General features: G+C 37.5%; 5 protein-coding genes and 1 pseudogene across 6 annotated transcripts; 5 read left to right on the top strand and 1 right to left on the bottom strand.

Moving 5' to 3' along the window:
- The first annotated feature begins 16,407 nt into the window (after positions 1-16,407).
- LOC149387585 (ubiquitin homeostasis protein lub1-like) lies at positions 16,408-20,852 on the top strand. The gene is made up of 12 exons (XM_089623473.1): positions 16,408-16,502; positions 16,574-16,905; positions 17,406-17,509; positions 17,647-17,715; positions 18,055-18,115; positions 18,237-18,376; positions 18,878-19,067; positions 19,318-19,379; positions 19,649-19,737; positions 20,030-20,102; positions 20,198-20,257; positions 20,656-20,852. The coding sequence occupies exons 1-12, from the start codon at positions 16,443-16,445 to the stop codon at positions 20,835-20,837; spliced, it is 1,422 nt and encodes a 473-aa protein (XP_089479599.1). The 5' UTR covers positions 16,408-16,442; the 3' UTR covers positions 20,838-20,852.
- A 719-nt stretch (positions 20,853-21,571) lies between these two features.
- On the top strand, positions 21,572-24,398 carry LOC149387584 (uncharacterized). 2 transcript variants are annotated; one of them, XM_089623472.1, is made up of 5 exons: positions 21,572-22,151; positions 22,229-22,582; positions 22,697-22,846; positions 23,009-23,790; positions 23,915-24,398. In XM_089623472.1, exons 1-5 carry the CDS (start codon positions 22,115-22,117, stop codon positions 24,326-24,328), a joined length of 1,737 nt encoding a protein of 578 aa, XP_089479598.1. In that variant the 5' UTR covers positions 21,572-22,114; the 3' UTR covers positions 24,329-24,398. The 2 variants fall into 2 exon arrangements, with proteins under 2 accessions (XP_089479598.1, XP_089479597.1); XM_089623471.1 differs by having other exon boundaries at positions 22,229-22,846.
- A 4,252-nt stretch (positions 24,399-28,650) lies between these two features.
- LOC149387583 (uncharacterized) lies at positions 28,651-31,372 on the top strand. Its single transcript, XM_089622182.1, has 9 exons — positions 28,651-28,671; positions 29,121-29,286; positions 29,472-29,549; positions 29,707-29,843; positions 29,958-30,034; positions 30,280-30,349; positions 30,501-30,566; positions 30,680-30,822; positions 31,083-31,372. The coding sequence occupies exons 1-8, from the start codon at positions 28,651-28,653 to the stop codon at positions 30,812-30,814; spliced, it is 750 nt and encodes a 249-aa protein (XP_089478308.1). The 3' UTR covers positions 30,815-30,822; positions 31,083-31,372.
- On the bottom strand, positions 31,260-32,411 carry LOC149387582 (transcription termination factor MTEF1, chloroplastic-like). The gene has a single exon (XM_089623474.1). The coding sequence runs from the start codon at positions 32,169-32,171 to the stop codon at positions 31,347-31,349; it is 825 nt and encodes a 274-aa protein (XP_089479600.1). The 5' UTR covers positions 32,172-32,411; the 3' UTR covers positions 31,260-31,346.
- Positions 32,412-40,876: 8,465 nt separating this feature from the next.
- Positions 40,877-42,919, top strand: LOC149387581 (pentatricopeptide repeat-containing protein At5g50390, chloroplastic pseudogene; annotated as a pseudogene).
- Positions 42,920-47,140: 4,221 nt separating this feature from the next.
- LOC149387580 (coatomer gamma-2 subunit, putative / gamma-2 coat protein, putative / gamma-2 COP) lies at positions 47,141-52,900 on the top strand. Its single transcript, XM_089623032.1, has 18 exons — positions 47,141-47,315; positions 47,810-47,907; positions 48,010-48,060; positions 48,173-48,286; positions 48,372-48,572; positions 48,654-48,755; positions 49,002-49,109; positions 49,189-49,422; positions 49,775-50,025; positions 50,169-50,340; positions 50,439-50,594; positions 50,698-50,748; positions 50,964-51,104; positions 51,188-51,379; positions 51,476-51,607; positions 51,692-51,865; positions 51,990-52,229; positions 52,320-52,900. Exons 1-18 carry the CDS (start codon positions 47,270-47,272, stop codon positions 52,512-52,514), a joined length of 2,658 nt encoding a protein of 885 aa, XP_089479158.1. The 5' UTR covers positions 47,141-47,269; the 3' UTR covers positions 52,515-52,900.
- Positions 52,901-52,940: the final 40 nt, after the last annotated feature.

The following is a 52,940-nucleotide window of genomic DNA, read 5'->3' as shown; positions in this document are numbered from 1 at the left end:
TAAATACCATAAATAAAGTCTTAACCTTTAACGGAATTGAAAAACATAACTTAAACCATGAAAAATAAAACATTGGGTTTGGCTTATTGAAAAACTGAAAGCAAAGCGGAAGTCTTTTATTCTCAAAAACGGCAACCATAACCCAACCCTCTCGCTATCGCCGCCGCTGATCCACCCTCATCACTTGTTCATATGTTGTTTACCTACAACACGGACGTATATACATAGAGTGAGCTAACGCTCAGCGAGAATAACTATAACTCACAAAACATAAGCAATAAAAATAAAAAATGCATGAACCGGTTATTAGTACTTTAAATTTTAACTGTGACATGAGATACCCTATTAAAAGTCTATCGTATTTTAGTTCGAGGGTCCCCTAGAGTAGCCGTACCGATTTCAGTGTACACTTTGGTAACGAACCATGGGGCTGCGACCTCCCATAGAACGCCCCGTCACATACATAAACATATGAGGAACTCTCTATGTGAGCCCGTAGTTCGGCTCGAGAAATTCCTCTAGTTGCCTCCGTAGTTCGAGGCGGTACGACTCTCTTGCTTACTTAACTTATTAATCGTGTTTATTACGTTAAAAGCATGAGCGACATAAGATAAAAACATACATGATAACATAGCTAGAAAGATAAGACGTGTTATAGTTATTCTAATACATAGCATAAGATAATAACATAACCTCACATATCGTCATATCATATCATACCAAGCACATTCCGAACAAACACACACACAAAAATTCACACAATACATAAATACTCACATAATACTTAGTATATTTTTTTTAACTAATCCGTGTTGCAGTGAGATTATTCTCACCTGGGTATCGGAATTACGATCGAAGACCGTCGAAGGAAAAAGATGCTCTTAATGACTCAGAACCTTAAGGGAAAAGGTTAACTATTACTTATCAGGTAAGAAAAGGATTTAATACATGACTTAGTTTCTGGAAACTTTCAGAAACGAGATCCGACGTGAAATTACTAAAATACACTTGGCTATTAGGGTTTCGGTGAAAAATTAAAACTCTGAGAAAACTTCTGTAAAAATTCCAGTAGGTATAAACATAATTTGGATCACTTTTTGTAAGGCCATCACGGCCAAAATAATTTTTTAACTATTTATTAAAAATAAAAGAAGTGCTAAAATCTAACTTTAAAATTTTTGTTAAAAACTGTCTGCGCACCATTTTGAAAATAATCAGAAAATATTATGTATTTGATAAAAATATTTTTCGATTAAAGGGTTAGATAAAAGACATTTAAACCTAACTTTTCCAAAAAAGAATCAATGCAACACCAAATTTGTTGAATCCACAGTAAGCGTTTAAAGTCTGAAAATCGGGAATAGGTCTCAGGTCTGTGCGCCGATTTGAAAATAATCTGAAAATATTATGTATTTCAGAAAAATATTTTTCGATTGCAGATTTAGATAGACGACACTTAAAACTAACGTTTCCAAAAAGAATCAACGCAAAAACAATTTTTTTGAAACCAGCACAAGCGTTTTAAGAAACCGTTTTCAGAGAATCCGAACTAGAGAGAAAAGAAAGCATATTTAATTGGAGCTACGAATTTTTCAAACCAAGAGAAGGATGGGGAGAGAGAGCAGAGAAGAAGCGTTAAAAGAAGAGGAGGGAATGTTTAAATATGACTTAAATAAACCCTAAAAGCCTGAATCCTAAAAGCCCAAACCCTAATCATATTCCTAATATTAATATATTAATTATTATTATTAATATATAAGTATATACGTATATCCTAACCTATACTAACCTAAAGGCTGACTTAACTAACGTGACATATAGATTATATACGTATATATATATATTATATATATATATATAAACATAGAATAACTTATATAAAAACAAATTGATAATATATATATAAGTATATATTACGTAACTTTAATACATAAGAATATATATATATATAAGTAACTTATATATATATATATAAACGTAAAATGACTTATATATATTATATCCATATTTGTAATCTAAAGAGTATATTAAATTCAAAAATACTATAAAGAACACATAAAAAAAAAAAAAAAAAAACTTCAAAAACTACCACATAAATAAATCATTCACTACTACTTTATTAAAAAAAAAACTAACGTAACTCGAACACAAAAAAATTTAGCTTTTTAATTAAGCTAAAAAAAATTGGGATTTCACAATCTCCCCTACTTATTAGAATTTTCGTCCCGAAAATTAACAAAAGTCGAGAAAAACATAAGAAGTCTTACTTGAACATACTAAAAAATCTCTGAAAAGATCGGGATATCGTGTTTTCATGTCTTCTTCCCGTTCCCAAGTAGCTTCTTCTATCTTGTGATTCCGCGAAAGCACTTTTACCAAAGGAATCACCTTGTTCCTCAAAACTTTCTCTTCGCGATCGAGAATCTGGACAGGTTTCTCTTCATACGTCAAGTCTTCGTGAACTTCGATGGGCTCTTGGATTAAGTCGTGCGTTGGGTCAGGTAGGTACTTCTTGAGCATCGAGACATGAAACACATTGTGCACCAATGCTAACTTGAGATTCAGGGCTAGACGGTAGGCTACCTTTCCGATTCTTTCTATGATCTCGAAAGGACCAATGTACCTCGGGCTCAACTTTTCCTTCTTGCTGAACCTCATCACACCCTTGAGAGGTGCTACCTTCAAGAACACCAAATCTCCTACTTGAAATTCCAGTGGCCGCCTTCTCTTATCGGCGTAACTTTTCTGTCGACTTTGGGCAGTTCCCATTCGATCACGAATTTTCTTGATAGCCTCTGTTGTGTCTCGGATAAAATCTGTTCTCTCGAGATTATTTTCTCCTGCTTCAAACCAGTGAATTGGAGATCGGCACTTTCTTCCATAGAGAGCTTCATACGGTGCAACGCCGATTGAGGCTTGGTAACTGTTGTTGTATGAGAATTCAATAAGTCTACCGCACCGGAAAACTATATTTGTAGTAGTGTTACTCCAACTCCCATCAAAATCCATGACACATGCCCTTAGCATATCCTCTAGGGTCTGAATCGTCCTCTTGGATTGGCCATCCGTTTGGGGGTGAAAAGCAGTGCTAAACTTCAGTTGCGATCCCAGCGACTTTTGCACGCACCTCCAGAAGTTAGAAGTGAAACGACCATCGCGATCAGAGATGATGGATAGAGGAACGCCATGCAGTCTCACCACATTATTCACGTATAACTTAGCCAACTTCTCCACAGAGTACGTGACCTTCATCGGGATGAACCTAGCAGACTTGGTCAAACGGTCCACCACTACCCAGATAGCATCATAACCCTCAACCGACTTAGGTAATCCAACCACAAAATCCATTGTGATTTGTTCCCACTTCCATTCAGGAACTTCGATTGGCTGTAATTCTCCAGCTGGTCGTTGATGTTCGGCTTTCACTTTCTGGCAGGTAAGACATTTACTGACAAACTTTGCAACGTCACCCTTCATTCCGTTCCACCAAAAGTGTTCTCGGAGGTCTTGATACATCTTCGTGGAACCTGGGTGGACTGAATACAGTGTCTCATGTGCTTCGGTAAGAATTTGCCTTCGTAACTCATCTTCGTTGGGTACACAAATCCTTCCATCGAAAAAGAGTACATCATTCTCCGAAATGGAAAATTTTGACTCTTGGCTTTCCAACGCATCGTCTTTCAACTTTGACATCTCCGGATCACGCATTTGCGCTTCCTTGATCCTCTCAAAAAGACCTGACTGTAAGGTCATATTGGCTAATCCTTGTGTGACAATTTCAACTCCCAAATTGTTGATTTCATCAGTGAGTTGAGGTGAAAATGCTCGCATCATCGATAGCCTAGCCTCATTCTTCCTACTTAAGGCATCTGCTACCACGTTTGCCTTTCCGGGGTGATAATGGATACCACAGTCGTAGTCCTTAACCAATTCTAGCCACCTTCTTTGCCTCATGTTCAACTCCTTTTGAGTGAAAATATACTTTAAGCTCTTATGATCGGTAAATATCTCACACCGAACACCATACAGGTAGTGTCTCCAAATCTTGAGGGCAAAAACCACTGCGGCTAACTCCAAATCATGAGTAGGATAATTTCTCTCGTGATTTTTGAGTTGTCGTGATGCATAGGCCACTACTTTTCTATTTTGCATTAACACATCACCAAGACTTGTCTTTGACGCATCGCTGTAAACAGACAAAGGTTCTCCACTTTCGGGAACTATTAGGATTGGCGCGGTGGTGAGTCTTCTCTTTAACTCGCGAAAACTCTCTTCACATTTCGCGGTCCACTCATACTTCTTATCTTTCTTCGTGAGGGCGGTGAGTGGAGCGGCTAATGTAGAAAACCCTTCAACAAATCTTCTATAGTAGCCCGCTAAACCGAGAAAACTCCTGATCTCTGTCACACTTCGAGGCGGTTTCCAATCGTTGACGGATTCTATCTTAGAAGGATCAACAGAGATCCCATCCTTAGAAACCACATGACCAAGAAAATGCACCTTATCTAGCCAAAATTCACACTTCGTGAACTTGGCATATAGTTGATGTTGTCTCAACGTCTGTAGTGCAACTCGCAGGTGCTCTTCGTGATCTTCGGCACTCTTAGAGTAAATCAGAATGTCATCAATGAAGACAATTACAAATTTATCCAAGACGTTGCTAAAGATCCTATTCATCGTGTCCATGAATGCCGCAGGTGCATTAGTAAGTCCAAACGGCATGACCGTGAATTCGTAATGACCATAGCGGGTGCGAAAAGCAGTCTTTGGAATGTCGTCCTCTTTGACTCATAGTTGATGATAGCCGGATCGCAAGTCAATCTTTGAGAATACCTTCGCTCCCTTGAGTTGGTCAAACAAGTCTTCAATCATAGGAAGCGGATACTTGTTCTTGACGGTGACCTTGTTAAGCTCTCTGTAGTCGATGCACATACGGAAAGATCCATCCTTCTTCTTCACGAATAAAACCGGTGCTCCCCATGGTGAATGACTTGGGCGGATGAATCCTTTATCCAACAACTCTTGAAGTTGTGTTTGTAGCTCCTTGAGTTCAGCTGGCGCCATTCGATAGGGTGACTTAGAGATCGGTCCCGTACCAGGTAGTAATTCAATCCCAAAAGAAATCTCACGCTCTGGAGCTAAGCCTGGTAATTCTTCGGGAAAAACATCAACAAAATCTCCCACCACGGGCACGTCGTTTGGAGTTGCTTCTACATCCTTAGTCATATCCACCACCGATGCTAGGAATCCATAATACCCTTTACTCATCAATCTTCTAGTTTGTAATGCTGACACCAACATCTTTGATTTCTTGAGTGGTCTTCCTTCAAAGGTGAACCCTCTTCCCGTTACCGGTTTGAAGATTACTCTCTTATGATGACAATCGATCATTGCATTATTCTCGCCTAAGAAGTCCATACCCAAGATGGCATCAAAGTCTTTCATTTCTAAGACAATGAAATCGATCCTTAACTCATGACCACCAATTATTATCGGTACTCTTTTTAAACAGTACTCTGATAATAGCACATCACCAGACGGTAATGCCGTCCTGAAAACCTTCCTAGTTTTCACTACACTATCGCCTAATTTCCTAGCCAGTTCTAACGAAATAAAACAATGTGTAGCACTAGAGTCAAACAATACTAAAGCGTCAAAATGAGCTATAGGAAGCTGACCTGCTACCACATTCGAAGAGCTGGCTAGAGCATCAGCGTTGGTGTAGGCGTAGATGCGGGCTTGTTGTGGTGGTGGAACTTGGGTGGTTGGAGGTACTTCTAAACGACCTTGGGAAATCTGTGGCCCTTCGATGGCAGCTTGCATGAAGTTAAGTCGTCCATTCGGGTTGTGCTGCGGATATTGTCCATTATGAGAGGAATTTGATTTTGAACAATCCTTGAGAAAGTGACCAGGCTGACCACACTTGAAACAGGTCATGGTTCCTTTCCGCCACTCTCCAGGATGCATCTTCCCACAAGTCTTGCATACTGGAAAGGTCGTTCCCTCTACCTTGACCTTGTTGTTGGCGTTGCCACCATTTCCAGGATGACTTCTCTTCTTTCCATTCCCATTCCATTGGGGTTGTGCCTTGAAGCCTTGACGGTTATGGTTAGGTTGTGGATTTCCTGATTGGTTTGGCTTCCTGTTGTCGGGTCCTCTGCTTTGACCTTTCTCCTTTTTTTGAGCCTTGTAAAACTGAGCTCGTTCCTCCTTTACTTGGATCAAGTGGTATTCAGCTTGCATGGCACGTTCAAGGCAGTCGGCGACTGTGGTAGGTGGCTGTCTTCCACTATCAATGGCTAAGGCCAATTCCGGTCGGAACATTCTCTTCATCCTCCTAACTCTTTCTGTCTCTATTGGAACCAAGCGAGGACACAATCTGGCCAATTGATTGAACTTACTAACAGCTTCAGTCACAGTCATCGCCCCTTGCTTCAGCTCCGCAAACTCCTTCTGCTGAGTGTTCATCGCTCGCATGTTGAAATACTTACTGTTGAACTCCTCAATGAAGTCTTCCCAAGACATAGCGCGTGTGTCTCTTCTAGCAGCCACTGTCTCCCACCAGTATCGTGCATCCTTCTTCAGAACAAAAGACGCGCATATGACTTTCTCAATTTCCGAGATATTCATGAAGTTGAAGATCTTCTTCATCTCCGACATCCACTCATCAGCCACTAAAGGATCAGTGGAACCTTCAAAATCCGGAGCTCTCATCCTCCTGAACCTTTCGAAAAGATCATCAGCCACAACAACTTGGTCCATCTGAGGTACACCCTGAGGAGGTACTAGTGGTGCTTGTTGATCCTCTCCCATATTTCCATTCACTTGGGGGAGGTGGTTCCTCAACTCTTATATCTCCACTTCTTGGGCTTCGATACGTTGTAGCAATGCAGTAACGAGTACCGCAAGCTCTGGCTGGGCCGCTGGCTGAGGTGCGGGGGTTGGACCGTCGGGATTCACTGCTGCTCCTTGTTGTGCGAGAAACGGAGCGGCATGATGAGCATCTTGCATTGGGACATCAGCGGCAACTCTGCCTCTTCCCCTACCTCGACCTCGTGGCTTACCTCTACCCCGTCCACGAGCCGCAGGGACTTTTTCCATCTAAAAACTCGAAGACATAGTCGTGATTAGGGTTTTTTTTTTTTTTGCTACTAAAGTATTAGGATCGATTATAGAAAGAAAAAAAAACACACAAACGTACCCCATACATAAACTTTATAAAACTCTTTAAAGAAGAGTGCATTTCCCAAAAAAAAAAATTAACTAAAACACGCAAACCAATTCGAGCATATCACTCAAACTAAAGCAAAACCAAAACCATAACAAGAGTATAAAAAGTATTTCAAACTTAAGGGAAAGACAAATAAAACCAAAAATCCTAGAATAGCAAGAAGAATTTAATCCTCGACTGGATCATCCTCAGAATGATCTTCCTCCGATTCTTCCTCTACTGGGTCCATATTGGAATCGCCCTCTAGAGGTAGGTCATCGTCGACGAGCTCCATATAATGCTTAATATATCTATTAAACTCTTCGAAAGTTATTCCAGGCGCGGGTTCATAGGTGCAATACTTCTCTTCCTGTTTTTCAAAATCAGAAAGCCCATTCCAGTACACACTATTCGCGTCTTCATCATCCAAATGAAAAGAAACGTGGGATAGCATGTCAGAGGTTCGATTATGGTACTCCTTTGCAGTCTCCCCATCTCTCATCTTCCATGACCTCAAAACATGACGATAATGCCTTCTTTCCATTTTCGCACGCCAGCCCTTATTGGTGAAATTACGTATAACCCCATCCTTCATGTACTCTCATCCAGCTCCGGGGTGATCCCTTAGCTTTCCTTGCCAATACTCCAATACCTTCCAGTGGACCTTTAGTTGTGCAAAGGATACTTGCAATATCTCTGGAACTTGCAACACCTTAAAACGGATGTCTATGTTATTGCACCACTCTCGTGTGCCGACGATATCTGTCGTCGCGCTGCTAAGAACTGGAGAATTTTTCTCAAAGAATTTGATCATGAGGTCACCATCAGCAATGCGGCTCTGGCTTTCTGCGATCACGTGTTTTGTTACTTCAACGTCCATCTAACAAAGAAGAAAGAGAAAAGCTAAACATACAACATAATAAAACAAAATTAACTTACTTGAGTAGGGGGAAGCCATGCGATCGATAGCGAAGGGGGGTCGTAGGTTCGTTGCTCTGATACCAACTGTGACGACCCGACTTTTCAGACCGTCTTACTTATCGTACTTTTTAAAACTTAAGAAAATTTGAGGTAAATTTTTTTTTTTAACATAACTTAAAATATAAAGTTTGAAAACTCATAACCTAAAAGTAAATTTTCATTTAAAACTTGATGAACGAAAACAACCAAAAAGTCGAAGTTACATAATCGGAAATTAAAACCCAAAAAAATACCATTGTGAAATAAATACCATAAATAAAGTCTTAACCTTTAACGGAATTGAAAAACATAACTTAAACCATGAAAAATAAAACCTTGGGTTTGGCTTATTGAAAAACTGAAAGCAAAGCGGAAGTCTTTTATTCTAAAAAAAGGCAACCATAACCCAACCCTCTCGCTATCGCCGCCGCTGATCCACCCTCCTCACTTGTTCATATGTTGTTTACCTACAACACGGACGTATATACATAGAGTGAGCTAACGCTCAGCGAGAATAACTATAACTCACAAAACATAAGCAATAAAAATAAAAAAATGCATGAACCGGTTATTAGTACTTTAAATTTTAACTGTGACATGAGATACCCTATTAAAAGTCTATCGTATTTTAGTTCGGGGGTCCCCTAGAGTAGCCGTACCGATTTCAGTGTACACTTTGGTAACGAACCATGGGGCTGCGACCTCCCATAGAACGCCCCGTCACATACATAAACATATGAGGAACTCTCTATGTGAGCCCGTAGTTCGGCTCGAGAAATTCCTCTAGTTACCTCCGTAGTTCGAGGCGGTACGACTCTCTTGCTTACTTAACTTATTAATTGTGTTTATTACGTTAAAAGCATGAGCGACATAAAATAAAAAACATACATGATAACATAGCTAGAAAGATAAGACGTGTTATAGTTATTCTAATACACAGCATAAGATAATAACATAACCTCACATATCGTCATATCATATCATACCAAGCACATTCCGAACAAACACACACACAAAAATTCACACAATACATAAATACTCACATAATACTTAGTATATTTTTTTTTAACTAATCCGTGTTGCAGTGAGATTATTCTCACCTGGGTATCGGAATTACGATCGAAGACCGTCGAAGGAAAAAAATGCTCTTAATGACTCGGAACCTAAAGAGAAAAGGTTGACTATTACTTATCAGGTAAGAAAAGGATTTAATACATGACTAAGTTTCTGGAAATTTTCAGAAACGAGATCCGACGTGAAATTACTAAAATACCCTTGGGTATTAGGGTTTCAGTGAAAAATTAAAACTCTGAGAAAACTTCTGTAAAAATTCCAGTAGGTATAAAACATAATTTTTATCACTTTTTGTAAGGCCATCACGGCCAAAATAATTTTTTAACTATTTATTAAAAATAAAAGAAGTGCTAAAATCTAACTTTAAAATTTTTGTCAAAACTTGTCTGCGCACCATTTTGAAAATAATCAGATAATATTCTGTATTTGATAAATATATTTTTCGATTAAAGGGTTAGATAAAAGACATTTAAACCTAACTTTTTCAAAAAGAATCAATGCAAAACCAAATTTGTTGAATCCACAGTAAGCGTTTAAAGTCTGAAAATCGGGAATAGGTCTCAGGTCTGTGCGCCGATTTGAAAATAATCGGAAAATGTTCTGTATTTCAGAAAAATATTTTTCGATTGCAGATTTAGATAGACGACACTTAAAACTAACGTTTCCAAAAAGAATCAACGCAAAAACAATTTTTTTGAAACCAGCACAAGCGTTTTAAGAAACCGTTTTCAGGGAATCCGAACTAGAGAGAAAAGAAAGCATACTTAATTGGAGCTACGAATTTTTCAAACCAAAAGAGGGATGGGGAGAGAGAGCAGAGAAGAATCGTTAAAAGAAGATGAGAGAATGTTTAAATATGGCTTAAATAAACCCTAAAAGCCCGAATCTTAAAAGCCCAAACCCTAATCCTACTCCTAATATTAATATATAAGTATATACGTATATCCTAACCTATACTAACCTAAAGGCTGACTTAATTAACGTGGCATATAGATTATATACGTATATATTATATATATATATATATATATATATATATATAAAAACATAGAATAACTTATATAAAAACAAATTGATAATATATATATAAGTATATATTACGTAACTTTAATACATAAGAATATATATACATATATATAAAAGTAACTTATATATATATATATAAATGTAAAATGACTTATATATATATATTATATCCATATTTTGTAATCTAAAGAGTATATTAAATTCAAAAATACTATAAAGAACACATAAAAAAAATTCAAAAACTACCACATAAATAAATCATTCACTACTACTTTATTAAAAAAAAACTAACGTAACTCGAACACAAAAAAATTTAGCTTTTTAATTAAGCTAAAAAAAATTGGGATTTCACAAGCTTGTGCTTGTACATTTGGAGGATCCAAAGATTTGCTCAACTTCATGCAAAATGAATATGTCATGAAGTTCTTGATGGGACTCAATGACTCTTTCTCGACGTTCGAGGCCAAGTCCTACTAATGGATCCTCTACTACCGATCAACAAGGTGTTTGCCATGGTGTGTCAAGATGAGAAGCAGAGATCAGTCAGTGCTGATACTTTTGCCAATCAAGACCAGTCCAACTCAGTTTCAATGGCGGTAAACGACCAAAAGAGAGCCAACAACAATGCCAACAACAAGAAAGATAAGCTCATATGCACTCACTGCAAGATGACAGGGCACACTGTTGACAAGTGCTACAAGTTGCATGGCTATCCACCTGGCTACAAACCAAGGTCAAAGAATTCCACAAATGTGACTGAAGCAACATTACAAGGGACAAATGACTCAATTGGCTCAACACCGAATCTCAGCAATGAACAAATTCACCAAATCATCTCCATGCTCTCCAACCAACTCACAGCACCTACACCCTCTCCTGAAGGTCAAAGTGACATCAACATGACATCCTTTCTCACAGATTCATGTTCTTACAATGACAATGCAGGTTGTTTACTAATTTTAGTCATAATTGGATTATTGACTCCCCTGTTTCTAAGTACATTTGTGCTCATAGTTCAGGATGCATTACTAACCCTAGCCATAATTGGATTATGGACTCTGGTGCATCTAGACACATTTATGCTAATAAAACCCTTTTCTACAGTTTGAAAAGATTACACAGTTCTACAATTACTTTGCCTAACCACATGGTGATACCTGTCCATTACTATGGTGACATCAATGTTAACAAGAATCTAGTGCTCAAAGATGTTTTACTTGTCCCTAATTTCAAATTTAATTTGATTTCAGTCAGTTCTTTGACACTAGATTCTTCACTGATTGTCACTTTCTCACACAGTGATTTTGTTATACAGGATATAATGACCAAGATGATGATTGGCAAGGGTGAAACTCAAGGAGGACTGTATGTGCTCAAGAATGTTGCAGAAAATACCATATCAACAACATAACTGCACAGACTTGGCCATTTATCTTTTAAACGTTTAGATTTCTTAAAGACTAGACTGTCTTACTTACCAGCAAATAAACATGATCCTTGTTACATTTGTCCTCTTGCAAAGCAGCGTAGACTTCCCTTTGTATCTCATAATCGTCTATCTGAAAAGACCTTTGACTTGATTCATTGTGATGTGTGGGGTCCTTATGCTGTGACCTCACGATCAGGTCATAGGTTCTTTTTAACCCTTGTAGATGATTGTAGTAGATTTTGCTGGATATATCTCATGAGGAACAAATCCGATGTTCACAGGATCATTCCAAACTTTTGTGCTACTACAAAACCCATCAGCTCATTCGTAAAAATCGTAAAAGAAATGAGCTTTTAGATTGGGTTCATAGTCAATTACTTGATTATGATTGATTAGCAAGAAGGGTAACATTTTTACAATATATAGATCCGTGTTTTTAAGGGCACGGAAAAGTATCGACAAAAGAAAAAGGGAAGAAAAAAAAAGGAATTACCTTGAAAATCGGAAACAATGTCGACAAAACGAACGCTTGAGCAGTCGGTTACTTGGACGGTGGTACCTGCTGCTGAACAAGGCTATAAAAAAACTAAGGATCATATCCGCCTAAAATTACGAAATATGCCACGAATCTAATGAACGAATTTTAGGAAGAATATTTGAGAATATTTAAGGAGACTCCCATGATTAGGGCCTACCCATGATCTTAAAATATAAAACAAATAATATTTTTTTTAGAAACATAAAGGGTATTATAAAATAAAATGACTGTTTAGTTGAAAATATAGATTCTATCTTGAGATGGATTCTTCTAACTAAACAACTTTAGAGAAAGAACACACATTATTAATTCATAAGAAGCCATATTAGAGTCCCCTAAAATTTAGTTAACAAGTTTATCACTAGACAATAGACATAAACTTAGAGTTAGATGCACAGACAAGACTTAAACTCGTTTAAAATAAAAAGTATTTCTCTAAATTTTGGATGTAGTCTTAGTCTTTATATTTGACTTCAATTGATTAGACAATTTCATATTCATAATGTAAACCAACAGCCTCAATTCAAGTTACGAGCGCATCACAGAAGTACGAACGATGTCATGTCAATTACGTCTAGTAATGACGTTGATCAGTTGTCCAACAATTTTAAATCGGCAGGACTTGCTCCTCAAGACTTGGAGTACTCTTCATTTGCATATTATGAAAGATCTTCCTCTTACAACGACGAGTATTGTTTACCACAACCTCTCAACACCATCACCAGAGTCCAGCCGCATCCAGATTATCCCCCGTACTCTTAGTGGCAGAGGGTCAGGAATTCTTAAAGTGGTGGTGATGTCTCTCTCGACGACGGTGCTACGTGGCAGTATGCCTCACTCGGAGTGGGCTTCTGATCGTCTCCGAGGGACGAAGGCAAAACTACCAACTGAAACTCCGGCCGCTGTGAATACCATCTCCCCACCTGCCGAAACCATCACCGAGCTTCGAACCCGCCGTCCCCGTCATCCTCGTAAGTCATCATTTTCGTTTCCCTCAAATAGTTCATAAACCCTTATTCCGAATTCTTTCTATCCATATGATGGTTCTCGTTCGGCGAAGAGCACATATGCGAGGTCCGATTCTTGCCGGAGTTTTTCTGACTCAAGGTCTCCGGGGAAGGGCCCTATGATTTACATGTACTAAAGAAACTCAATCGTCGAGCGATACAAATCCGATTTCTCGAAGAGAGTCGCGTTCACGGAGGTCCATAGGAACTTCATCGGCGACGTAAGTTCGATTCGAAAGGCTTCTGATTTTCTCGAGGGTTGGGGTTTGATCAACTACTCACCTCCGCTCTATTTTTATTTTTCTTACTTTGTCAGCATTTTGGATCTTTAACTCAATTGGTTTTGGTTCATTCACAAATTAGTGAATAATTTTTTTTTGTTGCTTTATTGAATTAATTTTGTAATGGACTGCAAATTACTTGTAAAAATAGTTCGACAATGTATGTGAAAATCAGATAATTTAAAGCATCTACAAACAATTGAAATATGAAACTAGTGAATTGACTTGGTATTAAATTTGTAAGAGTATGTAGACAGATATTACTTCAGTCTTCAAATTTTTAACCACTAGTTTATGCTTTAGACTCCAGTACGTTTTTTACATAGCTGATCTCTTTTCATCTAACCTAGTTTGCATCTAACTTCTCTATTCGCATTGAGGAAACATAGACGTGTATTAAAAAAAGTGAAATTTGTTGTAATTAGTCAAGTTTGTCATTTTTATTGGGGAAATAGCCAAAGTTTCATTTTATTAAGCAAATAGCCCATATTTTCGGCTCAGACCATAACGTCATTGGTAAATTCGCGAATAAGTTAATTTAATTAACCTACTGGAGTGAGTTAGGTTAATTAATTAACTTATTGGTTGAATATTAGTTTAGATTCTGATTTTTTGTGAGTAAAGTTAATTTACTAAATGATTGAATTCGGAATTAGGTTAATTAATTGAATGTTTTGAATATCAATTGACTTAAGTTATGATTTTTTAAATTGTTTGTGAATTTCAAATCCTTCATGAGTCAGTTAATTAATTAACCTAACTCACTCCAGTAGGTTAATTTAATTAACCGATTCGCGAATTTACAAAGTGCCTCTCCTCAATCCCTTTCATCGACGCCGATTCCTCTTCCCCCGCCGATTTTCGAGTCAATCTGAGCAGTCGATTCTCCGAGCATCTCCGCCGCCGGAGCTCGACGGAATCGACGGCGTCTATGACGGATCTTGACGGCGTCTATGGCGGATCTCGTTGGCGATGTTAGGGATCAGCAACGAGGATGGACGACGACGCGGCGGCGTGAAATGGATCGGTGGCGATTGGCAGCGTGAAGTGGATCGGTGGCGTGAAATGGACGAAGATGAGAACGAGTTTAGGTTTAGGTTTTGAGAAAATTGAGTTTTGCTCTTATATATGAGGGTAATTTAGGTAGTGAAATATTAATTGAGTTATTCACTTAATTTATTCAAACTTAGACTATTCTCCTAATATATGTGAGTTGATTAGACTAGTATGTTCACTCTCCCTAAAAAAAGCATGTTTAGAATTTGTTTTGGAATATTTTTGGAATAAAGCAAGTTAGAATTCTTTTTCAAACCTGTAGATGTGAATGTCATTAGCTACAGAAATATGAATTCTTAGATATATGTTTGTGTTATTCATACTATAATTACCAGTATCACGCTGTGCGAATCACATCAAACCACGACATATTATGTCATTTGATAAGATATATGTCAACAAATCGTGTCAATAGTTGAGATAATGTCAACAAATCGTCAAATAAATTAAAATTTGTTGACATATATATCAACAGACCGTGTCGTTTATTGACAAATATGTCAACAAAGTATGTCATTTTTTTAATCATTCACAAACTGTATTTCTCAAAATTACTTTTTTTTTAATTACAAGAGTTTAAAATATCTTATACAATACAAGTCCGGTGAAAGCTTGCTACTCGGGCTTCGTGAAACATACAAATGAATATGATAAAACATGAAAATTATGTCAATAAATCGTGTCATTTGTTGACATATATGTCACCAAATTATGTTCTTTGTTGACATATATATATATATATATATATATATATATATATATATATATATATATATCAACAAATCGCCAAACAAGTTTAAATTTGTCAATGTCTATGAGATTCATAGAAAACAAATAGAGAAAAAAGAAGAAGATGGTAAAATTGTCCACAATATATTCTCTCTCTTGAATTTATTAATAATTGTCCAAATTATGATTTTGATTGATTATGAGATTTTTTTAGAAGATTCTTTGGGATTGTGCCATGAGAGAAATTATCATAGGGGGTAAATTTAAAAGAAAATAACCAAATTTGTCATTATATTGGGCTTTATTAATAGAAAACTTGTGGACCAAGCAAACCTTTTCTTCTTTGGGAAATTTGCGTCAATGTCACAAATTCGTCGGGTTTTTGCATTTGTGTCACAAAGTTGTCAAAATTTCATTTGTGTCACGTATTTACATTCGTGTCACATGTGCAAATTTCAAATTAGTCTCTCTCATCATTTAATCTTTTTTATTAGTTACTCTATGTCTTCTGAATTTTTACAATACCTCATTAAAAATCACTTTATTTTTCTCTAAAACTTTCTAAAATTTTTGCGTGTGACTTATTTGCAATTGGATTGCCAATTTGTGACATAAGATGCAAATACCACTTCTTCTTTTGGGTTTGGGACATTTCCTTAACTAGGACTAAATTAAGGGACATTTCTATTTTCCTATTTTTTTCAAAAATTTACCAAACTAGGACTAATAAAAAAAAATTCGTTTTTTCGATGGGATGAGCGGGAAAATAGAAAGAAAGAGAAAAAATAAGAGATTTTATTGGGGAAGATTATATGTTGGTAATTAGTATGATGATATAATAGGTAGATTTTTGTGTATCTCTCATTTGACTTTTGTTTGACCGGTCCTAGTTTGTTAAATTTTTGAAAAAAATAGGAAAATTGAATTTTGCCTTAATTTAGTCCTACTTTTGGCAATTTTCCTTTGGGTTTCCTTTTTTCTTTCTTCCATTTACATATCAGTCCCTGAAAAAGCCCATATTACACTTTAGACCATACCTGAGTCCACATTCATTCGTTTCTTTCACTTCTTCTTCTCCGTCTTCGTCTCTTCTTTCTTGAATAATTTTGTTGTTCTAAAAGCCTCTTCTCTCATGGACATCGATTTTACCGAATACCAGTTGCGCTGCCAGCTTCACGGCCACGAAGACGACGTGAGTCACTCTCTCTCTCTGCATTTGTATCAATTCTCACTAAACCTAATCGAGTGACCTAAAATCTCCAGGTTAGAGGAATCTGCGTCTGTGGCGATGTCGGAATCGCGACATCGTCGCGAGATCGGACGGTGCGGCTTTGGACGCCGGACGCCTCCGACGCGCGGCGCTACTCCGCCGCCAAGATCCTGCTTGGTCACACGAGTTTCGTTGGTCCGGTGGCTTGGATTTCGCCCACAGAGGATATGCCGGCCGGCGGGATCGTCTCCGGCGGAATGGACACGCTGGTCATTGTTTGGGACCTCAGGACCGGCGACCCGGTGCAGACGCTGAAGGGGCACCAGCTTCAGGTCACTGGCGTTGCTGTGGACGGCGGCGACATTGTGTCCTCGTCTGTTGATTGGTGAGTTTTCTGTTTGATTCCCGGCGTTTATGAAATATTTTTTATTACCTTGGTTCTTTTCATGCAAATTTGACATTTGGAGGACTGAAAGGGTAGTGGATTGGGAAGAAGAAACAGTAGTGTTTTGTATCATAGTGATATATTCTGATGATACGCTGCAGTGATGCATTGTGTTAAAGATTTGATTTGGGCATGAGAATCTTGGCTTCAAGTTGTTACGAGCTTTGGTAGATGAAGGAAAACTCGTTGTAGGCTTAGATTCTTTTATTAGTAAATATAACAATAGTATCTTATGCTTGTGAGTTTTTTGTTGGAGTCATTGCAAGCATACTGCTAGTCTGTCTTCTCAAAGTTCTCACTTCTTTAAGCCTGGAGAATGGCATTGCCTCATTTTTAAAATGGGCGAATCTGTTTTTGATTTTATATGTTTTTTTTTTTTTGGGGTGTTTCATTTGATTGGAATTCACAAACCTGTAATCTCTTTATTGTATTTGAAATAGTACTCTAAAACGGTGGAGAAAAGGTCAAGTTGTTGAATCCTGGGAAGGTCACAAATCACATATCCAAGCAGTTATCAAGTTACCTTCAGGCGAGCTTGCCTCAGGTAATTATCATATAATTAGTAGTTTTAAACTTTCAACAATGTATTGCTAATTTCTTTAAGGGTATAAGTTATAAGAACATCCATTGGAGTTGTTGAAGCTATACATCCTCGTCATTCTTATGTTACTTCAATTTTAGGTTCAAGCGATACAACTATTAACATTTGGAAAGGCAAGGCATGCACACGTACCTTGGCGGGGCATTCAGGTTTGGTTGTTTAATTTTAGTTTCGAACATTTCCGTGTAGTACATATATTAGGTTTAAACAAAATTTTATTGCTTGCTCGAATCCAAATAACCAATGAAAAAATGACAAAGTTAATATTGAAAGGCGACATTTGGATTTGGGCGATGGTAGGAATTGAATTCTGTTTCCGCTTGCATTTTAGTGTAAGACACCGAGCTCATCACTGATGTTTGACTCATTTTATGGAAATGCATTGATTAGATTACACTTTTTTGGCTCCCTCAATAAGTGTAAACCATATTTTACTCTGTTGTCTGAAATAAATTGTCATCTGAAAGTATACATGTATGTGGTTGCAGACACTGTCCGAGGATTGGCAGTGATGTCTGATATTGGAATTCTTTCAGCATCACATGATGGGTTAGAATTTCTTACTTTTCTCAGCTTTCGAACTTTTTCGTTTGGTGCGAAGTGCATCCCTAATGATGTTAATACAATGTTTTCATAACAACTCAAGCTTTATATGGTGACAATGATGCAGTTCCGTTAGGTTATGGGCTTTGACGGGTGAAGTATTATTGGAGATGGTTGGTCATACGTCCATTGTCTATTCAGTTGATTCACACGAGTCTGGCCTTATAGTCAGTGGTAGTGAAGATCGTTCTGCAAAGATATGGAAAGGTAAAAGCTTTCTATCTCAACCTCATAGTCATTTTGCACTGAAGGGATAGTTTCTAAATTTCTCTCCTGCTTCCAGTTTATGTGCTTATTTCTCACAGTTATATGATTTATCAAACGTATGCTATTTATTTTACGCCAAGACTTACAATTCTTTGGTTGTCATTGGAATAGAAAGCTTATGAAGACGTATAAGTTTGGATATGATGGATTTTATTTAGTTTTGTTTGGATGAAGCAGAGGCGAAAAGCATTGTGCTAACAGAAAAAAAAAAAAAAATTGTTTGGCTTTTAATCTTTTCTAGTCTCATCAATTTAAAATAGGCAGTGTATAACTTTTAGAGTGCCCGAGATATTCATTAATCATTAGTATAACTTTTGTCCATTTGGGTGCTCCGGTATCAGTTTTACTTCACAGGGCATTAGTTTTTGTCCAAATTTTTTAATGCTTGCAACATGAATTTCATTTTAGTTTATAACCTTGAGTTTTAATCAAATTATTCAGATGGGGTATGCGTTCAAAGCATAGAGCACCCCGGCTGTGTTTGGGATGCCAAATTCTTGGAAAATGGGGATATTGTGACAGCGTGTTCAGATGGTGTTGCACGTGTTTGGACAACGAATCATGATAAGATTGCTGATCCAGTAGATCTCGAGTCATATGCATCGCTGCTTTCTCAATACAAATTGAGCCGGTACGATTCAAAGCTTATCTACCAGTTTGAGTTATTAATCTACTAGCCTAATATTGTCTGAGATTTTTGTTTTGTCATATCAATCTACTGTCATGGCTTGCCTGCATTCTCTCTCAAACAAAATCCACGCCTCATAATTTTTTTCGTTGCCTTTCATTGAATATCAACTGCCCCCTCAAATAAGACTTCTCTTGTGCCTTTACTTCCTATTTTTTAGCTGTCTGGTTTTCACTTTGTGGCTTTTTTTCAGAAAGAAAGTTGGAGGACTAAAACTGGAAGATCTACCCGGACTCGATGCTTTGCAAATTCCAGGTAATACTGATAGTTTTAATTTTTCATTTTCTGGTAACATTGAGCTTAGAATGCTGTACTGATCAAAAGGATACTCATTGTAATTTTTAAGTGATAGTCTTAAGATTATAGATGAGGTTACGACTAACAATTTATGTTCATATAACTTCCAAAAGCAATTCAGGCTACCATAACTTAATGTAGCAGCGTGTGTTCATGGAGTCGTATTAACTTCATTGTTCTTGAACTCGTTGATTAGTATTCATGTGTTCAAACATTATGATATACAGGCTCCAGTGACGGTCAGACAAAAGTTGTGAGAGAAGGGGACAACGGTGTGGCATATGCTTGGAATTTGACAGAACATAAGTGGGATAAAGTAATTATTTTTTATCTTTTGCATTGTTTATATCAAGCGTTTTGTTATGCTCTTGTTTTCATGTGGCTCTGTAATCATCCATTTCTGTATTTTGCAAGTTTTCATTTGCTGGTTGCAACTGTTAGCATATTTGCTTGTACTTGTATCCACAAAAACTATATGCTGCTTTATTTTGGTTTGACTGGAAACATTTTAGAAAATGAACATATCACTTTTCTGCTTCAAGTTCTTCAAACAAGTTTCATTCATTTACTTTGTGTTATATCCGTGTCATTGACTTTGCGTTAACTAGATTGGAGAGATTGTTGATGGACCGGACAACAGCACAAAACGTCCTGTTCTTGATGGAATTGAATATGATTACGGTAAGCATCTTTATTTCTGAAATTTATAAAATCAGACACATTATCAATTATAAATCGATTTCAAAAAAGAGCTTAATCTTCTCTTTCTCTTTCAGTTTTTGATGTTGATATTGGAGATGGTGAGCCCATACGCAAGTTGCCTTACAATAGATCAGGTAACTACATGTTCTCTTCTCTTCTTCCATATTTTAGCCCTTGCCTTATAAACTCTTCATTTTTAGTTTAGTATCCATCATCCATTTACGTTTATATATTGGAGAATCTGAATTTTTAAGCTACCAGTGGGATGTTAGGATTCTGTGGTCTAAAGTGCACTGAATAATAAATTTTGCCGAACATATGAACATTTTGTGGGCTGTAGCATGTGGTCTGTCATTTAGCTTTATCGAGATATAAGTTTATAATCACAAGTTGTTTATAGGTGCTGAGTTTGTCTACAATTCGCATTAATTATATAATAAAAAATCTTGATTTATATTTTAGTACGGTGCAGTTACATTGGCCGCACAATCATATTTTGAGACAATGAGCAATAATCAAATTCATTGAACAGACACTCCGTACGACACTGCTGACAAATGGCTACTGAAGGAGAATTTACCTCTCGCCTACCGACAACAAATTGTGGAGTTCATCCTCCAAAATTCTGGACAACAACAAGAGTTCACTTTTGATCCATCTTTCAGTGATCCCTTCACTGGCTGCGAGTATTGTGTCATCGGGTCAATTGCGTGAACAACTTGAAGATACTTCACCTTTTGTCTTTTGTTGGTTAATGTGGTTGTGTTTTTCATTTTTCAGCCGGCGCTTATGTTCCTGGAGACCACTCCAACAAGTCCGGTTGTTAGGTCTTTTTTCGCTAGCTGATTTGCTTAATCTGTCATGTATGATTTACAAGCATGCAATCTCTCTGTCTAACTCTTTTACATCTAGCAGCCAGTGCTTCTGTACCAACTTTCAAGCATATTCCCAAGGTATGTTCAATGCATTTTCTGTATTAATCCTTTTACTAATTTGAATAATTGAAATTAATATTGTTATTTACAGTTACCACCGTAAAAAAAAAATTAGCCTAGTTCTACCTAGTTCAGACCAAAATGCAAAACCTGTGTAGACTGATTTGTTTCTTTGCTATTATTATTTATTAGTTGTAACAGACAATAATTTATCTAGAAAATTATATTCATCTAACGTTGTTTTTATTTCTACATCTTTCCAGAAAGGAATGCTTGTTTTCGACGTGGCTCCATTTGATGGAATTCTCAAGAAGATTACAGAATTTAATTTTGCTCTCCACTCTGATCAGGCAGGTTCTTAATGTAACTGAATATGGGTTCAATTATATTAGGTGGTTAGTTACAGTTTACCAGCATGATTGGGTGTTTATGCATCTCTTTCTTTTTCTGAAGTATGTCTTATAGAAGGGATTTTTTTGGCCCCATGCTTTGCACAGACTTTTTTTTTTTTTTTTTTTTTTTCCTTTTTTTCAAAAAATTGGCCAGATAAGCCTGACTAACGTGGTCTATTGTGTTTTAGCCAAGGTTTGGTTAATTGTTTGTAAATAGCCATTGCGCCCACATGACAAGACATAACTGTTTTTGTGTTACTTTTTTGCCCTTATTTATTATTTTTACTCAGCAATGGCGGCAGTTTTTAAAATTTTAAAAAAGGAACTGAATCGTGCAGCAGTTATTATTCCCGAAATTAAGTTGCTGATTATTTTAAATTTGGTTAACTGAATCGTGTAGCAGTTATTCCTCCCTGAAATATTTGGGTTTGGTTTGAGAAAATCCTGCGAGAAGTTATTGAGAATTAGCTATTATTTCTGGCGGATGTGGATTTCCTGCGAGAAGTATCTGTTTAGCATTTATAGACTTTATTTGGTTTATAAAGAGCGAAAATATTGCAGTCAAGTGACCGCTCATTTATTTTAAATTTTTAGAATACAAAGTTGCCTTAAACAGACCATATAACGTCCAGTTTTTTTCTTTTATCTATATTCGACGATAAGCATGGAGGGGGGATCTTCATTTTCGTTTCTGCAGTCTGGTAAACATGTTATCATTAAGCTATTTTTTTTTTGCGTTTACTGTAGTGTTTATTCTGTATTTATTTGTCTTGTTCAGTTAATTTATTCGAGCAACAATGCCATCAATCTATGACAGAGTTGGTGGCTAGTCGTAGTGAAGAATTGACTTCTCCAGAGATAGTATTGTACGATGAACCTGATTTGAAGAATTTTCCAATGAATTTTGAAATCGATGTTAATAATGTATTTAGAAGCAAAGAAGTTCTTCAAACGGCTATTGGAATGATCGCTGTTCGCAAAAATTTTGAATTCAAGGTGTTTAGATCAAGTAAAACTCGGTATTGTATTGGATGTGCGAAAGATACGTGTTCTTGGAAGTTGAATGCGTCGGTTTGCCAGAATTCTGGATTGTGGGTTATCAGGTTATTCGTTAAAGAACATACGTGCTATGGTCAGTCAATTATTCACAAGAATAAACATGCTTCTTCTGTACTTATTAGCAAGTGTGTTAAAGATGATTTTAGGGGTCCATTGGCAAATCAGATTACGCCATCTGGTGTTGCAGAAATAATGAGGTCGAGATTTAATGTGGAGGTTACATATTATAGAGCATGGAAGGGTCGTAAAGAGTCTTTGAGGGATCTTCGCGGTGATTTTGAAGAGTCATACAGTCATTTACCTCTAGTTGGAGGAATGATCAGGGAGAAAAACCCAGGTAGATACTCTGTTAGCTCTTGTTAATTAATTTCCAATGTTTATTACTTAATCAGTAATTGTAAATGTAGCTGTCATTTACAGTACATTAACTTCGAGTAATTATCATATGCATAAGTTACGTGTTATATACTGTTATTAATGAATCAAATTGGTATTTCAGGGTCATATACTGTTACTGAGAATGAATCTGATGGTACTTTTAAGTCATTTTTCCTTGCATTTGGCGCCTCGATTCATGGGTTTCAATATTGTCGCCATGTAATATCGGTGGATGGCACTTTTTTGAAAGGAAAATCTTATGGTACTTTGCTATTGGCTACGGCTCAAGATGATGAGAATCATTTATTTCCGTTAGCTTTTAGTATAGTGGATTCTGAAAATGACATATCTTGGCTTTGGTTTATGAATCACCTTCGAGTTGTGTATGGTGTTAGAAAAGATATGGTGTTTGTATCGGATAGGCACAAGTCAATTCAGAAGGCTGTTAACATGGTGTTTCCGGAAGCCAATTTTGCTATATGCATGCAGCATCTTTGGGGTAATGTGAAGCCAAAGTATGATAAAACTTATATCCAGCCTCTTTTTTATAGATGTGCTAAAGCTTATACTGTTAGAGAGTTCGAATATTGGCTCAATATACTCTCTAACAACAAAATAAAAATAAAAAAATATCTTCTCAAAGCCAATCCTGAGTTGTGGGCTCGGAGTAAATTCCCTGGAAGGAGGTTTAATGTCATGACCACAAACATATCTGAGTGTTTGAATGCCGTTCTAAGAGAAGCTAGAGGTTGGCCGGTTGCTTGTCTTGTCTTGAGTTATAGAAGTTTAATACAGAATTGGATTAACAAGAAGAGGGAGTTAATTCCAAAGATGCAGTCAGGTCTGACTGGTGAAGGTTTTAGGATGTTATATGAGTCGCTTGAAGCTGCCAGATCAATGAATGTAAGTATGCTCACAATCTGTTTTCTGTAAATTACATGTTTATTAACAAGCCATTTACGGTCCTTTCTTTAGTATTTTCTGTAATCACATTTCATTAACAACCCATTTACACTACATATTACAGGTTAATGCCATTAACGACAATGAGTTTGAAGTTGTTGACGGGGCTATACGGCGTGTTAATGTTTATCTGAAGACCTGCACATGTTGTTATTGGCAACTTGAAGATTTTCCGTGCTCTCATGCGTGTGCTTCCTTATATCGTAAAAATTTACGACCCATCGATTTTGTTCCATGTTACTATACCCAAGAATATTTTGCAGCGACATATGAGAAAGATGTGTTTCCAATTTCTCATGAAGGTGACTGGGAGATTCCCATTGATGCTCCAATTATCAAGCCTCCTATACAAAAACGTCAAGCTGGGCGTCCGAAAGAGAAGAGGTATCGTTCGAAGCATGAAAGAGTTCATCCATTTAAGCATCGTTGCGGCAAATGTGGACAGATTGGTCATAACAAAAGGGGTTGCCATATTTAGTGTATGTAGTTGTATTTCCTTTGGATTATGTGTATATTTGAATGTTGTGCTAGTAATTACACTAGCTAGAAATTAGGGTGTGTATGGTTTTTTTTTTAATTTTAGTCAGTAACTGATGTTTAGTTCTTTTTAATCATGCAACTGTTATATTCAGACCATGAGTACTTGTGTCAGCAACATATTATTATGGCTGTAAATTGTTATCAATTAACGCTATGACTTTGTAAATTGTAAACAATATATTTTGTCCATATAACTGTTAAATTAGAATTTTTTTCAAATTCGTTGTTATGCTTGGTAAACTGCCAGTTTATAATACTTACATCCTATTTACTTTACAGTTATTAGTTGAAACGTGAGATGATGATTATATTATAAAATGCTGAAACTTAACACAAAAGTTGTCATTAACCATAAGCTTCAACTTGCTTATCAATTAACGTACTGACTTTGTTAATTCGTAAAAAATTTATTAAGTCATTATAACTGTGAAATTAGTACTACTTTTAATGTCATTGTCATGCCATGTTAAGCGCCTATTTACAATATAACATCCTATTTACTTAACAGTCTACGTTGAAACGTGATATGACGGGATTATATGGTAACTTGATGTAAACATTAACAAAAAATGTAATCTTTAACCATAAGTTGTTTCAAGTTGATTACACTACTGAAGCACACAAAATACATCCCAAAATACTGTAAGTGCATTTGCTATGAAATTTAAACAGTTAATAAACTATACTCCTAAGTCAAAAGATGGTTGACTAGGGGGATCATCATTGGTATTTTCTGTGATGGGATCAATGTTGTCTTCAACTGATTTCTCGTCTGCGTTCCTTTTCTTTTTGGTCTCGATGATGTATGGAGATGTTGTAAAGACTGATTTCCTACATGTTCTTTTTGGTCTTGTAGGTACTTGCTGTTGTAGTTGGACTTTTGGTGAAGTCTTTTTGGATTGAGGTTGAGCAATGGTTTCCTGTGAAATAGCGGAAATTTAGCAATTGCATTTCATCAAAAAAGTACAATTATTGTTTCTTATATACCTTAGACTGGTTAGGCACAAATCTTGGCTGATTGGGGAATGATTGGCTAGGCAATTCGCTCTTTACTGCAGGTCTCAGTACTGGTTGGCCGTTTTTTCTCAAGCGTTTGTAGACGCGACCAGGGACAGCATTAGGCTGAGGATCCTTCTCTTGAACAACCTGTGGACGCTGTTCAAATTCGCAGTTGTTAGGTAAGCTACTCAACACATCATTAACGGTAAATACCCAATCAGCTTGCAGCTTCTGCATGTCGTCCTGTGATAAGTTAATGTTAGTTTACATGTTATCCCTTGTTTCATTACATTTTCAACACTTACTGGACTGTAATGAGTTGCTCTATCTCCAAGTAGCGGTGAAATATCCTGCGAAGAATAAATGCGAGTTACGGGATGTTTTCCATTTTGTTAATTCAATTTATTGGACTGTACCATGGAAATTGAATCTGAGCTAGTTGTTTCCACGTTTCCTGGCTTTCTTCTTAGCATCTGCATATAAGCAACACATTTTATTAGTTTCCGGTGTTAATGAACTTTGCTGTTAATTACATTTTACCATGTTTGTTTGGGTTACTTGGGTATGTGGCCTTGCTGCCATATGTTCTACCTGAACCTGTAAATGGATGTTTATGTAACATTGTAATGTAATATATAATTATGTGATATGTATACCTCTTTTTTTCTTGGGACTTGCACATGGGTTGTCTCTTTAACTTGGGGTGTTGTATCTTCAGGTGTTGTTATATCAGGGATTGGTGATCTTTCCTATTATACACGTGGTCCAAAATAATTAACAAATATACAAGATATATATTTTAAGAACTTTAAGCCTGCAAATGCTTACATGTATGTTTTCATTAGATTGATGTTGTTCCTTGGTTTGGTCAGTTGGTGTTGAACCTTCTGATACCTGTAAATGGATTGTTAGGTGATTTTCTATTTCCAACCTATTAACATACCTTACCTTTCTGCGTTGCTCAGGATTTGATGTTGCATTGTCATTGTCCTTCTGGATGTACGCCTGGAATACCTCCAGCAGTGTGTCGTATTTGTTATGAGCCTCGTCCACTCGTTGGTTTAGGATTTCTATTGATTGGAGAGCTTGATCTAATTTAAGTTGCAGGTCATCTTGTGAATGGCTTGGCATTTCAGATTGATAGTGTGTTGAACTGCTTGCAATGCCTTTTCCTTTGTCAACTGGATTAGGTTGTGTTTCTGGACAGACAGCTTCTACGCGCTCTATATAGCCTTCTGATATTTCTTCCTCTGTAGCGTCTAGTGGCAGAATACGAACCTAGAACAATAAACAGTTATTTACAAAATCAATTTCTATTTACATTTTTATACAAGTAGTTATTTACCTAGTCATTGTTGATTATATTCTTCTGGAGTTCCTCATATTCCGGGCTGAAGTTAAAATTCCATTTTAGTATTCGTGGTATGCATAACCCGTTTGTTTTCGATGTGTATCCATAGTATTCGAAATCTGGGATGACTTCATATGCCCATGCTATTAACGGATGTAAGAACCCATCGATATTGAAACCAGTTCTTTCGGCTGCGTAGTTCTTTGATCTCTTTAAGGATCTGCACAATGCGTTGTAGCTAAGTGTTCCCCACGGATAAGTTTTGAACAAGTCAGAGTTGATGGCCATTTTTAAATGGTCATCTAGAATTTTTGCTTGTCGATCACGAGGCAGTATCATGGTCTCCAAGATTGCCAAATTGACAAGTGCCACCTTTTCCTCGTCGTTGCCACCAAATTTGCTTTGAAGTATTCCAAGCAGGTAAGGAGCTCGTTGTGTTCCTGCCACTTTGAAATATTCATCTTTTAGAGGATTGTCCGACTGAAGCTGATTGTGAATACGTGGTACATTATCACAATTTAGTCCTGTAAATTGGATGCATTAAATATGTTAATAACTGTATAACAAATTATATTTATTTTGATACAAATTAATAGGATTGAAATAGAAGCAAACCTGAAATAATTTCGAAGTCGTAGGTATTGAATACCAATTTATTTCCGCCAATGTTAAAATGTAGCTCGTCATCCTTCCCAGATTCCACCTGACTTAGCACAAGTAAATGGGCTAGTTTCTTCGGGTACACATCTCCTTTAAGATGTTGAAAATGAGAAAATGGCCCTTGATTGAATAAATCTCGTTGTTGCTCAGTGTTGAGTAACGACATCAAGTTGTTAATGACATTGAAGGACGAGTGGACTATTATACGTTGTTTCAAGTCCCAATTTTTTCGTTCAATGATCTGTTCACCAATCTACAAAGCAATTTAATTTGTTAGTGTTATATTTTAATCTTAGTAATAGCAAGTGCAGAACTATTAAAATTCCAGACTATTAACAGATACTGTTAATGGATTCAGATATTCACCTACATAAACATTTCTTATTACATATGTTGTTAGCTGGTACCCCACCATATATTTACACTTATTTTCAAAACTAGTTTTCTAAATTAACAACATATTTACAGATAATCATTAACATAACATCTCTTGTTTATTAACGTAGTTCAACTGTACATAGGCGCAGCGTTTTAGTTAAAAGACAAACAGCAATGTAAAGAACCACAATTAGAACATGGGTTTTGTTAGAACATACCTATGGCTCCTTTAATTTACGACGTGATGTCTTGATTTCTTTTTCATATTTCTCAGCCGCGTTTGGCTTCGTCTTTGCTGGAGATTTTTTCGTCATTTTCGTAAATCTGTTCATCAAACATGATTAACCATCAAAACATTTACCTGTAAATTTGAATGTAGAATTTAAACTGTCTACATCGCACAATTTTTCATTTCAGATTTTATAAACTGATTCTGGAAAAAATTTAAAATTTAAAGATATATTCTATATGTCGGGATTTCATTAATCAGATAACATGCAAGCTTATTTACTAATACAGGTGTTTTGATTTAGATTCTCACCGTTAAATTATTAACTTTTTATTTTATCATAGTTCTGGGTTCTCATTTTATTCATTAATCGGTCATCGAAGTCCGATAACAGTTAGGGTTTGGTTCGAAAAAGCAAATATGTAAAGAATAGTTTGGTTATTACCTTACTCGCCGTCGATTTGATGATTTGAACGTCTCTTATGGTAAGGAATCTTTAGTTTCGGTGAGGAAGAAGGTTTGGCTGTGTAGATTCAGAGGTCGCGTGTCTTTTGAGTTTCAATTTGGGGATTTCTTGTTCTGTATTCGGTTGTATCAGACCGAAGATATCGTGTATCTTTGGTATTAAATGTAAAGCGTAATGATGGCCTCGATAACCGCAGAAGTTATCATACGTAATATAGCGTTCATTAATTAATTCGCATGATGTATGCGCGGGAACGGTTTACAGGGTATTTTGGTACTTTTTTACGTGTTAATAAATTGGGTTGGCCATTAACCCAAAATTAACAGAAGGTTGGCCAAATCCAATATTGTATAATTATAGGAGGCTATTTAGCTATATAACCCTTTTAAATTTAGAGGTGTTCTCTGTTTTATATTTATCCCTTGTTTTCATCTGCAACGGGTTAGCTATGTAGACTATCCTTCACCTTATATTTTGCATAGGAAAAAAATGGTATCTAGGCCAGTGGATTTCTTTAAAAGTAAGATGGGGATTTAACTAGACCTCAAGATGCTCATAGAAATATTGTAATTTTTTCTTCTTTCAAATCTGTTGTACTTTATATCATTCCATAGGTTCTGATAAAAGATTGGATTTTTTTTTTGCAGGAAAACAAGCACTTGGCTCTATCAGAGCTTGAGCTTTCCAGATTGACCTCTTTAATAAAAGTTTTGAAGGACACGTCACATTATCATTCTAGCAAAATAGCAGATACTGATGTTGCAATGTTGGTGAGACTGATAAAGTCATGGCCACTTGCGATGATATTTCCAGGTTGGAGCTAGACCTCTCAGGATTTTTTTATGTAGAAACTAATTTTTAACATCTGTTAAAAAATCTGAGTTCAAATGTAGTTGAAAGCACGTGAAAAAATTAAAAGCAAATTATCCAGTATTTCGATTTCTAACTCGACCATTCAAGAAGTTACATTTATGGCTCGTGTGGTCTTCTATTTGCAGTAATCGATACTCTCAGGATTGCTGTCCTTCATCCGGAAGGAGCTACTCTTCTTCTTCAGCATGCTAAGGATACAAATGGTACTGCTATTAGAAATACCCATGCCTTAATTTTTCCATTGAAAGTTTTTTCCGTGGTAAATTTTCTCCGACGCTTTACTCCGTTCTACAAATATATAACAAAAAAAAAATGATATCTGTAATTTGTTATCGTTGACTTTCTGCGTCTTTTGTTTAGATGTGTTACTCGATATCGTAAGAAAGGTGGCCGAAAACATTTCAGTACCAGCAATCCTCCTGACAAGCATTCGTCTTGTTACAAATTTGTTCAAGAGTTCTTGCTATCTTCACTGGTTGCAAAGACATCGTGGTGAGGTAAAAAAAATGAGAGTTTGCTAAACTTTCTTACAGGAGGATTTCCAGTTATCTACATTCCCACGATTACCCAATATCCCTGTATAAGGAATTCTTCAACTTTTGATATTGCAGGTTCTTAATGCTTTCTCTGGTTGTCTTTCGTCTACAAATAAGCATGTACAGTTAGCTGGTTCAACCTGTCTATTGAAGTAAGTATAAAATACCATTGCATAAAATCACAAGGATCAAATAGGGGTTTGATTCCATAATCTTTACACGCCTTTTTTCAATGATTTTATTCATTTATTTATTTGGGTGCACTTTTCTCTAGCCATCTCTTTGATTTATTGATTTATTTATTTTCTGAGTCGGTTATTTCTGATGAAACGAAAGGGTTTTATGCATTTTGTTCTTCCTCTTTTTATGATTGGAGCCGTGTTTCGTAATGTGCCAGCTATGCGGTGCTGTTGATTGAAAAGAAGGATGAAGAAGGTCAGTCTCAGGTTCTTTCTGCTGCTATCGAGGTATGATTCACTCTTTCAAAATATTTTGTGTTGAAAACAGAACTTCATTTTTCCATAATGTTGAGCTTGAATTTATTTGTGCTACATTTGCAATTACAGTTTTTTTGGACTTGGTTTAAATATTATAACTTGATAATATATCGTTCAGCAGCTTGCCGAGCAGGAAAATCTAGAAGTTGATTCCAAATTCCGTGCTTTGGTTGCAATCGGATCACTGGTATGTTTCTCACCACATGTATAATTATCACATGTTAGTCAATCGGTGCCGAACAAGCTCGGCGTGTTTGTTTTCTCTTATCTTATTTATTTGTATATTTGTTTTTGAAACAGATGCTGAACGGTCTAGTCAAAAGACTAGCTTTGGACTTTGATGTGCAAAGCATAGCTAAAGCAGCAAAAGCTTCTAAAGATACCAAAGTCGCTGAAGTCGGAACTGATATCGAGCTCGTAATCAAAACAAACTGAATGTTGCGGTAACTTATTTTCCTTCTCATTTATTTTTTTACAATATGTTATTTCCCAATTGGCTAAGCTTTTTGTGTAGCGAGACAGATTGATTCTAAACCCCCAAATCAACCGCAAGTTGAATGAAGCATTCCGTGCAATTACACTCTAATTAACCCCATGACCCTGTTTTCCAGTTAGAAAACTACCATTAGATGTTCTGAGATATATTTGTGACCGTTTGGAGATAGCTTTTTTATGTAGTTTTTGTAATCTTGTTCTCTTACAGATTTTTGTGCAAAACACAAGAGATCGAAGGGATTGAGCAAGACGATGAAAGACAAATCTGCCCCAAGCATGGAAACTTGTTTTTAAATTCCCAAATTCACCGATGATCAGTTTAAGAGCCTGCCATGAATTTTATGAAAAGGCAGTTTATCTTGTTGTATACTTTTTCTCGGAGCAGACGGTAACAAACTGATGTTTTTTTTTATTTTGTAATACACTATCCATATTCAATTTAAAAAAAGAAATAGGTTACGGTAATTATTGGTTATTTCCATTTGGCATAGAACTTTTGGTCACCCCATATCAGCATTCGATTGAGAGGAATCTTGACATTCCTCTTCTTGAGATGCTCGTGCCTGGGCGCGATTCTCTTGCCCAAGCTGAACCCAAAGTACTGCGGAAACTTGAGCAGCTCCTCCGACCCTCTCTCCATCTCCCACACCAAGTAGTCATACTTGGGCCGCAAGATTCCCTCGACGCTGTACCCGAATATCGCCGGAAACCTAGCGCAGGCCCGCTCGGCCTCCTCCCCCGAGAGCCCCGCCTCGTCCCTCAGGAACCGGAGCTTCCTCTCGAGCTTGTCGACCCGTGTGTTGAGAAGGTGCGCGTTCAGGCTCATGGGCGACCCGAGCCCCGCCATCCCGACCCGCCGGAGCAGCTCCAGGCTCGGCCGGAGGCAGTACTCGACGTCGGAGAATATCAGCGCCGGGCACCGCAAAATCATTTGCCGGGAATCCTCCGGCGAGGCGGTGGCGACCTCGTCCGCCAGGAAGGCGAGGACGGCGTCCACGGTGGGCCCGCCGGAGGGACGGAAAAGGTCGGGGGCGTGGGCGGCGAGGCGGGGGATGTCGCGGTCGGAGAAACCGCTCGACTTGAGGGAATCAACAGCGGCGAGGATTCCGGCGACGGCGTCGGAGGTGGGGAGGTTTCTGGGGTCGATGTCGGGGCGGATTATGCCGACGGTTTTGAGGTAGCGGATGTTTTCGCGGTGGGAGGTCTGGAACTTGATGAAGTGAGACGGAGAGGAAATCGGGTTGTGAAACGCCGGGGAAGAGAAGTGGTCAAGCGATGAAGAAGACGAGACCATCATTTTTTTCAAAAAAATTCACTATGGATATGTGGTCTTAGTTGAAAGGTGGTTGTTTTTCGCGTGGGTCTTTGAGAGTGGATAAGGGATATCTCTCTCTCTCTCTCTCTCTCTCTCTCTCTCTCTCTCTCTCTCTCTCTCTCTCGCATGGAAGCATTTAGTCCGGGGAAGATATAGGCTGTCTAGTTCTATAACTTCTATTAGACATATTTGCTAAATAGTCCAAAGGTCAAGAAGGGAAGACTAGATAAGTACGTTTTGCATGCCTTTCCATTAATATATAGATTTTATTTTTATTTATACTCGCGTAATTTATCTTTCGTTGCGACCTGTATGAATTTATTTATATTAAAATAAAACAAATATAGGAAAAGTACGTATTGGCATTGTATATGATGATATGGTAAAAATGATAGGATTGGGAGAGTAATAATGGAGGCAAAAATACTGCCTCTTATATTAATTTCTCTGTAGCCCCCTATTTCCGGGCCTTACACGTCTCTCGGGTGTTTTTGAGAGAAGATGGAGGATTGATATTTTTCTTGTTGTTGTTGTTGCTGCATAGAAGCATGTATTGTAGTACAGGGGCTGTGAACCTTAAGCGGTGATCATCGGGTTGATAGAAGAAATGAAAATAATTCAATAGAATTTCTCCTATGAAATCGAAAACGTGCAAATAATAAAAAATAAAGTCAAACACAACCGATCTTTGGCTGCGTTAGTTCATTCATTGAGTCATTCGTTGTATCTACATTCTTGAAATTTTAACAGTTCAACTTTGTTCAAGACAAGGTTACACTAATGGTACTACTACTACTACTTACGTTCTATATCAACAAAATGAGCGAAGAGAAGATTGGTCTCTCACACAGATCAATCCCCCAAACGACTCATATACAACTACAATTAACTAACACAAACACAACCGATCTTTGGCTGCGTTAGTTCAATATTCATTGAGTCAAAACAAATCTAACCGGGTCGTGGATGAATAGTGGGGGCCGTGTATATTCATCATGTTGGACTTGGTGGCGGAGTTATAGAAAAAAAACGCTGTCTGTGCGTGCGGCCTTCTTCAGCTTATGAACAATTACGTGGTGGTATTTATTTAATCATCATATACTTTAATTTTTTAATACTTCAGCTTATTAAAATGAAATAAAAAGAATACTTCATTGATATTGATCAAGAAATGAATGATATATAAGCACATCCCAACTAGGTTGACACCCACTCAACTCTCATCATTTAACATTCAGTTTGTATTTACAATTACCACCATATATCCAATGGACACTACTACAAATACAGTTTTCCGGTACGGTTGACTTTTGGGTGCGACTATTCGCACCTAAAAGTCGCACCAAAAAGACTTTCAGGTGCGAATAGTCGGACCCAAAAATCAATTAAGCGCTGGAAAATTTTCGGGAAATTTTTTGAATTTGGGTGCGACTAGTCGCACCCAATAGTGTGGTACTACTATTGGGTGCGACTTAGTCGCACCCAATACTGTCTCCAAAGTTATAGGTGCGACTAAGTTGCACCTAAATGTCCTAAAAAAATTTCGGCGGCCAAAACTTCCCCCTTTTTTTACAAAATGTCATTGGGTGCGACTTTGTCGCACCCGAAACCACTGACACAGGTCATTGGGTGCGACTTAGTCGCACCCAAAGGTGTCATTGGGTGCGACAAAGTCGCACCCAAATTTAAAAGTCTTTATATATAAAGCATGCTCGATGGGTTTTCATTCAAACACACAAAAAAACCTATTCGCCCAAAAAAACCTCTGCGCCTCTATCTCTCTGTCTCCGACTCTCTCCTTCTCTCCCACCCCGTCGCCGCCACCACCCCGTCGCCGCCGCCACCACTACGCTCCTCCGACCGCCGCCACGACCCTCTCTCTCTCAGCCTCCATCACGAGGACCGCCGCCACTGCCCTCTCTCTCCCACCCCGTCGCAGCCACCACTCCAACCTCCAACCTCTCGCCGCCACAAAGGCACGGACGTACATCAACAGAGACGAGCCGAGTCACAGTCTTCACCCATCACCCTTCGCGTGTCCCGGCTGAAGATCGAGACCGAGTCATAGTCTCCACGACCCAGCTCCGGTGTGGTGCAGAGCCTTCTCCGCGCTTCTCTCCGTCGACGCTGCTCTCAGTTCCAGCCGGTAATCTCTCTCTCTCTCAGTGTACCTCTCAATCTCTCTCTCTCTCTCTCTCTCTCTCTCTCTCTCTCTCTCTCTCTCTCTCTCTCTCTCTCTCTCTCTCTTCCTCTCAATTTAACTCTTTGTCCCGTCTCTTGTTGTCTCAGCCTAGTCCCTTGGTGTCTCAACCTCGAGACTATCCAAAAACACCTTGAAAACAGTTTTACGGGACAACCCCCGAGAAAGACGATCTCCCCTACCAAAAAAGGCTCCCGGTGCCGAGCCTCGCTGCCCAAAACAGGCTCTCGGTGCCTCTCGCTGCGAGACAGTCCCACTCCGACAGCCTCTTTCGCCACCGTCCTTGCTCGTCGGCTCTTCAAGAGGTTACTTCATTTATTTATATTCTTATATGTACTCTAATTAATTAGAAAGTTAATCAGATAGCCAGTTTAGTTTAGTTAGGTTAGTTTTATATGTAAATTGTAATTTGAAATTATTACTTAATAACATTAGTAAATTGTAAATGATATCATTAGTTTACTTAATTTGAAATGTTAATTAGACATTTTAGTTTAGTTAGTAATGTTATATTGTAAATGTTATGTTAATTTTAGTAATGTTAATTTGAATTAATTTGATAACATGTTTAGATTGTATAGTAAAATGCTTAGGTTTGTGATTTAGTAAATTATATGTTTGGATTGAATTAACAAATGTTATGTTAATTTTAGTAATGTTAATTTGAATTAATTTAATAACATGTATAGATTGTATAATAAAATGCTTAGGTTTGTGATTTAGTAAATGATATGTTTGGATTGAATTAACAAATGTTATGTTAATTTTAGTAATGTTAATTTGAATGAATTTAATAACATGTTTAGATTGTATAGTAACATGCTTAGGTTTGTGATTTAGTAAATGATATGTTTGGATTGAATTAACATATGTTATGTTTGAATTAATTTAAGTTGATATAATTAGTTAGTTTGTTGTAAACGAGCCACGGAGGTTCTGTTTAGGGTTCAGTTTTCGCCATTGCCTCAGATGTCGTCCGGCACGATGCCACAGATGCCTCAGATGTCGCCCGGCATGATGCCACAGATGCCTCAGACGACGCCGTCGCCTCAGATGCACCCTATGCATCAGACAACGCCGCCATCAGTTTCAATGGCAGATGCTCAGACGACGCCGCCAGGTTCAGCAAATTACCAGCGAGAGCGTACGAGCGGCAGTGAGCGTACGAGCGGAAGTGGACGAGGAGGTAGCAGCAGTTCTGGAGGAAGATTTGGCGGAAGAGGGAGTAAAATGTTCAAGGATTGGTTTACAAACAGAGGAAAAGGAAAGGGAAAAGAATGAACATTTATTTTAATTATTTGTCGTACATTATAATAATTATTGTAATCGAACAACAAATGGTTAGTTTTTATTATGATTATAAATATTAATTAATGAATTTTTTAATTAATAAACTATTTAGTTATTTGATTACAATTATAGAATTCGTAATTAATGAATTTCTAATTAATAAATATTAAATAATAAATAAATAAAAACTTAAAAACAACTATCGGGTGCGACTAGTCGCACCCATAAATTTGGCGGGTAGGCCAACGGGTGCGACTAGTCGCACCCAAAGACTTGGCGCGAAGGCCATTGGGTGCGACTAGTCGCACCCAAAGACTTGGCGCGAAGGCAATCGGGTGCGACTAGTCGCACCCGTTGGCCTACCCGCCAAGTCTTTGGGTGCGACTAGTCGCACCCAATGGCCTTCCCGCGGACTTTTTCGCACATTTTTTCTGACTTATGGGTGCGAGTATGGGTGCGAATATCCGCACCTAAAAGTCGCACCTAAAAATCATGACCATCGGGTGCGACTAGTCGCACCCATGACCTTTAGGTGCGAACTTTCGGGTGCGACTTTGTCGCACCTAAAGTCGCACCTAAAGGTATCAATGGGTGCGACTTTCGACCTTTAGGTGCGAAAAAAGTCGCACCCAATGCTGTTTTTTGTACTAGTGGGAATGGAAACAAACAATATCAAAAAATAATTAGCTAACTAATGAGGGAAAAAGAGCCGGTGGGCCTTGGTGTTCTCGGCTTTCTTGTTCTTGAGAACCTTTGCGATCCTTTCCTTCACAGTCGTGCATGTCTTTGACTTTGTCTTTGACTTTGTCTTTGTCTTTGTCTTTGTCGTCTTCTTGGCTTCGCGAAGCTTTTCCAAGAGCACCTTCATGCTCTTCCCGGGTCGTTCTTGCCCTCTCATCGCCGTTGACTTGTTCTTCGCCTCATCCTCTGCATCGCAACGCTCTTTCCACAGCAACAGCTTCTTCATACACTTCTCGGGTCCTACTCGTCCTTGCGCTGACTTCTCATCCTCGTCGGGGTTGCTTGTAACGCAAGAATACTCCGCTGAAATTGAAGAAAACTCTTCGCTCAACAACAGGTCGTGTTCGTCCCGAACACTCTTCTTGAACTCGTCACTGAAGAGGAACTCCTCGTCCAACTCTGGATAATCACTCCACAAATCATCCATCGCACCGTAGCTATTAACGAACTAGGATCAATCTGCAATCGATATTCTCCAAAATTAATCGAGAATTAGGGTTTAAGCTGCTAGCTTACGAGTTAAAGACTAATGCGGCAATATTTGGGGTTTTGTATTCGGGTTGATTACAATTATGTATCACAGTAAATGTGGGTAAATTAATTAAGGAATTGCTTATGTACGTTGATTGATCGAGTCTGTCTCTTCGCCGCTGAATGATCGACTTTCGTTGCTCAGTTTGCTTGATTCCCTTCAAGAAATCACTAGTAGGGCTTCAGCTTGTGATTTGTTTTATGAGAGTAAATCAGGTAAGTTAAGTCGGTGGCAAAGTGTAATTAATGTAATATACGCAGCTCCGAATACAACTTCTCGTTGCTCATTTCTCGCCACGTGGTATATATACGCGTATATATGATATCAAAATATTATTTCCTTCTTCAAAGTAACAATACATGATATGATAATATAATAATATTTTGAACCAAATACATAATAAGACAATACGATAAAATTAACCGTCCTATTAATGGAATATAAATTATACATTTATTAAGAAGCCTCAGTATGTCTTGGGTGATTAATTTACTTTTGGTCTATACTTATACATTATAGAATAAAGTTAATAATTTTTTTTAATAAAATGAAATTTTGGCTAGAATTTTAAATGAAACTAGATAATTAGCTAATTGTAATAAATTCTTCGTCATTTTATTAAGATATTATAATTTTAAAATATATTAGGAATAAATATTAGAAAAATTCGTTATATATTTCTTTAATTATCTATATGGCACGTTAAATTTAAATATTAGAATATGAATAATCCAAATAAGGGTACTAAATAATGTCGCATATAATACAAATTCTATAATGCTTCAATACAAGTTACTTGAATTTAAAAAATAAATTTACATTACTAATAATCTAACAATAAAAATGCTAAATATATATGATAAAATATTAGAAAATCGTGCGATTCTCCACGACATTCATACATGTCACAAGGTTTGTTAGACGCCATTTTCGGAGTCTGATTCTCAAAGATATATGATCTACAAACTTCAACGATGGGTATAATACGACTCCGATAGAGTTGATTTTTAATGATATTTTGTTGCTTGTAATAACTTATGCATAGTCTAAATTTCTCATGGCTCTAGTACTATTCAAGAAGCTATCCACAATCTTATTAAACTTGGTTAGCTCGTTGATTCTAACAAGGTTTGGTGACACGAGATTTCTAATTCTATCTGGTTGAGGCGGAAACTATTAATTAGTGAGAAGCATTGACACGGCTGGTTCTTCTGCGGAGAATATCTTATTGAAATTGCTCAAACTAATTTTGACGAAGCTATTTCCTATAAAAATAAATATAAATAAAGATTAATAAGAGAAATTTCTTTCATAATTGAACAAGTAAATAAATGCATCGGTAATTATTATTTCTAAATTAGAATATTCAATGGATGAGCATTTTTAGATTAATTCTATACGATGCTTATAATATAATTAAATAAGATCGGAAAATCCAAACGGTTAATAGATATCATTGAATGAATGGGCATATTATGATAAATAAGTTATGGCATCAACCAACTAAAGGATTTTAATAAAGCATTATTCTACTACGTTGCCATATTGACATGTCACAAAATTTATCAACTAGCATATATGGAAAAATATAATTTTTTTCTCAAATACTAATTGACTTGAAGAATTAGTACTTAGTTCTCGTACCAACCCAAAAAAAGGGAATTGCATTTACATATATGCCTTGTATCGTTTCATTGTACCAAGAGCTGCTTTGAACAAGTTGGTAATTCAATTTTTTTTTTTTCGTTTTGTGCTATTTATGAGAACTTTTTGACCATGTTAAACAAAATAGATTGATCATTGACCTTATAAAAAAAACAGTGTGCTATGTAAAACAAAAAATAAAACTAATAAATTATCACTAATGGTACAACTCTTTTTGGATATTTGAAGAGTGACCTAATTAATATTAATGTCGATATTTGGGGAGTGCGTATAAAATCTAATCTAAAATTGGATATATGAAAAAAAAAATTACACATTCTGTAATAAATATTTTTGACTTATTGAAGATTTATATAAATGGTGGAATTTTGAGGGGGAACGAATCCTAATGATTCGAGTAATATTTATATGGATAACTTTTTAAAATTGGCTTCACATAGTAAATTGTTTTTCTAAGGTGAATGCAGATTGCAAAATATGAGGTTGAGGGACATCGAATGTAAAATTTATCGGACCTTTCTATTAAAAGAACATTATTACTTTATGTTAGGGGAAAAAAATCCTATCTATCCTCTAAGTTGTGCATCTGTTTGTGTGTCTTTTGAGCATACTGTTTATTACTTAAGTCTCCCTAGAAATAGTTATTTAGTAACTCAAATACATCATTTCGGTTAAGTCAGAGATCTCTCGGCTTTGCTTCATATATCCTTTTTCTTCTTCTACTTTTTGAGCTGCGGTTTCGTTTTTGCTGTTTCGTATGATATATTTTTCGAAGATTTTACATTGCTGATTCAGTATTTGGATCAGAAATGTGACACACTGATATGAGAGAGAGAGAGAGAGAGAGAGAGAGAGAGAAGGCGAGAGACTATTGATTATAACAGAATGATCTCATAATGAAATCTTACATTGGAAAATACGAGATTGCATAACAAAAAGCTAGGGAGACAGAGATAATCAAGAAAGAAATAGAAACAGCAATTACGAAACGAACTAAACATGCATAGCTAGAAATTATGAAATAAAACGAAAAATTAGATTATTCTTCGATCATATTTAATCCGATACGTGGTTGAGCTTGAGGTTTCTAATCCTGCAATGGAAAACAATAAAATAATAAGTACGTGAAGCCACAAAATTAGTGGTTTGTAAATAGATTCCAGTAATTAATTAAATACATGAAACGAAAAAAAAATATAAAAAATAAAATAAAAACGCTCGCTTCAGTTAGTTATTGTATATATCAAATAAGGATGTGTTTTCCATGAACTAATAAGAGTAAACACGAATGTGTTTTTGAATAGATTTTTAAATTATTTGTAGGAAGGCTTTTTCTTTTTGTTAACAGATTCTTATCGGTATATAAGTGAGAAGCCAGTGCTGATTTAGCCATTAGTAAACTTTAGATTTGGGAAGCACTATCGTGGGACAAAAATCTGGGCTTGTTATGTAGATGGGAAAAAGTAGTTGTAAATGGTTTGACTAGAAAAAAAAAAAATAGAACTCTTATATTTGACTACCATGCATGGTATACCTCTTTTTACCACCCACCGGTGGTCTTGTACTTTAGGAGCGGAATTTTCGTCGGAACGGTAACAATGCAAGAAACCGTTTCTTTCAGGCTTTAGACCAACTCCACCCGAACGTCATTCCCACTGAATGGCATCAGGGTGGAGTCCAACCATACCCTATATCCCACGCCAAAATGGCGTGTTTAATTGATTTTAGTGCTGCGCCAAATATGGCGCAACACTATTCACTACATTAAATTTTTTTAAGCCCTTGTAAAGTTTATAATTTATACATTTGCACTTATATATAAAATTATATCATATTTATCCTTAAATTATTCATATTTTATATTTTAAATTTATTTTCAAATACAGCATTGACATTTAGAGTTTGAGAAAAACTAAAATGACATTAATAAATATTAAGTTTAGTTTATGTTAATTTGTATTTTGAATTATTTTATGGAGTAATATTTTATTATTAAATAATGAATAAGTGGTATAATTGGAAGATATGAAATAAATATAAGAGTATGGAAATAAAAGAGAAAGTAAAAAAAAAAAAAAAAAAAAGGGAATATAAAAATAATATTTCAATTTGTTATAGATAAGAGTTGAAAATGGTGTAATCGGGTGAACAGAGTTGGTCTCAGACTTCGTACTCTCCGAAGCAAATCTCCGAACGAAACTCGCTCTGATTTTTCTTCTCTGCGTGTTTTTCCAAAGCTACGATCTTATCTCTATAGCCATGGAAATCTCGCTAGGATCTCGAACCGCCACAATTTCTTGCGTCTTCGGTTTTTCTTCCTCCGATACTCGGTCCTTCGAGCGCCGGAGATCTCTGATATCGCCGCCGAAGGCTGTGGCTCCCCGCGCAAAGTGCTCTCTCCAGCCACGCCCGGAGGCGAAACGTTTCGCGGTGGACGTTGGCGAGAGGGAAAAAACGGCATCGATCGAGGAGCCGAAGGTGGCTACGAGGTCGATGAGTGGGATTTGTAATGAGATAGAGATGCTTGTTTCGGGGAAGAGATACGAAGAAGCACTCGAGCTTTTCAGGGTTTTGGAGATCGCTGGCTGTAATGGAATCCGGACCAGTACTCTCGATTCACTGGTATATGCTTGCATCGGATTGAACTCCGTTAGAGGAGTGAAAAATCTCTCTGAATTCGTTTCCAGGACTGGCCTTGAATTGGATTTGCACATGAGGAAGAGGTTTCTTTATATGCATGTGAGGTGCGGGATGATGATCAACGCACGAAAACTGTTCGACGAATTGCCCGAGAGGGACTTGATCTCATACACCATGATGATCGCGGGCCTCGTGGATTCGAGGCACTTCGCCGAGGCGATCAGTCTGTTCCTCGTGATCCACGAGAAATTCTCCGAGATCGGAGCCCACACATTCACCCCCGTGATCCGAGCCTGCTCGGGCCTTGGAATCGTGACGATCGGACGGCAGGTTCACTCCTGCGCGGTCAAGTCCAACGTGGTGGCCGACGCCTTCGTGGCCTGCGCTCTGATCAACATTAAAGAAGCTCGGCTCGTGTTCTCCAGGATGGCGGAGAAGACAACGGTGGCTTGGACCTCGATCATCGCAGCGAACGCGCTCCACGAACACACCGAGGAAGCCCTGAGTTCGTACTACGAGATGAGAGACTCGGGCGTTAAAATCAACCAATTCACGTTCTCCATAGTTATCAAGATCTGCTCGAGGCTCGCCTCGCTGGCGCACGCCAAGCAAGTCCACGCCGACCTCGTGAGCCACGGCTACGGATTCAACCTCGTCGCCAACACCGCGCTCATCGACTGCTACGGAAAGTGGGGCAGCGCCGAGGACGCCCGCAACGTGTTCGACAAAATGCCGTTCAAGAACGTGATCACGTGGAACGCGATGATCGCCGCGTACGGCAACCACGGGATCGGGAGCGAGGCCATGGAGCTCTTCGAGAGGATGACGAGGGAGAACAACCGGAATATCATCCCCGACGACGTCACGTTCCTCGCGGTCCTCTCGGCTTGTGCCTACTCGGGCCTCTCCAATCAAGGCTGGGCGATCTTCGAGTCGATGAGCAGAGACCACAATGTCAAGCCTCGGGCGAAGCACTACGCGTGCATGATCGAGCTGCTCGGGAGAGAAGGCTGTTTGGAAGAAGCCCACGAGATGATACTGAAAGCCCCGTTCGAGCCCAAGATCAACATGTGGGACGCGCTTCTCACCGCTTGCCGGGTCCACGGGGATTTGGAGCTCGGGAGAATCGCCGCCGAGAAGATTTACGGAATGGAGCCGGAATTGCTCAACGGCTATCTAGTCCTCTTGAACATATACAAGGCCACAGGAAAGGCAAAGGAAGCTTTTTCCGTGCTTCGGACCATGAAAAGGAAGGGTCTGAGCATTTTCCCGGCGTACACTTGGATAGAGGTGAAGAAACAGGCTCACGTGTTTCGGTCTGGAGACAAGACCCATGCGGAAACCGAAAGAATCTACCGGAAACTCGAGGAACTGACGGCCGAGATCACACAGCTCGGGTACGTCCCCGAGCGAGGCTCTGTGCTCGACGAACGCGAAGAACGGTCGTCGCATCAGAGCGAGAAACTCGCGGTCTCGCTCGGGATCATCAGTACTTCCGACGGGACGCCGCTGCAGATCGTGCAGGGCCATCGGGTCAGCGGCGATTGCCACTCCGCGATCAAGTTGATCGCTTTGGTCGCCGGGAGAGAAATCGTTCTCAGGGGCGCTATTAGGTTTCACCATTTCAAAGATGGAGATTGTTCTTGTGGAGATTATTGGTAATTTCTTTCAACAATTATACTACACCTTGTTTCATTTTACTTCTATTCTTCAGTTAGTATCATAAAGATGGGAATTGCTCTTGTGGAGATTATTGGTGACTTTCTTGTCTTTCTTTTTCAAGTACACAACTTTAATGTTAAGATTGTCCATTTAATCATAGCTCAATAGTAAATAAAAATTGGCCTACTCTTGTTATTAAGTTGTGAGTAATTTTTATTTATTCTTTTATTGAGAGGTGATTTGAGACTTACATGTAATCATCCTCATCGGCTTCAACGTTGTTTACATCGTCTTTGCTGAGCACATTTCCTCTCTTTTCTTGTCTCACTTTCCACTTTTCCACTGTCTTTCCATTCCTCATAGGACTCATTGCCATAACCTTCTCTCTCTCCCTCAAATTCCTTACCAGCAACTACACATTCCAATCACAGCAACGCAATTAATTGAATGTCTATATATATATATATATATATATATATCTATTAAAATATAATAAGTGTAAATCCGAAATCACTGTTCATAAGGTTTTACCCAATTAAAACATGCCACGTAAGCCAACTCTTTATACAATTTTTTTTTAATTCGTAACCGCTGGTTTGTGTGGGTTTTAAATTGGGGCTTTCATTCTTGCTCATTGTTGTTACGGTTCCGTTTTCAACCAACTTCTTCTCTCTCCTTTGCCGACTTCTCAATCTCAAGCCAAAGCCAACCGTTGTCTCCATCAGAATGTGATTCGATTCGACTAAGCCAACAATTGTGTGTATCTAGCCACTATGAATTTTCAACCGCTTCGTATTCTCTCTCCAACTCACTTTCATTTTATCTTTCCTCTCAGACCGATATTCGCCAGTTTCGTACGGCCTATTGTCGGTGCCGGAGATGCCTGAGAACAGTGCGGCAGCGATAACCCTTCGGCTAACAATCAGCCTCTCTAATTAGGTTTTCTAGGGATTCATTTTGACTGCACCGTCGCAGGCCCCAAGCTGCCACGACGCTCGGTGAAGCTTTTCAATGGTAAGTGTTTTTCCTTCATTCTATGTTAACACTAATTCTTTTCGAATTGCTTTTAATAATCGTGCCAAGGCATGTATACAGTACCTGCCTTCCCTTCTTATTTTCTTTGTTCGTGTAGAAACTGGAAGCGCTTTTCGTATGTTTTGGATTTCACTTGAAATATCTAATTGTGTACACATGGAGTATGAAAAAGGACAAGCACTAATATAGGTTGAGGGAGCATGCAAAAGTACCGTTTCTATACCTGTGTTGTGCAAGTATTTCATGAAGTGTTTGTGACACTTTGAACAATTCCATGTAACAAGAATAATTGGAGTATTAAATTAATCCGAATTTTAAATATAACTCGAATTGTTTCAGATTTTTTTTTTTTTGTTGCATTAAGAGTGAAAAAAATAGCTTTCTTGCTACTCATTCATCAATGACGTGCTTTATATTTGTCGGTACGAACAGAACTTCATTTGACTCTCAATCTTCTATAATGTTGTGCTATGTAGAACTAGGGAAAGTTCTCTACAAGTTCAACGGCCACATGCAATGAACAGAGCCAATTATCTGATGCTATGAACGATAATTTAAGTAGAGGAAATGTAAGTTGAATGATAATGCCAGCATGAGAAAATCTGATGCTATGAACGATAATTTTGTTGGTTAAGATTCTAAAAAGAGTAATTGTTTTTGGTTAGCTGTTTAGATCTATTTTTGTTTAGGGATTTCTTGGCTTCAGTTGCCATTCGTCGTCGGTGAGTGAGTTTTTCCTAATTTATTTGGTATTAAATTAATCCACTATTTTTTTAATTATGCTTTATATCTAGAGTGTCATTTTTTTTTTGAATTTATTGTTCATAAGATAAATAAAAAATCACAAAATATGACACAAGTGTATTGTGGAGACAAAAACAAATTACTTTATATCTCAATTTATGTCGAGTCTGCCAACTTTTTTTAGTCTCGTCAATTTGACTCGTTTTATTTTTTCATGGAAGTTTATAATTTCCAAAGAATGCACAACATATATTAGGTTATTTCATTATTGTGAATATTTGAGTATTGGATGCTAATCTTTTGAAATATTTTATTATATTACCTCCAAAGAAATCCTTAATTACTTGCTAATCATTTATCATCTCTACTAAATGTGTGCCAATGAAATTTATATGCACCACACCATGTGTAGTACACACGTCATGTGTTATTGTGTTTGGATAACAAATCATATTACTAAAAAATTAGGTAATTTCGATAATATATATATTGAAAGTCATTATTTTAAATTAATTTTACTCATTTATATTAATAAATTTCCACGACACTATCTAGTATATATATATATATATATATATATATATATATATATCGATTAGGAAATCCAATTACCACTTCCTCCAACAGAGAAAGCGTGAACATTGGGCTGCCATTGCTGATTACTGTTATTATTGTTATGGTTGTCTCCACCGTCCTGTAAAATAAATAATTATTTATAATTGCCCTGAAAATGTCTTCAAATAGATCTTCCGGAAATTTTTTTTTTTTTTTACCGAGTCGTTGGCAAGAGGATTCTGATCTGAGTGATCAAGCTGAAGATGATTCTTAATTGGAAACTCGTCGTCAAAATCTTCTCCATCAAATTCGTCTTCATCATCCCAGCGACCCTGGGACAACCTGAACAGGATAATAATAACTTAGGCCATCGAATTGGTAGTTCAAATTTTTTTTTTTTTTTTTTCGTTTTGTGCTATTTATGAGAACTTTTTGACCATGTTAAACAAAATAGATTGATCATTGACCTTATAAAAAAAACAGTGTGCTATGTAAAACAAAAAATAAAACTAATAAATTATCACTAATGGTACAACTCTTTTTGGATATTTGAAGAGTGACCTAATTAATATTAATGTCGATATTTGGGGAGTTCGTATAAAATCTAATCTAAAATTGGATATATATATATATATATATATATATATATATATATAAAATTACACATTCTATAATAAATATTTTTGACTTACTGAAGATTTATATAAATGGTGAAATTTTGAGGGGGAACGAATCCTAATAATTTGAGTAATATTTATATGGATAACTTTTTAAAATTGACTTATACATAGTAAATTGTTTTTCTAAGGTGAATGCAGATTGCAAAATATGAGGTTGAGGGACATCGAATGTAAAATTTATCGGACCTTTCTATTAAAAGAACATTATTACTTTATGTTTAGGGGAAAAAAAATCCTATTTATCCTCTAAGTTGTGCATCTATTTGTGTGTCTTTTAAGCATACTGTTTATTACTTAAGTCTCCCTAAAAATAGTTATTTAGTAACTGAAATGCATCCTTTCGGTTAGGTCAGAGATCTCTCGGTTTCACTTCATATATCTTTTTTCTTCTTCTGCTTTTTGAGCTGCAGTTTCTGTTTGGCTGTTTCGTATGATATATTTTTCGAAGATTTTACATTGCTGATTCAGTATTTGAATCAGAAATGTCATAGTTACTACTACTATATTATATTATATCAATAACATATATTATTTTTAGTATATGTTATTATATATCTATAACATAGTTAATAAGGAGCAACTCCTCCCCCACATGCATCCTAAGGCCGTCACGTGGCCCCGACTGACAGTGACACGTGGCCCTTTTTTTTTTTTCCTTCTTTTTCTTTCAGCCTTCAATTTTTATTTTCCAGCCTTCATTTTTTTTTTCATCTTTCATCAATATATTTTGTATAATTTTTTTTATGTATATTACTTTTTTTTCCTCCTTCTCTTATCAATATATTTTGTATAATTTTTTTAATATATATTATATTTAATACAATTAAAAGTATTCAACTTACTCTATTTTACTTATTTTTCTTTTTCACTTTAAAAAAAAATATTGCCGACTCGCGCATCGCGCGTTTTTTAAACTAGTGTATTCAGAAGAACAACGGCTCTTTGATAGTTATCTGTATAGGTGATTAGCGAACCAGATCAACCAAGACCAACACAGTCTCCATAGCGTTAAATTTATAAAAGAAGACTAAACCGCCCAAAGAAGAAATTGACAAAATCCCTCAAAAAAAAAAAAAAATTGACAAAGAAGTCAAGGGTATTTTAGAAAATCCAACATCTTTAATTTAATTGGTGTCACTGACTAGCTTGGCTATACTCGGCCACAGGAGATCAGAGCCGTTTTCTCACCACCCGATCTCTCATTTCTTTTAGCCTGCGTGCGCTCAAAGCTCTCAGCAGGTTCTTCTTCTGTATTTCACTCGGAGAGATATATAGAGAGAGAGATAATAGCACTTAAATTCCGTTCGGATTTCTCCGAGATCTAGAAGCATCTGATATGGCTCAGCCTCTGGTCAAGAAGGACGACGACCGCGACGATGAAGGTAAGTCCTCTCATTCTCATTTTTCTCGCCCGATCTGGGTCTTTTTTTTTCAATCCCAATTCCGGTGTGATTTTCGTTTCCGTTTACAAATTCGCTTGATTTATCCGATCTTACGCTCAGATCTTGTTCTTTATGGATATATTTAAGCAATTTTAGGTTTTTCCCCGGCTGATTTGTGTTTGTTTCGGTTGATCTGAGTGAAATATCGTACTCGAACACTATTAGTAGCGTTGCAATGTAGTTTTGTTTAGGTTTCGATTCAGTTCGCTACGTTTCGTATAATTTTGATCTCGTGGCTTTGTTTTGAATGTCTTTCGAGTTAACTGTGAATAGAGAGGCGTCGTTTTGATTCGAAATGGGAGCTTCAATTTCGAATGGGCTAGGTTAAGGAGTTAAGATCATTTAGTAATCTTTTTTCGATTGATTAGTGATCAGCAAAATAGAGGCATTGGTTTAGTTCCGAGTCCTGATTTGGTGAATTCATGGTTTTACAGCTGATTACTCTCCGTTTATGGGGATCGAGAAAGGTGCTGTGCTTCAGGAAGCTAGAGTTTTTAATGATCCCCAGCTTGATCCAAGAAAGTGCTCTCAGGTTAATGATTCGGCATTGCCTAAAATGCATGTTTATGTTTTATCTACGTATATGAGGTGTTATCCCATAGCTGATCTGGGTTCTCTTTTCATGTCGATCCAGGTCATTACCAAGCTTTTGTATCTGCTGAACCAGGGAGAGTCCTTTACTAAGGTTGGCTTTTTTTTATGTTTTATCTTTTCCATTTTGTTCAGATCTCATGTTAGGAAACGTTCACTTGTGAGTTCTGATCAGCTACTGACATGTTTACGAATATAATTAATAGGTCGAAGCTACAGAAGTTTTCTTTGCTGTCACAAAACTTTTCCAATCGAGAGATTTAGGATTGCGGAGAATGGTTTATCTGATGATAAAGGAGCTCTCTCCCTCTGCAGATGAGGTGATGACATCAACATAATTTATTTCTTGAATAGTTATATCTGCAAAAGTTTGTACTGACTTTTCATATTTTGCTTCCAATCAAGGTAATTATCGTGACCAGCTCCCTCATGAAGGATATGAACAGTAAAACCGACATGTATCGGGCGAATGCCATTCGAGTGCTGTGTCAGATCACAGATGGAACCCTTCTTACCCAGATAGAACGATATTTGAAACAAGCCATTGTTGATAAGAATCCAGTGGTTGCAAGTGCCGCTCTAGTGAGTGGCATCCATTTGCTCCAGGTACTTTCATCGTACACCTATAGGTTGCTTTGTTTCTATATCTTGTTGATGTCTTCCTCTAATGTATGTTTCCTTTGACAGACAAACCCAGAAATTGTGAAAAGGTGGAGTAATGAGGTTCAAGAGGCTGTTCAATCAAGAGCAGCTCTTGTACAGTTCCATGCTCTAGGCTTGCTCCACCAGGTATCCCAGATTTTTGTTTGGCTTGTATTAGGGTGGTAGGAATTTGACAAGTACAATAATGGCTTAAAACAAATCCTCTGATCTTGTAAATCTTAGTTTTCCTCTTTCTCTATCTCCCACTTCCCCTTTATGTTCCTTTGCCATATGAAACACTATCATTTTTTCCATCATTTATTTACGTAATGTAGTCCAAGGTGGTGGGCATGTAAATGCAGAAGATTCACTAGAACCCTTGTTTAATTGTAGATCCGGCAGAATGATCGATTAGCAGTAAGCAAGCTTGTTACGAGCTTGACAAGAGGAACTGTTCGCTCTCCTCTGGCCCAATGCTTGTTGATTCGCTATACTAGTCAGGTTCAAGTTCGGCGGACATTTTCATTTGCAAGTGAAGGTTACTATTACTGTGCATAATTTCGTAAGGATATTTATATAGGTTATCAGAGAGTCTTCTGGCAACACCCAAACAGGCGATCGCCCATTTTTCGATTATCTTGAGAGTTGTCTGCGACATAAAGCTGAAATGGTGATTTTTGAAGCTGCCAAAGCAATCACTGAGCTAAATGGGGTGACCAACAGAGAATTGACCCCAGCAATCACAGTTCTGCAGCTCTTTTTAAGTTCTTCAAAGCCAGTGTTGAGATTTGCTGCTGTACGCACTTTGAATAAGGTTTTTTTTCCGTCTCATCTCATCCTTCATTTTCATTATTACTAATACATGGTATGGTGCCCTTTCTTTATGGGAATAATAGAATAGGTATCGAAATTTACCAAGGCAATGACATAAATTTTTGTCTGATATTGATTAACAAACTAGTGTGAAAGAAATTCTAGTGAAATTGATGAGAGATACTTTAATCACTTTGCTTGAATCTTTATTTTATGCGAGCTGAAATGGCATAATATATCTTGATTTACTAGGCTTTTCTTTTTTCTTTTTCTAATATAAACTCGGCTTCCAAGTTTTGAATGGCTGTATGTTCTCCAAACTGCATTTTCTTACGAATATAAACCATTTTCAGGTGGCAATGACACACCCAATGGCTGTAACAAACTGCAATATTGATATGGAGAGTTTGATATCTGATCCGAACAGAAGCATCGCCACCCTTGCAATTACAACGCTTCTGAAGACTGGAAATGAATCAAGTGTTGATCGCTTGATGAAGCAGATAACAAATTTCATGTCTGATATCGCTGATGAGTTTAAAATTGTGGTTGTTGAAGCTATAAGATCACTGTGTTTGAAGTTTCCGCTGAAGTACAGAGCTTTGTGAGTGGTTTATCATATAATTTTTTTTTTTTTTTTTTTTAGTAGGAGTGGTTTATCATATAATAATTACTGACGTTGTATGCTCCAAAATTGGGTGGGCTTATTTCTGTTTTCTGGAGGATTTATCTTTCTTTTTGCCACAGGATGAACTTCCTAAGCAACATTCTTAGAGAAGAAGGCGGGTTCGAGTATAAAAAGGCAATTGTTGATTCAATTGTTATCCTCATAAGTGATATTCCTGATGCAAAAGAAAGTGGGTTGCTTCATCTGTGCGAGTTCATTGAAGATTGTGAATTCACGTATCTTTCCACTCAGGTAGTGTTTTATCTATTTTATAAGTCATAATTAATTTATTAGCCCTAGATGTTATCATGTCTAACTCTTTTTGGACGGTTCTGATGTAACATCTGTAGATACTTCACTTTTTGGGGATCGAAGGACCCAAAACCTCGGATCCAAGCAAATATATCCGGTATATTTATAACCGAGTACATCTTGAGAATGCAACTGTCCGAGCCAGTGCTGTGAGCACATTGGCGAAGTTTGGAGCTATGGTTGATGCCTTGAAGGTATAGCCCCCTATCATTAATCTTTTCTTTCTCTCAGATGCTTGGTCCTTTTTATCATTTTCATAACTGATACAAGCCGGGATGTTGATTTTTCCTTTGCCAGCCCCGAATTTTCACTCTGCTTAGGCGATGTGTGTATGATAGCGATGATGAGGTTAGTTACTTTCAAGATATTGAATTCTATTCTAGTAGTTAATTTAGAATTAACAGGAATCCATGCATGTGCAAGTGCTATCGTTCTGATTTTTTTCTTGATTATTTGGTTCACCTCTTCTCTCATCATAAAAATATAATTTGAACACAATAATCTGTTGATAAGATTTCATTCATATTCATTAGAATGATTGAGATTATTGGTCTATCTTAAAGGTTCGTGATAGGGCCACGCTCTATCTAAATACACTTGGAGGAGATGGGGCTGTTGTTGAAACTGATAAAGATGTTAAGGAATTCCTCTTCGGCTCTCTGGACATCCCACTGAACAATCTGGAGAATAGTTTGAAAAATTATGTGAGTTATCTACATCAACTTGAGCATTTTGTGACATCAGGTGAAGTATTTTGTGTTCTTATTATGTATCAACACAACTGCAGGTGCCTTCAGAAGAGCCCTTTGACATCAGTTCGGTGCCAAGGGAGGTCAAGTCTCAGCCTCTTGCAGAGAAGAAAGCTCCTGGTAAAAAGCAAACTGGCCCGGCTCCAAGTGGACCTCCATCCACAGTTGATGCTTATGAGAAACTGCTCTCTTCTATTCCAGAGTTCTCGGGCTTTGGGAAGCTTTTCAAGGTTGGTTCCAAAATAATATTGAATATTCACGTCCATGGTCATTTTTGTTTTCCCGGATATTGAGCTACCTGGTGTCTTATTTTTTGTTCTTATCAGTCCTCGGCACCTGTGGAGCTTACTGAGGCAGAAACTGAATATTCCGTCAATGTGGTTAAACATATCTTTGATAATCATGTTGTCTTCCAGTACAACTGCAACAATACCATCCCAGAGCAATTACTGGAAAATGTAAGATCAACTTAAACAAGAGTCTCATCTTTCCAACTCTTAGACGAAAATCTATGTTCTTACTATGTCTTGATCTTCTGTCAGGTCACTGTGATCGTGGACGCTTCAGATGCTGAAGAATTCACCGAAGTTGCAACCAAGCCCCTCAAATCTCTTCCATATGATACACCTGGACAAATTTTCGTGGCATTTGAGAAGCCCGAAGGAGTCTCTGCAGCTGGGAAATTTTCAAACATGTTGAGATTCTTTGTTAAAGAGGTATCCACCTCCCCCTCTCCTTTGATAATGTCTCGCATATCCAAACTTTCGAGCTCCGCACCTCTTTAAAAAAAAAAAATTTGGAGGTTTTTATTTATTTGGAGTTCATATATGTGTATCCCAGGTTGACCCGAGCACAGGCGACGTCGATGATGATGGTGTGGAAGACGAGTACCAACTGGAGGATCTTGAGGTCGTCGCTGCAGATTACATTTTGAAAGTTCCGGTCTCCAATTTCAGGAACGCTTGGGAAAGCATGGACCCCGACTGCGAGCGGGTCGATGAATATGGGCTTGGCCCAAGGGACAGCCTTGTTGAAGCTGTCACTGCCGTTATTAACCTTCTCGGAATGCAGCCCTGTGAGGTAAGCTCATTTTGAAGGATTCTCTATCTGGTCCTTTTGGTTTCAGAAGGAATGGTAAACGCTGTTTGTTTTCACTTGCTCGTCTTTCAGGGCTCAGAAGTTGTTCCCAACAACTCGAGGTCACACACGTGTATAATGTCTGGCGTGTACTTGGGGAACGTGAAGGTGCTTGTGAGATTATCGTTCGGGATCGACAGTTCCAAAGAGGTCGCAATGAAACTGGCTGTGAGATCGGATGATGAGAACGTCAGCGACGCCATCCACGAGATCGTGGCCAGCGGTTAAAAAAAAAAACCCGATGGAGATATTGTTTTGTAAGATTCGAGGCCTTTTCATTTTCTCCATGAAGATAGATAGAGAAGAGGAGGGGACGCTATCCGGGAAATGGACATGCCATTATGTAGAGAGGGAATTTAATTTACACAAATAGCTTTTAAAATTCCAAGGATTTTGCGATGTGTTAGTGAAAGTTTGCAAAGGTGGACGGCATTTTATTTTTATTTTATTTTTTTTGCACTTCTCATTGTCATTTTATTTTCTTATAAGAAAAATTCAAAACATTTCTCATCTTATATGCAACATTGAATTTTTGAGGTGTTCACTATAAAAGTAGCGAATTGTACTGAATCAAATTGGCTCGAGTTATACATACTTTTATTTCGTTCCTTCTATTTTGATTCTTTAGTTTGCAAATATCCACTTCTTTTCTCC

The sequence above is a fragment of the Urtica dioica genome, chromosome 8 (assembly GCF_054948205.1).
Source record: "Urtica dioica subsp. dioica isolate 48M chromosome 8, U.dioica_male_clone48M_v1_H2, whole genome shotgun sequence".
Classification (NCBI taxonomy): domain Eukaryota; kingdom Viridiplantae; phylum Streptophyta; class Magnoliopsida; order Rosales; family Urticaceae; genus Urtica; species Urtica dioica.
This window is presented reverse-complemented; position numbering and strand designations above follow the sequence as displayed.

Coding starts and splice junctions, on each gene's coding strand:
- LOC149387585 (XM_089623473.1), top strand. CDS start 16,443: ATGGACATCGATTTTACCGAATACCAGTTGCGCTGCCAGCTTCACGGC. Junction 16,906..17,405: donor GTGTCCTCGTCTGTTGATTG/GTGAGTTTTCTG, acceptor TATTTGAAATAG/TACTCTAAAACGGTGGAGAA. Junction 17,716..18,054: donor TACCTTGGCGGGGCATTCAG/GTTTGGTTGTTT, acceptor ATGTGGTTGCAG/ACACTGTCCGAGGATTGGCA.
- LOC149387584 (XM_089623471.1), top strand. CDS start 22,115: ATGGAGGGGGGATCTTCATTTTCGTTTCTGCAGTCTG. Junction 22,847..23,008: donor GATCAGGGAGAAAAACCCAG/GTAGATACTCTG, acceptor TTGGTATTTCAG/GGTCATATACTGTTACTGAG. Junction 23,791..23,914: donor AAGCTGCCAGATCAATGAAT/GTAAGTATGCTC, acceptor TACATATTACAG/GTTAATGCCATTAACGACAA.
- LOC149387583 (XM_089622182.1), top strand. CDS start 28,651: ATGGCCTCGATAACCGCAGAA. Junction 29,287..29,471: donor ACTTGCGATGATATTTCCAG/GTTGGAGCTAGA, acceptor TTCTATTTGCAG/TAATCGATACTCTCAGGATT. Junction 30,567..30,679: donor TGGTTGCAATCGGATCACTG/GTATGTTTCTCA, acceptor TTTTTGAAACAG/ATGCTGAACGGTCTAGTCAA.
- LOC149387582 (XM_089623474.1), bottom strand. CDS start 32,171: ATGATGGTCTCGTCTTCTTCATCGCTTGACCACTTCTCTTCCCCGGCG.
- LOC149387580 (XM_089623032.1), top strand. CDS start 47,270: ATGGCTCAGCCTCTGGTCAAGAAGGACGACGACCGCGACGATGAAG. Junction 48,573..48,653: donor GTGGCATCCATTTGCTCCAG/GTACTTTCATCG, acceptor TTCCTTTGACAG/ACAAACCCAGAAATTGTGAA. Junction 50,026..50,168: donor CCGCTGAAGTACAGAGCTTT/GTGAGTGGTTTA, acceptor TTTTTGCCACAG/GATGAACTTCCTAAGCAACA.